The sequence below is a fragment of the Saccostrea echinata genome, unplaced genomic scaffold (assembly GCF_033153115.1).
Source record: "Saccostrea echinata isolate AGI-Se365-2 ecotype Australia unplaced genomic scaffold, CSIRO_AGI_Sech_v1 ptg000017l, whole genome shotgun sequence".
Lineage (NCBI taxonomy): Eukaryota > Metazoa > Mollusca > Bivalvia > Ostreida > Ostreidae > Saccostrea > Saccostrea echinata.
This window is the reverse complement of record NW_026889766.1, coordinates 6,675,096-6,736,043: the sequence shown is the minus strand read 5'-3', so window position 1 is coordinate 6,736,043 and position 60,948 is coordinate 6,675,096. Positions and strand designations below refer to the sequence as shown.

Below are 60,948 nucleotides of genomic sequence, written 5' to 3'. Positions count from 1 at the left end.
TTTAAAAAATGTGTATGGAAAGTCTATTACGTGTTCATGAAATTGCAGCCGGATTTCTATGTATTGATTTGACAATTAAATTCATATTAACTTAATGTGTTACTAGTAGTTCATATAAAGTACATCCCCCCTCTAAAATGCAACATTGTAGGATCATTAAAAATGGGGGGGGGGGGGGCTGGATTGCATAAATTTTAAAGGTTATAGAGACATTATTTTGTGTATTAAACCGAGTCTATAATAGGAAAAATAACACTCAAAGGTTTTGTATGTTTTAAACGAGTTTCGCGGGAAAAGTTACGCGAGAATCATCATTGAAAAAAGAGGTAAGATGATAAGTTTGTTTACAATACTAAAATGCCATAAATTAACCATTTTATACAAGTTATGGATATATTTTATAAACCATACTCCCACCGATCGAGACAGAGTTCGACTGATCTGTCAAGCAAGTATCTGCAAACTCATTAAGTCTCCCTTTACACGATTCCAACGCTCAACGTGGTTGCAAATATAGATTTTCTCTTTCTTTCGTTTTCTTTCTGACTGCCTTTTCCTTTCTTTAATTGTTGAATGCATTACCCTACACCAACGTGGCCAACAGGCCGTCCAAGCGTTCGTGTTGCCATATCTGTTTATTTTCTTAATATAGCTTGCAAGGTCATATGATCATGAATTATTTCAAAAAGAGGTGTCTATTATCTGGCTTGGAAAATAATTTAATATCGAATAAGCTTTATTACATTTTAAAGTGATCGAGTGAAAATGTCTGATTTGCAGAAAGTATATAACTTATACAGCTTGCTGAAAAACAAGATATATTTTTCTTTTTTTAACTATCCAACTAATACAGCATATATGTCATTAATAGAAAAATTTGGAGATTGTTTACATTTGTGTGTGTATGTGTGTTTGTTTGTGTGTTTTTTGCTTCTGTCGCATGTATACGTAGTCGTCTTGTAGGTAGCTTTAATACACGAATACAAGTAATAGCTTTTCAATAAGCTTGCCTTACTAATCAATCAATATCTATGGAACGTACATGTATAAGCAAAAGAGATGCTAAACGTTTCCGACATCAGTGAGCGTCATCTTTGCGATACTTCATTACACAAGATGTACAATTGACTTTCTCAAATGTCATACCCAAATACTACAGATTAACGAATATCTAAGGCATGACACTATATGGTCATTTATTAGTTAGCTCACGGGCTGAATAGTTACATTGGGATGACACTGCAAGTGCGCTAGCGTAGATTGGAATTCTGGGGAAAATAGTTAGATGAGTCGTTCTAAAGAAATTCATATTACTCTCCTACCAGAGGGTGCGTTTCTTCATGTACACTCTCTGGTCTGTAATAGACGGATGAGACGGCCTCTATTTATAGACTGGCCTTTTCCGTCGTTCTCAACGACAAGGTAAATTGTGAACAGTTTTAACTGGGAAAGTCGTTTTGAAGCGTTTGAGCCAAAACTGCCTCAATGCTGCTCTAGGACTCAAGGTAAATGGCCTGTACACTTATAGCTAGAGCAAAACAAGATACTAATAATCCCCCCCCCCCCCCCCGGACAAAACTCACGCGATGATGGTCGTACCATATACAAGTATTATAAATGAGTTTAAAATGCATCATTATGTACAGTTTTAAAATTGTTTCGTTTTTTCTTTTCAATCGATTTCATAATATATGTAAGACCATCGTTGCATGTGAGTTTTGTCCGGGGGGGGGGGGGGGTATCAGTATCTTGTTTTACTCTAGGTATAAAGTGTACCGGCCATTTACCTTGCGTCCTAGAGCAGCATTGAAGCTTTTTTTGCCTCAATCACTTCGAGAGAACTTTCCTAGTTAAAATTGTTCACAATTTACTTCGTCGTCGAGATCGACGGAAAAGGCCAGTCTATACATAGAGGCCGTCTCATCAATCTATAACTGACCAGAGAGTGTGCATGAAGAAGCACGACCTCTGGTAAGAGAGTAATATGAATTTCTATAGAAGAACTCGTCTATTTTTTCTCCAGAATTCCAATCTACGCTAGCACACTTGCAGTGTCATCCCAACGTAACAAGTCGGCCCTTGGGCTAAGTAATAATTGGCCAAACAGTGGCCTGTCTTACGTATTCGTTCATCTGTACTATGTAGTTATGACATTTGAGAAAGTCAATTGTACATCTTGTGTAATAAAGTATCGCAACTATGTCGTTCCTTGATGATGGAAACGTTTAGCATTTCTCTTGCTTATATGTTCCATAGATATTGATTGATTAGTCAGGCAAGCATTTTGAAAAGCTACTGTTACTCATTTTTTTTTTTAAATGGAAATCCTGTGACAAAGACTTTTTGCGAAAATAAAACGGGGGCAAATATTTCCCTGCATACAGTATTTCCCGAAGCAAAGCCGAGGGAAATAATCTTGGTCGTTGGGTACTGGAATCTTGCTACTCCCTTAATTATATACATATACTTTAAAATTGTTTATTACACCGATACAAAAGTGATTTGAGGATTACGAATGATCGGGAATTAGATTTCAACTCAATGATTACCTCACCTGACTGATTAACACATCGGGATAAGTCCAAACACTGCGAATTATTGGGAATTATTCAAATCCATCGATATAATTATATATGGGAAAATATTAGTAGATAATTGCGATGGTGTATTTTTTTACACTTTAAAACACTTAACCTTTTGTTTTGTTTTTCAAAAAGCCAATGAAATGAACGCGGATCAGGATCAACCTACTGCTAGAGGTATGAATTTAGAGGATGAAGGACTGTGAGTTAAAAAAAATGTCATTCCTTTTTTTTTTCATATTGTATCTAACTATTTTAGCATGTCCTACACATCATAAAGCAGTCATTTTATCAGGTTTCTTACCTCGTTTATAAGATATTGATTGACAAATAGAGTGCCTTACCGTGTCTATATAGAGTTTTGATTCTTTTGTGACTTTTTAAACGTTCAGATTCTTTTATTTGATAGTACAATTCGATTTTTTTTCGCTCGCTTAGGGTATTTTTCTTGCACTATACATGTTACCCCGCCAAAAGCATGGTATACTTTAATTTTTTTACTCCTTGTCTGTCTCTCTGTCTGTCCGTCTGTCTATCTGCCTGTCTCTCCATCTGCCCATCAGTCACACATCATATTTTGAGAGCTGTAAGAGATACGGATTTGAAATTTAACACAAGATATTACTTGGCACTATCGCTTTTGTAAAAATATCACTGTTCTTTGAAAGTTACCTTTGACCTTCTTTTCAAAATAGTTCACGGTGCCAATATACTGTAACAGCATTTTTTGGCATTTAAATGGTAAGTGTTTGTTACTTAGCATGTGCATAGTTTGTCAAAACTTATTATAAAAAAATACCAGTGTCACAGTCCACTTTACCTTCGACCTTTTTTGCAAAAATTCTTCGGACGTTTTAACTTAACATATGTCTTTTGATTTTTGAGAGGTAGGATTTTAATAACAAGCATTTTCTTTTTACATGTTTATGACCTTATGACTCTGTTTGATATACAGTTAACACACAAACAGATATTTGAATACTATGACAATACATCGGGATCATTCTTCCGCAATCGATCGTCAAGACTGACAATTGCAGTTAAGACAGAGTGAAACCTCATTATGAAGATTGCTGGAAACACAGATGATATATAATTGTTACGTATAATTATTCAATATTCGTGTACGTTTTTGTGTCTCTGCAGGCAAATGCATGATCTATAATCCTAGTAGCAAATAAATAGCAGACCACTCTTTGATTTATTTACGTATCGTTAATGAATCTACTAAACAGGTGACACAGGTGTTCCTTAGAACACTCTTGTGTACCTTTAAACGGTTCCAAACACCCAATATGACATTGGAATGCCAGTTTTAAAAATTAAATTCTGAAGTCCATGTTAAGATGATGTTAGAAATAATACTCTCGGGTTGATTTAGATTTTATTTTTTATACAACATGAACTTCTCTTAGAGACAATATGTTAAATATAAATGTTTGTTATATTCAGTAAAGAATAGCTATATTTTCTCTATATGGAGAAACAGTCAACATATTTGATATTAGCTCCTCTGAAAAAAAAATATTGACGGTCAATAGATTTTTTACTATTGACCGGTGAAGAGAGTTTGCGCACATTTTTATTGTTTTTGATTCTGATTAGTAGTATACAAGCATTTAATGACTGAGCAGTCAATAGACCAGAATGTTTTCCCGATATACAAGGAACAAATCAATGTGTTGGCCTCTGGCAATAGAACACACTGAGCTGTTCCCTGCACCAAGGGAAAAATTTTCTGGTCTATTGACTGCTCAGGCATTAAATAATTGTTTTATTACCTAATTCCATTTTCAGTATCTAATGTTCACAATTGCATATTACAGAAGGTTTCCATACCATTATGCATGCAAATCGTTGTTAATTAATGCCTAGATGATCTAAACGATTGTTTATCACTGACGTCTGTGCAATGTAACATATAAATTCGAAACCCGGATCGGTTTTTCCGAAATACGTTGCCGGTGTAACGAAAAAAAGCGACCCCCGTAGACTATTGACAGGGGGTCATTTTTCTACATGGAAATTTGACCTCTTGGTCAATATTCTACGTAATAAATGACCCACTTTTTGTAAAAATTATGGCCTGGGGGTCATTTTTCTCCGTGTGGGTTGTAGAAAAATGACCCCGTAGAATAATGACCCTGTGTCTTTTTTTTTTTTTTTTTACAAAAAAAAAAAAAAAAAAAAAAAAAAAAAAAAAAAAACTGGTTTTGGTAGGGTATTCTTGTTAGGCAAATACAGAGGGGTAAAATCACGCACTCTTAAAGCTTTTAAGTTTAAATAAAGAAAGGTTAAACTATACCTTACATTTTTGAAAGAGAAGCTTATACATTGTATATGAATGACAAATGCATGGTTTCTATGTATAGTTGTAATGATCCTCTTTAAATTTTACTCTGGGTAAATAACGTAAATAAAAATGAAAATAATGTCTCAAGCGTTTTTTTCTTTAGAAGTTATGAGAGATTAATGTTTTTGAACCCTACCCAAATAAGTTTGCGTGAAATAGGGACAATTGTGAAGAAAATTGGATCTCTTATACATCTTTGATTTTTTAGTATAAAACTTCTTCTCATACAAATATAAGGAAGATAAATCAAATTTGTGTAAAAATAACAAATGGGACTAAATCAATATTCCTCTCATATTCGATCTCAGGAACACAAAAAATGATTAGATCAAAATCTTTACCAATATCTTTTGTTCTTTGCCAGTGTAAACAAAGCCTAAACAAAATAAGGCTTTTTACATTTAAAAAAGTGGATTAATTAATAAAAGAGGTGTTTGGTGTACCAAGAATTGACACAGGTCTAAACATATTAGTTCGTCTTTCCCCTTTCTAGTTACATGTAATAATTTTTACCAATAGAAAAAACCGAATGCTGCATTATGAAAAAGCTTCGGCCTAATTTACTTATTTTTCCCTAAGTATGATTGGCAATATTAGCACCAAAAAAAAAAAAGAAAAAAAAAAATAACTGTGCCAAAAAAATTGTAACATATTGTGTTAGAATCAAGTACGTGATTCGTGACAGCCTATCTATAGTGGTAAGTTTTGAGGGAATGGGTAACGAGGATGTATCCCACTCTCTAAATTTGCTAGACTATAGAAAAAAAAAGAAATTCTGGCCATTTCTTTCCTGTACACAAATTAGCGTATTTCCTGTGTGATACGAGGTATAAAAATATATGAGTTTTTAGGAAAAAAGTAAGCAAAAAAAATTTTTTTGCATCAAAAATCCAACTTATAAGGAGTTACATAATGCATATGCGCATGAAAATGTAGATTATACATATATCTATAATCATCAAGGAAGGGGAATATATTGCCACTATTTCTATAACAATCGAAGGGCACCCCTAACAAAAATTTACTATAGTAAACTATAATTTACTATTTACTATTGTTAACTATAGTAAATACTTTGATACTTTGTTTTACTATGAAACTTATTTTGGAGATTTGAAAGCTGAAATTTAATAAAATTGATATCACTAATGTAAAATTTTGGGATGAAATGTTAATGTACAAGAAATACGAGGGGTACCGGTAATAAATAATTGAAATACTTCCAAAAAGAAAAAAAAAATTAGGTTTCAGTGTTTATTATATTTTAAAATAGTCCTCTCCGATTTTAGGGTACATCTGCCACCGTTCTGTCTATGCACGAATCACGTGATCCAGGCGGACACATCTTTTCCTCAGCTTACTTTCACTGGGCACCAGTGATACCCTCCCCCCCTCCTCCCCCCCCCCCCCCCCCCCCCGCACAGACAGACAGACAAGATTTGTACCAAAATGAATATTACTGTATAGCAAGCCTAAGAGTGTGTTAAAATTTAAAATTTCAAGCATCTGCAATGAGTTGTTGCAGAGAAAATTGCAACGAAAAAATTGTTTCGGACAGACACAACCCCCCCCCCCCCACACACACACACATATGCGAACAGAGAGATTTGCAGGGTAAAAGGTATGCACCCCAATTTCCTTCGGAGCGGGGGTATTGATATTCATGTAATAAATAAGGATAAATGAACCTAAAAGAGGGAAAAAGATATTACATGATATTAAAAATGAAGCAGTCTATCTATCTATCTATCTATCTATCTATCTATCTATCTATCTATCTATCTATCTATCTATCTATCTATCCAACCATCATACATTTGAAAGAAAAAAATTCAGGAAAATCTAGATCTTCACCGACCCTCCCCAACCCTCGATTAACGCGTATCAAATCTCATTTCTAAAGGTTTAATAATAAAATATAGTGAAAAAGTAGGATGGCTGATTTCTATGGGGGTCATTTTTCAACGTGTGTGGCGTCGTAAAATAACTGGCTTGGAAGGGTTACTACGGTCGAAAAATGACCCTACTTGCCGTAGGAAATTGACCGGGGGTCATTTATCTACGAAGAAATTTGACCCCACGGTCAATATTCTACGGGGGTCAATTGTTTGTAGTTACACCGGTCCAATAGATCGAAGTCTATTGACTGGCGATCTAATACATCGCAGTCTATTGACCGGCAGTTCAATAGATCAGTTTAAAAAGATAAGAAAAACTGAATATTCATACAAAATAGACGAAAATATATTAAATATCTAATAAAACAACAACATCTATTTGATTAGGTAATAACTTGAATGACATTATGTATTATAAAAATAGGTTAAACAATCATGGCAAGATTTGCAAGAACTACAGTCGGATTGCATGCAGACAGTGCATGCATGGATTACACAACCTAATTAAAAGCTGACTTCTTAGGCTTTTCTTAATTATGCAGAGTGTACAAGGCGCGCATCTAAGAAGTTCGATTTTAATTAGATTGGGATTACAAATTAGGTATTTAAATGAATACTGTTCGTTATCTCCATTCATTTCATGAATTTGTTTCCAGCGAGAAATTTAGTGATACTATTTTATTGATTGTTCTGTTTTTATATAGCAGTCCCTTAGGGGCTAACATAGTTAATCTTGCCCTCAATCCCAGTCAACATTTGTATAATGTGATAAAACCCATCCTCCTCATATCTTTTTATTTAAATTTCCTCATTGTGTTTGTTCTTTGATCGACGTTAAAACATTACCATGACCCGAACATTGACGCCGAGATGTGATTTTTTAAAATTAATTTTCCAAGGCCATATAGGGATGTTTGGAGCACAAGCAATTGTTTCAGTAACAGATTTTTTAACCCATAGTATAACAATAACACAAGGTATCTAACTCTGAATTACTTTCAGTACCTCCCTCCCCAGAATCACAGTCATTTACACTTTCAGAGAAAATGCATTGACAAATCGTGTTTTACCATTATCTTTTTTTTTCTTTATTCATCTACACAACGATATATATGGCTGCTTGTCTTTATTTTCTTTTTTCTCCGTCAACAGTAACAAAATTCTGCTCGCTGACTGGAAAATGCTATTTACATTATGAAATGGTATGTTCAGATAGATATATAGCAAAATAAAAAAAAAAAACATTCCCAGTGTTTAAATATTGCAGTGGAAAAAGCCAATTTGTTTACGTTGTATTTCCATGAAAACATTACGATATTTTTCTGATGTAGTATTAGAAATACATTTTTAGCCAATCAAAATCCAAGAACATATTCTGCTTGAGACTAATACATACCATTTAATGATATTTTCCTGTCAGCGAGCAGAACCTTGACGTTGATTACGTCCAAACAGAATGACTGCAATTCTATGGAGGGGGTTAGATACATGTACTTTGGAGTTAGATACTTTGTGTTATTATTATATTATGGGTAGAAATATTACAGAAACAAGTGTTTGGGGTTTGGAGGTGTTAAAAGGTAAATAAAGTAACATAAAGTTGGCTAATTAACGGATACCATGCTTTTGGCGGGGGACTTATATTGCAAGAAATTATACATGATGCGAGCGTAATTTAAAAGAAGTGGCGGTGTAAATAGAAGTTTTAACAATACTTAAATCTGTAGCTCTCTAGTTTGTCTGTCCATTTCTCTCCAACCAGAGAACTGCAGTTCTACGGCTTACTCTACAAATGTGTTTGAAAGATGTTCCGAGTATTGTATATTGTGTTTTTTATACTAGCTTCCAAGGATGATGAAATTCAAGAAAATGCCAAAGGTAATTCATGAATATAAAAATATGTTATAAAATTCTGTCTATATAAATGTATTATTAAAATGAATATAAATTATACAAATTTTCTCAACCAGAGGGCTGCACTTCTACAGCCAAATCTATGAATCTCTGAAATCTCTGAAAAAGATTCTTGTATTCTGTTTTTTTTTTTCTCACACTAGTTTACAAGGAAGATGTAGTTCAAGAGAACTCGAAAGGTAATTCATGAAATTGAAAATGATACGTTATCAAATTTTGAATTGTAGAATTCCTAAATGTAGCAAAATCTATGAAAAGTATATGAATTTTCCCTCAGTACAGAAGACAAAACAAACATTTCCTCACAAGAAAAAAGAGGTGGTTCTCGTAAAATATTGTAATATCTTGATGCAACAATATATGCTCATTTCATGTTTTTAAAGTTCGGTTACAATCAACTCCATTACTTGTACATGTTCTTAGAGCATAAATAATAAAACAATAATATTCTTTGCAGTGCATGTATAGTGTGCACTTAAATCATAATCTTATTTAAAGTCTCTGGCGAATTTATACATTAAATTATTGTCCTTTCCATTTTTTTTATTTAACATTATTGTTTGCAGACCTTAAACGTCAAAACATGTTGTAAAATAAACCCACTCTTCAAGCACATGCATCGATGATGCAAAGAGGAACAGAGACATTAAAAAATAATTGTCAAAAATAAATCATTATCAAACATACACTCAAGTTTGATAAAATTGACCCTTGCCACATTACTACTAAAAAAAATTATTTTAGAAATGAATTTAATTTTTTAAAAGTCTTGAGGACATAAACTACGATGCTTCACGACGTCAAATCTCACAAAGTGTGTTAGCATAATAACTGTGCAGGCTTGAGCCGTGTGGATTATGTGCCTCATGGATTTTCAATAATTGGATTAAAAATCTTATTTTTGCATAATATATATGATAACTGGCATATATAATATCCTTGAATTATCATTAAAAAATGATTGCACAATACTTTTGATTTTTGAAAATACTTATGTATATTCATGCCCATCCAGGCCAATTCATGATGAAATGAATTATATTTCTTTAAATAAAGAATCCATAAAAAATTATTATGTAAGCATTTGGCAATGGCTTATTTACATTATAAGAGCTGACGTCAATTAAAAAGTAACAAAAATGTTTAGTGAAACAACTGTAAGAACATATAAAGCAAAAAGAGAAATACAGAAGAAATACACAAAAGAAACTCAATAATATGTATGTAATGTAATTATTAAATTATTATTATTATTATTATTTAAGCCAAACTTTTTTGCCAAAGAAAAAAAAAAACATTATTTTTTTTTATTCAGTAGCGAAAGTAAGATGTTTATACCAATGTTCTATCTGCGAGAATTTCTTTTTTAAGAAGAGCGAAATTATTTTTTTCATCTAATGACTGCATACATATCATATAACTGTTTATTTTTGCGACAGACAAACTAAGCGATCTGAAAGCTATATTGGACTTTTTTCTTAGCCTGTAAAATTGCTATCGAAAGTTTAATCAATTGAGCTTGAAAAATCTGTCCCCTGTACTTGTCTTCTTGTACTTATAGGGAACGTTTGGTCAGAATTTTAATTTCTATATATAAAACTGCATCTCTCATATAAAAAGAAAAGCAGCATCCTATAGCACTGTACTGCTGATAACAGCAGTTGAATTTAATATTGATTGCTTAATTGGACTAGCATAGGGGAAATCCTTATCATGGCGGCTGCTGACGTACTGGAGGCACTTTAAAAGTTAATGCGTTTATGATTGCAGAGTTATAAAATTCCTTTCATCAGAAATAAGCTTACTCAAGCAAATGTCTTATTATTGGAGAGCGATTAAAATCTATCATGACCATATTTTAACTTTTAAAAATTTGGAATTAAAAATGAATCGAAATATACAATCTTTGCAGCTACGTTTTAAATTAAAGTTTAATTTCCTTTTTTTTTCTCAAGAGATATAACTCTTTTTTATTATTAATTCCTTCTTTAATTTTCCTCAATTCTAAAACACTACAATCATTAGCATGTAAAATTATATTACCTTTATTTCATTCAGTCTCAAAATGAAATCGCAAGCACTTAACTGGCACATTTTCACAAGTTGATTCTGACATGATAATGTTTGCACGTGGAGCTAATGTGCCTGGAAGTCGTCATTAAAGTGAGGATTGTGGGAAAGATAACTTTATCTCTCAACATAGCATCCTCGAACAGTCAGTTCACTCATAACTTTGGTGTTTTATTAATATTTAACTAAGTAAAAACAAATGACAGTGTCAGGAAAAATTTATTAATGACCATTAAATGAATGAAATATCAAAAACTTATTCTAGACCCGACGTTTCCTTTGAAGTGCGTACATGTACACGTCGTTCATTTAATCAAGATTTACCTTCCGTGACCGTAACCCAGTACGTCGTAGGTCTTGATTAACCAACACAATATTCAAGAACCCTATTTTTAGATAGATCTTTACTTATTTCCCAAAGGCACATATTCCACTTTATTTCCTAGATGTCCAAAATTTACAATTAGAACAGTCTTGCATTCACCCTTTAACAACGACAAACTGAATTCTTTTCTTTTCTTTTTCATTAAGATTTTATTTGAGGTAAAGTATCTTTTGATGAGTTAAAATCTATTAAAATAAAATAATACTCATTGGCCTAGATTATTGATAAGAAACTATACAAAAATTGCCAATTGAACCTAATTATTTTACCTTGTTTATTGTAGAACACGAGACAGATATTGACGTTCAATTGGCATGCTTGAACAACTTTCTGTATCAAATTGGAGGCAAACTAAACAAGAACAAAGAATCTATTAAAAAATTAAAGTATATATTACAAGGTGAGAAAATGATATTCTACTTTATAAAACGTACAAAATAATACGTACCTCTTGCTCTCAATAGGATAGCTTTTTGAATTTTTTTCCCCTGGGGGCTTGCCCGAGGGAAATAATTTCCGTCAATGTTTTGAATAAAGAGCTTTTCAAATCAGAGTCACTGTATTAAAGTCTTTAGCCTGTTGATGTATATATTTCCAGGAGAATATGTATCATATTTTCACGCTAGGGTATAACTTTCTGGAATGCTTCACTATTTGGGAAATCGACAAACCGATCAGAACTGGCGTAAAAAAATTTACGAAAAGCTTATGTGAAGTATTCCTAGTATTACATGTGTAGTTTTGGACATTAAAACATTGTCAATTGTAATACTTAAGTGCGTTCTTCTACTTTTTATTGAACATGATTGTCAAACCCTTATTCTCTATCTAAGATCTAGAAATGTTAAAACTATACAGGTAGACACAATATATATTTAATATTTTGTACTTTGTTAATCTCATTTAACACTAATTAAGATAGGTTTTTGGAAGTAAATTGACTGATGCAACAACGCATTTATATTTTATTGATGTTCTAGGTAAAGAAAACTTTTAAAAAAGTGAAAGTCATGAACAATAAGATTTTGAACATAAAATTAAAATAATAATTTCTGATTTCTCTGTAGCTGCAAGAGCGCGTGAAATCAAGATGAATAAGGACAGCAATGTTTATGAAAACAACAAGGTTACTGAAGAAGATGAAGAGTATAAAGAAATTGGTGGAATAAAAAAGGGACGCGATCTGCTGGAGTTTATGAACAGAAAATATGACTTCAATTTAAATTTTTTTAAGTTAAAAGGTTTTTTGGAAGCTGTGGGAGAAAACGGATTAAGTGAAGAGTGCAATAATTTTAACAAGGAAAATAATCAAGTGCCCCTTTGCAAAGGACATGTAAGCAAAGAGGGTATGTGTTTAATCACTCGTGCGATACTTTCAAAACACAATATTGAACTTTTAATAATGTATTACAGCTAAATAATGAGAAATGTACCACAGACTATACTTTTAGTGATGTGTCCAAAAGATAACAAAATATTAACATGAACATCTTCGGAAAGATTCTCCTTTATTGAAGATATATGAAAGATAAACTTTTTTTTAATCTATCGTTTAATTAAAATATATCAAAGATCAATTATTTTTTTTTACATCTATCAATGAATCACTGAATCTGACACATCAATTTTAAATTTTGGATATTATATTGATCATAGACAGTAAAAAAGCAACAAAGCTGTAAGACAAATGACATGATTTCACATTTAACCTTCTTATTTATATAGTAACATTCCACTCTTACCTGTATATAGTGTTTATGTCTCCCAAGTTAATTGATACGCAAGAGAATGATCTGAGTATAACCAATTTTTGAAAATGAACCAGGCTTCTGACAAATAAGTTGAGGTTTCAATGATATCAACTACCTTATTTAAAGAGTTTCAAACAATACTATGATCATAATTATGACCTTGTTTGCAAATACAACCTAACACTGGGTGTTATTTGTTTTAAACCTTTGGTTAGACCACAGTTTAAACTTAATTTAACTACGGATCCCTTCATTTGCCTGTTTCATAAGGTCAAGTCTTTTATTTTTCAGATCTTATTACCTCATTAAATTTCAAGTAATTTTCAGATCAGTGATGTCTTGTCAAATCATTACATATTTGTGAGATCGTTTAATTTCATGAAATGGATAGATAAATAAGAGAAAAAAAATATTTTGCGAAAATGTTTCTAAAGGCATTCATTTCATACAAAAGAATTAATCATTGGAATGAAGTTAAGGTCAGTCAGGTATTTAGTAGGTAAAGACTTTAGTATGTTCCAAATACAATTGCGAAAAAAAATAATTGTTTCATTTGCTTTAACAAGACTTCACACATAAGGCATGATTATTAAAGATTAGTGCGAGACTTCATATGTAGCCACGAGTAGGAGAGAACTATGAGCGAACTCCCGACTATGAGTTTATCCAAGCCTAAGCAAATAATGAAAACATTTTGTTGCTTAAATATTCATACGAATAAATTATATTGAGAAATGTAACAGAAATATCTATGGAATTATATCAAAATATCAGATAAAAAAATCACTTATAAACCTTATAAAAAAAGAGACAAAACATCATTATAGTATTTTTCTAATTTTTTTCAATGAAGGTCGGCAGGATTTAAGACTAAAACTTGCAGAGGGAAAACAACATTTGAACAAGGACGACATCTTTGATGTACAACGTGATCTTTGCAAAAGTGTAAATGCTGCTAAAGATGAGGATATTTTAATGAATGGAGTTGCAAGCGGATCCATTGTTATCCATTTCCTAGTTATGAATTATCTTGTCGACATCCTTAAAGTTGGCAATTTCGAAGCGTTGTATAAATATGGATTAATAGAAGTCACTCTCATGGGACACTGTATCTACAGATGCAATAACAGTGGTATGTATTAAATCTCATTTACAATTATACTACTGAAAGTATTATTTAAAAGATTGTATTAATACAGTTTTTGTAATAATATCAAACAAGATTTAATTTTCGAAACGGTAGACTAAGTTAACTTTTGATTAACAGGTGCATCAAGAAATGAAATGATTTGTGATCAAGAAAGGTAATTTTGAGATATTTCTTGAATTCAAATATTATAGGCTCCCATAATCCTTATGAAGTATATTGTTCATTTATAAAACATACTATTAGGTGATTTTCTAAGATTTTTTAAAGTATAAATCAATGTATTCATGGCAGATTGTACATTTTTTTTAAAAAAATTATATACGAAATGCAAAGACTTTTATCATCATAAATATTTTTAAATCAAGCTTTCTCAATAACTACATTTAAAATGATAAAAAAAAATGTATACACCGAAGATTTTAAGGAGTTTTGATTATCATAGAAAGTACTTAATATATATTTTTAAAAATATTTTATAAATTTGATATTGGCAACATTTACTACAGAAAAGGTAAATAAATGCAAGGGTTGTCCCAAAATTTCACTGAAAAGCATAGTTTTGTAATGAATTAATGAAACACTTAGATAGATTAAACCCACTGTAACTAACAATATCATGGGCAAGTAATTATACGTAGTTTAAATCCTCTATAACTTATAGATTTATGATAAGACATTATGTCATTACATATGAAAAAATGACAGCTGCTTTGAAATAAGCGGCGCACTGAACTGTCATCAAATATTCTGATCATGAATTAACTCCCACAGAAACGCATGTCATAAATGCCTGATACACTTGAAAATGTGTTTTGGTACTTAGTATAAGACAATGCCTAATGACTAAAACGGTATTTAAATTGCAAAGAATTGAAGCTAAAAAAAAAAATAACCGTAAAAGTCAAGCAGGAGTGATACTGTTTAACCCCAGTCTACTTGAGTAGACAGACGAAATACCCGTAGAGAATTAGGATTTTTAAAATTATCATTTCCTGATACATGTACATACTTTGTGCTTACATCAAACGTTGATATTACAATTCAAAATGAATAAAAATAAGATATTTTACATTTATATCGAGAATTCTTATGATGAACTAAAGAATTTGATTCTTTAAAGTTGATTTGGTAACTTGTGTATACCAAATCAATATTTATATGATGTCAGAGATTACCTCGGGTGTAAGAGAACTATAACACTACCATTCTTATTATTTGATTCATTTTCAAGTAACCATATTATGCCTTCATAATCTATCAACCAGCAACACACTTTATCCACCCAGAAACATAATCAATATGCTTTGATTCCTGTAAAATATACGACATCAATCTACTAATTTTGGTACAATCCTCGTAAAATCCAATCTATGCATTTTATTGTTTGTTTCATATGTGCTTAAAATAAAAAGAAAATATCAATACACATATGTTTTTTTGATTTTTATATTTATAAGCACCCGATTTAAAGAAACTCTGTGGTTATGCTTCAAAGTTTCTTTTGAATTTGTGCCTCGAGAATTGGCAGCCCATAAACGTGCCTCAGAGGAAATACATTCACTACTACTTGGGGAAAAAGATCTTCCAGATGATAGTGTTGTTTTTGTGCACAATAGTAAAAGTGAAATTGAGGACATTTGTCTGGAGTTATTTGACTCAGAGCCAAAAATATTGGAGCAATACCCATTTACAAACCTGGAAGAAGGTAATTATTAAAATTATTTGTTTGAATAGAAACTATATAAATTTGAAATTCGGGATTCAATATTTCACTTTGTGTACTGTGCCAAAAAAAAAAAAAAAAAAAAAAAAAAAAAAAACTTAATCATTCAAAAATTGTACAAGTTCTCCAAAGAAAATGCATGCAAATAAGAAAATAACGATGAAGTTTTGAACAAAAATGCAGGTTTCTTTTATTTGCACATAAACTGATACAAATGTTTGAAAATAATCAAAGTAACATATTTCAGAAATATTGATGCTTATTTATTTATTTATATATATTTTTGGTATTATTTTGACCTCTAACTTTCTTTTATTTTTAAACATATGGACATTTAGTTAAGAAAGTTTTTGAAAAACAGATATAGATCTTCAGAAATCCATTTTTATTTGTTAATTTATTTTTTCTTTTACACCATGAAAAAAATATTCTAAATACTCGTTTGGCAAAAATCATTGGGAAACACTGACCTAAATTAATGCATGAAAACGATAAACGAAAAAATAACTGTAAATATTTCGGACTCTTTGCGTCTGCAAGAGGATATAAACAAATTGTCATTGTCTGGCTGACGAAATCGTCATATGATTACAATGTTTGAACCAATCAATGCGATCGACATACATGTATTTTTTTTTTTTTTCGAGTAGCATGAAAATCAGATATGGCGTTAAATTATAAAAAAAAATCTTAGTTTTAAGAGGAAACCCGTACATAATAATTTCATATATATATATATATATATATATATATATATATATATATATATATATATATATATATATATATATATATATATATATATATATATATATATATATATATATATATATATAAGATTGGAAAGATACAAAATCGAAGCAATGTCGACAAGGGAGGAAAACTAATCCTCCATGGAACCTGATCTCACCTCTGTTTTTATATGTAATTTGAATGGACTTTTAAAAATGATCACTGTTCGTCGTCTTCACATTTCGTAATGTCACCTGGATTTCAACAATGTCGTTTAAAGTCAGAATGTCGAAATAATTAACTTGTTTGCAAATATATTTTATCATTGCGCTTTTTTATTCATCAATTGCTAGGTTATTACTAAATTTACTAATACTAAATTACTATATGCTAAATTTGAATTCGAATTATTCCGTCTACTTGCTCTATATATGTAGGGCTCATGTAGGATGTGTCCAATTGATGGGGGATATTAAACTCCTTCTGGGAACTTGCTGGAATTTTCTGTGGTCCATTATGTGCCATATTAACAAATTATTTTGTTTATTTTGAAATCGATCACTCTTTGTTATGTTCATAATATCTTTAGAATGAACTGTGAGCATTCTCAAAATTTCAATCAAACAATACAAACTGTGAACAGAGCAAAACACAGCAGGCGTTGGCACGATAAAGATCCCTAGTAGTCAATGGCCCTAAGCACCAAGTATAGGTCTAAATTCGAAGCCCTCCACCGGTGTATGGTGACGTCTGTATATGATTGAAAAAATTCTCAAGTGGGACATAAAACGACACATTATCAATAAATCAATCAATCGTTTTTTTTTTAAACAAAAATTGAATAATTTGGTTTCAATTTTTTTTTTTATCAGCCAGGATCAACCAGGACTCAAATTCATGTTCTTCTTCGATTTCTAATTTTAGTTGCGAATAAAGGTCAAGTGATCATTTTCTGCTATGGAGAAGAAGCAAAAAATGAAGTAAGTATTACAACTAATATATGAGGATCATGTTATGCCTTCTTCATCAGAACTTTGGTAAACTAAGAAAGTTTTCCTCTGGTAGAGAAGAAAGGGTACAGTGGCTGCAACGTTATTGTTGACAACCTACACGAACGATCACGTTACACGAAAGATTCCGCACAATTAACGCACGATAAAACCTGTTACCCGAACGATCCTTCACGCACACGATTCTACACGTTAAACGATCTTACACGATTGCTAACGCAAACGCACGATTCTTCACGCAAAATAGTTCAAATTCTTTAGGAATGGATATTTTCAAAACGAATTAAGGCTTAATACTTATTTTAGATTTCAAATAATTATTGAAATTATTTCATCGACTTTGAAAATGAAAAAAAAAAATGGATATTTCTGGAACTAAATATATGTAAGACTTATTAATTATTTTAGATTACAAATAATTATTTACGTCATTCTCCGACTTAAGAAAACTGATTTTTTTTTTCATTCTATCAGAAGATGTACATTTAGGTAGACCGTGAGTTTTGATTGAATTGGATTTCATAATATGCAGAAATTAAGGGATAAGATTGAAAAAAAATATTAGAAATTTTCAAAACGATTCTTTAATTTGAATAAGAAAAACTTCATAAGGCTCTCTGTAGTTTGATACAGAGTGTTAGTATTTTAATCAAAACAATTTCTGCACTCTTTCATGTAGCGTAGATTAAATTCACGTGTTCTCCACCACGACTTCCGTTCTGAGGCCTCAACTGACAGTAAACTAATAGACGGGGTCACGTGACTCCCTCTAAAAATGGCATGAAAATGAATTATATTATACATGTAAGTAATATCCATGTTTCCATTTGTGAATCTCAAAAATGAACAATTATTTTACAAATCATTTATTTGCAGAAATTATTAAAAAAAAAAATAATTAAAAGTAAGCACCAGAGATAAACACTGATAAACGAAACCCCGACAATCATGTCGTGTACATGTACATTCGCAGAATAAATATTTACGTAAGCAATGAGAATTGTTAAGGTCTTCCGTTTCCAACGGAAGACCTTCTACTTTTTCTGATGATTAAGATTATTCTTATTATTCTTTTTTTTTTCCTAGACGCCAACTTTGAAGTTTCATATCTTCCTCATTTCTGAACGGATTTTGTTCAAATTTTCAGAGCTTTTAGACTTTACAAAACACTCTCGTAACACTGTAATACAATGCGGAAATTACCTTCTGTTCACGAGTTATTCCCCTTTGATTGAAATTTTAATGCCTCTGGTTTCCAGACAAAGGCTTTGATACTGTAATAATTGGAGCACCAAACCCTTTGAAATTAAACAGAAGAAGCATTGAAGTTGTGCACATCGGTTTTTGTTTTTTGATTTTTGCATTAAAAATGGCGCTAGAGAGGGGTCAAAATTTAGAACGCGAAAAAGAGCAAAAATTTTGACATATTTTCCTTTATATCTTTAAAACTAAAAAATATTTTGTTAAAACATGTAGAATAAAAGTTGTGCATAATTGCAAGAGCTTTCATTTGATATCATTTAAAATGGGCTGGCCCCTAAAATTAGGGATCTAGAGCCCTTGAAAGTTTTCGCTTTATAACTAAAAAACGGCAAATATTTCGATATGGCTTTCGGAATTAAAGTTGTTTTTTAACACCTTATTGATCTCATACAAATGTTGTTTTGTTCGAGTATTGCGTAATATGTCGTAATATGCAGGTAAAAAGCAGGACCCGTAAACAGGTAAACGTTTTCATTCGGCAAGTAAATCAGAACTCTTCATGTGTATAACTTAAACAAACTTGCAATAAATTATATACCCTACTGTATTTAATGCTAATTTCCTCCTAAATAAGGTTTTAAACGTGTTCTGTGGTTCACTCATACATTATTTTTACAACTTCATTTCTTTTTTAATTTAGATTTAAAGGGAACACGTCTTCAAATAAAGGAAAGAATTAAATGTATCTATATAACTATATAAGTAATATTAAACTTTAAGCATCGAATAATTAATGATCATTAACTGTACGCATTTTACCAGTTTACGTTCCCCATGTTCACCTCGATGTTTATAGTTGTGTAACACAACCCGCGATCCAACGTTGCTGAGGTCACCAGTTTTACCAGCCACCTGCGGTCATAAGCCATGTAAACAAAACAAACATCTGAGAAGACAAATCCATTGTGCAAAAACAACGATTAATGAAACATTATGTGTTTTTTATTTATATCGAATCTTTAAGATAACTTAATCTCATCTTTGATTTAGTCTTAATTCCAAACACTAATGCATTAAATCATTACGAATTTTAATCGCTTTCACCGACCTGGTCACTGTCGACACAACAGTATGATGTAAAAAAACCAAACAATTTATTTCTCTATCCAGTGTTATTGTATTCTATTTCAATTGTAATTGAAATGGTGCTACGGCAAATAATTGCAATTAGTGATGGAAATATTAAGTATTAGTACTTGTGTAAAGTATAATTTTTGCTATCAGTCTCTTGTTTCTTCATTTAATTTTTCATTTAATATTAAATAAACTATTTACATAAAATAATACTTTTAAACATACAATAATTCACGCCTTCTTACAGTTTACATTCCGCTCTGTCTCTGTGTTTAACTTTAAAATTGGTAACCCACTCGTCGTTCACACGTGGCCGCAGAGATTACCGAGCCGCGGTCATATCGGTGTTCAAATGCAGTGTACTCATAGCTATTAATGAAAAATTGTGTTTGAAATCATTTCGAATCTTAAATATTATTTTATTTCACTCTATCTCACGCTTATTTTTATCATTATCTTATCCGCCTGTGCATTTATTCATTTTAAGTTTTATGCATTTTAATTGCAGACTTAACCACTAGGTTTGCAACAATTTATTTTTCTGTCTCATGTTTTAAACTGCATGCATAATAATTATAAGTGGAGGTGACGTTTTCAATTCTCGGGAAAATCGAAAATTAAATTAATCACTTCTGAGTTTGCATTATTTGCTACCAAACTTATAATTGTATTGTACAGAATGATATACTTATGGATTTCTTTTATTTCGTCGAATAAACAGAATATCCAATACACGATTTTACGGATACATGCTTGTAAGTACATGCAGTTTTACATGGAAGAGTGCCCTAACTAAATACATCCTCAGCTTTCAGAATACACATGCCTGTGTACAAAACAAACGGGAAATTCACAGATAAGGAAAAAAAAACATGTCTCCATAAATTAAATACACAATCGCAATGATGTGTTTTATTGATCAGCATACGGTTTTTTATCCTTCGTCCATGCATTTCGACGATACGGAAAAAAGATCCGATTCGGTAAAATTATAGCAAACGAGGTTGAAAATTGTCGGACTTTTTATCCAGTTGAAAAAAAAAATGTGTTAGTCCTTTGAATGGCAATATATCCGAATAGTAATTAAACAGCCTATCAAATACGCAGCTATGTTAAGGCTTCCCGAAGCTTTAAATGCGCTCAAAACATAATATGCCATTGCGAGGTCGGTTTTGGTTTTAATTTATAAGTATTGAACTTTAGTACTTCCAATTTATATAAAGGGTTTCCTCGGCTATATATTAGCATATTTGCTATGATATCACATGACTTTGTTGATCACGTGACGGTCATTTATAATTTTTTGAAGTGTTTCATATAAATCGCTTCGGCGCAGCTGATTAACACAGTAATTATTAACATTTTGTTATATAAATAAACTCATCGTATCCTTGTGTATCCGAAATGTGCTTGGGAAAAGTCATAGAATTACTTGGGTACAAAATATTTCCTGAGAAATTCAACTTACCTACAAATTTGAGGGTATTTTCCTCACAATATCGTAATCTGTATTAAAACAAAGCCAACACACATTTTTCCCAAGCAAGATTCAGTTAGAGAACAACCTCTTCTTACAGATTTCCACAAAAATTCTCAGATTAATCCTAATTAATCACCTGCGCCAGACTCTTTTATACACACAAAATAAATTCTACCTCCAACCACGGGTATAAAACAGAGTACGTTTCAAAAGTATATTTTTCATAAGCATTTTGAACATGATGAATTTCAATCAAGGGTAGGTAAGCGGTGTATTTTTAAAATAGTCGGACATATAAGACTTAAAAAACCTTTAACAACCCGTGAATTTTGCAATAGCTATCTAGCATTTTACAAGCAGTTTGAAATAAAGTGTAAAGTTCATGACATTCTCCCCGTCAAAACACCTCAAGTTTGCAGTGACCTGACGTCATTTTCCATTATGACGTCATATTTTGGTAGTTCAGAGATGTGAAGGCACAGAGTGCACTGTCATATTCTACGGGAAGCCTTAACCTACCTGCGTATATCACGGCGTCCATATAAGGATGAAACTTTGTTTGGTAAATAAAGTGGTTCTTACAAATATGTAACAATTCTTAAACATCTAAATAATTATTTCATTTTTCTAACAAATACTAATTTGGTTCTAAGAAAGCCACGCAGTTGTATACAAATATTCCAAAATAATCTTTCATGTTTAATGGACTGACAAGTGATCAAATTTCCTCTCATCACGATACGCACCCCCCCCCCCCTTTAAAGAATACAATGTTTTTCTTTAGAGCCGAAAATGTCAATCGGTTGGTTTGTTCAGGTACGTATACATATAGGTGAGGTCTGGTGTTGAATTCCGAGAGAAATCCACAACCTATTTTAATGTAAACCAATAATCATACGCGACATTTGTTATTCGCGAATCGTCAAATGAATGAAAAACAAGGTCTGCAACGATTAATATCCTTGACTAAGCTTTCCTATTTTATAAAATTTTAATATATTTTATTTTATTTCTAAAACTTAAAAAATGTAACGATTTAATGTGTTCATTGGAGTGGTCAATTGCGCGTCGAAGTGTATACTAATAGTTTCTTTGGGTGGGGGGAGGTACCATTTTCGGTGCATTTGATTTCCGGAATTTTGCATTGCACTTCCGACAATTAATAAATTTCACTTCTAACATTTATTATTTTCATTCCGGATTTTTTGACTATATTTCCAGCAATTTAATGTTAACAAAATAGATGGAATTAAAATTTTAATAGGATATAAATGGTGAATGGCTGAAAATTTATACATTTTATAATGTACATGGTACTTACGGCCTTTGAGCAGTAACGGATGGAGTACGGAGAAAATGATCAGCATTCCAGAGGTGAAATGTTAAGGAAAAATGTACTTTTTCTTTGTGGAAAAGAGTGAAATAGAATAATCTAAATGTGGAGACTACACTCTCTTTATTTGATACATATGTAGGTTCTGTTCTTCATTATGGATGTGAGACGTGGAGATTTCATAAAGCCCCACATGTTGAGCAAGTACATATTAAATTTTGGAGGAAAATTATGTCGCTTCGAAAATCTACAAATAACTTAATGGTTTATTTCGAATTTGGTAGATGCCCAATGTATGTTCAAAGAAAACTTCGAATTCTGAAATATCGGTGTAATTTGGTCAATATAAATAATTGCATTCTGCAGACATGTTATAAACAATTGTTATGTGAGTATGAAGAACAACAGGAAAATTGTACAAATTGGTTACGTGCAGTTAGAAAGCGTTTTTAAAACGCTATTTGGTTTGAGTGATAAAATCCTTTAAAAAGAATATTGATGACTACCCTAACTCATCTGGAAAATCTGCAGCAAAATTTAAATTCTAATGAATCGATTTCGACTTCTTTATCAAATTTTCCCTAACTTTTCCGTAGACCTCTGGCTTTTCCCTTAATTCTGTAACACTCGGAACTCGAGAGTTACCCGCTAGGTGTCGTTTCTGCATCACTTCCGTATAATTTCTACTTTGACATTTCCAAATCTTACATTTTTTATGTTTGACGATGAATACTCGGATTATTGTGGAATGCATAGGCAATTAAAAGCACGATTAAAGACAAAAAATATCTACTAAAACAAAATATAATAACATATTTTGGTAACATGTGGTAGGTATATGATATTTTAGGCCCGGTATCCAAGAGGGGTCCAGTGTTAACAAATGGAAGTGATTTACCTTCTCTATTTCATAATACCGCGGGTATGATTTTTTAATAAAACCTTAATTCTAAGTTATTTTTTTTTTATTTTTTATATGGAATACATTGTAAATGTGTACTAGAAGATTAATTTATGGAAAAAGACGAATAAAAATATTATTGGACCCAGGGTATATATTGGGGGGTGGGGGTGGGGTGGGGTGGGGGGAGATCCTGTCCACAAGCACCTTTGCAGCATTCAAGCTTAAAAGACCATTCAAACAATAATAAATCAGGAGCAGTGCAAACCTTTTGAAATCAGAGGTAGAATCAAGTGCCATGGAACTTTCATGTTGTAAATTTTGAACTTAACGGTTGTCAGTAAATACAAAATTTACATGTCATGTTGTAAATTTTGTATTTACTGCTACCCGGTAAATTCAAAATTTATAGCATGAGAGATCCTTTTCATGCTAGCACTTACCCCGACACGAGACCTTATACGGTCTCATCCAAAGGACCTATCTCCACGTTTTACTTCTTATCCAAACTGGACATAAACATTCTCAATGAATTTTTAAATCATTGTGTTGAACCTAACAAATTATTCCGACTCGCTGTATGGTCTGAAAAAACAAAGCTGAACTTATCCATTCAGAAACCCACAGATTGGGATTGCTCTTAACTAGTGTGTGTTATGGCCTTGATGCAAGGTCATTTGGTCGAGTCAAGGTCACTGACAGTGAAACTGTAATTTCGCTACTGTATTTGTACTAGTGAAACATTGCTGGTATCATGCAGAGTGTGACATAGCCTTAACTCAAGTTCAAGGCCACTAAGGATAAGATGTTTTGACTGTATGTATGGACTAAAAGAACATGTGTCACTGTGAACTTTTCAAGTCGGTAACACACAGATTGGGTTTTATGACGAGAGTGTGTCATGGCTTGACGCAAGGTCATTTGGAATGTTCAAGTTCACGTACATTCCTTTACAGTTTTTCCTAACGAAATATTGTAAGTTGCTTCCTCTTACAAGATTGCTTACATGTATAACTTTAGAATGTGGCATGACATTGACTCAAGGTCACTTCCTTCCGCAGCTCCAACGAAAGACCTATTTGTTGCTTTGCAACGGGCTCGCTCTAGTTTATTTATTTATTTGTAAAAATATCTAATTTTGACCTATTGATTTTAAAAATATCTTGACCACAATTAGCAGTAAACTTAATTAACATCAGAAATAAAAGTCCTTAAACATCTAAATACGGTTTATCACAAAAAAATCATGCTATTTAACGAGAACACAATATTGTACGACTTACTATATTGCTTATTTCTAAGCGATAGTTAGTTCGTACTGCTTTTAATTATGTAAATCGCGCTTCATTTATTTTATTTGGATTGAAAACAAAACAGACAAGCGAAATGCTTGTATAACAAAAAACTTACAAAAACGAAATTTACACGTTTTTTAAAGCACGATCACGCACGATAAAAACCGCAAACGATTGAGTCTGATACACGTACGATCTAGCACGTTACATGTACGATCTCGCACGTTACACGAACGATCAGGCACGTTACACGAAGGATTCTACACGATTGGTTTGTCAACAATAACGTTGCAGCCACTGTATTTAGCATTTAACACTTTTTATTTTTTTTCCAAAATGCCCATTTTTAATGCATAAAAATAGAAGTAATTTCGTTTTTTTAAATCCGGAAATGGCAAAAATTATATATCAGTCTTAACAGCTTTGGGTTCTTTCAATGAAAACGGCACTCTGACACTGAACCCCAGTTGCTTAATTTAATAAAAACAAACATTTCCCATTAATAATTTGATAAAAGAACCGAATGGATAACCATCTTAACACAGGCTACATACAAACTGCCCTATGCAAGATTTCTACTTTCACTTTCATGTCAAGACCGTACATAAATATGTAAACGTTACTATTGACAAAGGGAAAACAAATCTGAAAAATTAGTAATGCTAAATGGTTTTTACTTTCGTCGATAACAAATCCAAAATAAAGTAGACAAGATCACTAGTTGTATCGTCTTTCTACGAACTGCATTAATTACAACTACAGTTAGATGTTATGCAAGTTACGAGAGTACTAGAAGTTCGTATAAATCTGTAACCCTAAAGAAATTCTCTTAACACCGTGAACTAAATTCTAAAAACACATCTGAGAGCACTTGCTTGTTCAAAGCGTCCATTCCTCTCCAGCAATGACGTCAAAAATGTCGTACGTACACTTTCATCCGATAAAAACCAAAACCGCTCCGGAAATAAAATGTGCAATGATTTTTTCACTCATATAATAAATCACAACAAAACGTGCTAAAATACAGATTTATTAATTCTTGATAAATTTAATTTGGGGAATACAATGTTCAAGAAGACAAATTTTGATTTGAAGAAAGGAAGGGGTGGGGCCTGAATTTGGAGAACCGAGCTGAGGAGGGGGTGCAGGGTAACAGAGTTGTTAACCCATCCCCATTTTTTACGTAAGCTTCTACAAGAAATGATCATTCTTTTGAATAAATAAGTATTAAAATTGATCTTGAGAAATGTTATTGAAATTAATTTTTAACATGCAGTCTACTTGCACTGGCGAATCCAGAAGGAGGGGGGGGGGGGGGGTTGCTTGTCAACTCTGTTCGGGGGTTGCCCCCTTCAAAAACCGTTGCTATGGGCTTGAAGTGCCTATGGTGCGATTCTAATCATGTGTGTTGGGGGCACCGACCTGGAACCCCCCTCCCTTTCAAAGTTTGCTTGATTCACCCCTGACGTGTTAAAATATAACATATAACTCATGTTTTTCATATTAGGCTAAATATTTAAATTATTCCCGGTTCACTGATTAACATTAAATTAATAAACATAATTTTTTTTATCTCGTTCAATTAAAATAAAATTAATTCAAATAACAATAACATTAATTTAATATTAAATGAAATAAATGTGAAAAGGCTATTAGTTATTATATAATGTTCAGTATGAATTTTATGTGCAACTCAAAACATAATTGTGTTGAACATATGTTTGAGACAACCATATGTTTAAAATATGTTCAACATACGTTAAACATGTAGTTACCTAAACATATGTTCAACATATGCTTTGAGTCTGCTATATGTTCAACATATATTTTAAACATATGTTTAACATATTTTTTAAACATATGTTCAACATACTGTCGAAAATTCATATGGTCAACGTATGTTGAACATACGTTGCAATTTTACCTGTGTGATATATTTTTCTCCACGTCCAAAAGTACTTTTTGTTAGTGTTTAGAGCTTCCTTAAAAGAAATGTAAACATGCTTAAAATACGTTTGAAGCATACTTTGTTTTACCTTACGACTGTTTATACGGAACTACACAAATAAATTAAACAAAATGAAATAGATAAACAAATTTAACAAAAATGAATTTGCGAAGTGAATTGATATATAACATTAATTAATTAATAATTAATTAAAGCATATATATATATATATATATATATATATATATATATATATATATATATATATATATATATATATATATATATATATATATATATATATATATATATATATATATATATATATATATATATATATTATGAGTAGAATAAACAAATAAATACATCTGGATATATAGATAAACACAATTAAACAAAAAATAAATAAATATATATATATATTTACATGCCACACATGCTACACGAGACGCAATGAATCGGTAATTCATTCTTTAGAAAGTAACTGGCATTCTCCTTATGATTTACATGTATCTAAAACGCTACATGTACTTAACTAAAACAAGCAAATACATTCATCTTAAGAAATAAAATTGCTAAAGATATTCAAACAATTGACTATTGTCTAAATCTATATTTTCACAAAACTTGAGAATTGCCATGAGTAACGTATTTCTCTCATAAGTAAATAGTAACGAGAACATATTTTAACCCTTTTTGTGGGTCAAACTGAATGTCAGGAGACGACAGGGAATGGATAGAGTGGTCAGGGACTTAGTCAGGGGACATCAGGCCTCAAGATCATGAAACATCTTAAGCTTAAGTCAAAAAATGTATATTGTGCTGAAATGATTTAGGAATGAAGCATTCCAAAATAAAAATGCTTTTTCACTTTACATCAATAAACTGCTGTTGTACGTAAGTTAAGAGTTTCGATTCACAATTAATAAACATTTTATGGACGATTGATATTTTGACTTAAGTCCAAGTCTGTTTCATGACCCCGGGGCCAGGGGGAGTTGACAGGGATGTCAGAGAATGTCAGGGGACAACAGGAGTTAAGACAGTGGTAACAGGGGCAAAGTCAGGGGACGTCAGTGAGTAGACAGGGTAGTCAGGGATAACGACAGGGGATCATACGAAAATGTCAGGGGAAGATAGGAAAATGTCAGGGACTGACAAGGGAACGACATGGTTTTTTTTTTTGGAATCTAAGAGGAAAATCATTAGAGTAGTGTATGCTTTGAACAATCATCTTTTTTTAATTTCAGATATCATATCTTATTCAGAGTGAGAGAAACACTGTATCTGAAAAAGTGTTCTTCCTTATTTTGGAAACCAAATTCATTGACTGGGAGTTCCGTAAAAATGCCATTCTGAAATCATTGGGAAATGTTATTGATGGAAGAAATATTTTGCATTCTCAAACGAATAAGGTGCATCTATACGAAACATTCTGCTGCCACCTAGATGATCAAATTAGGCAACTGCAGAAGAGGTTTGAAACCAGTGGCTCTGAACATGATTTAAAATTGGCTAAAGGAGTGAGGCATATTTACGAAAAAGTATTAAAACCAAATGCAAACATAAGCAGTGCATTAGAAACTGAATGTAAACATTTAATTGAACGGTAAGTGGTTTCTTGGTAACCCAAGTCACTCAAGTGACATATTGTGATTGATCGTCGCCCTTCATTGAATTGAATATTTTATCCTTTTCCTAAATGCTTCTTCAAATTTCACATGTAGCATATTGTATATACCACAAACTTAAATCTTTGATTTTCTTAATCTTAGCACACCTGAAACACAAGTGCTTTGCACATTTAAAAAAAAATATATGGTTAGGAAAAGCATAGGGCCATCTTTTCATGACTCGCAAATGAGTAGTTTGCGCTATATTTGTAAAACATCTCTACAACTACACATCTTAAAGATGAGTTGAATGCATGTTTAGGAAGAACAAACAACCCTTTACATTTTTTATTGCAGAAGGGAAACATTTACCTCCAATAATGGGTAAAAATAATCATTGTATGTATTGTAAAAGTTTTTTTTTTATCTACCTCTATACATCTTGAAAATAAAAAAAAATGCTTGGGAAGAGTCCATAATCCCCTCTACAAATTCTGTTTTTTTTTCATGTTCACCAGTTTAGATTTTTTTTTTACTCCGGACCAACATTTACTAAGGTTGTACCAAAGTTCGCAACAGTGTCAGTCTTTGATATATTAAATTGAAAGAAAACCGAAATAGCAAATAATATTTAAAAAAAAAGTTTTTGATGAAACTTTGCTCATTATTGCAAATAGACATCATAAACAATTGGTTGCTTAGTATCTTGGTTTCTATGGCAACAGCCAGAAAGTTCGTAAGATACAGACTTTCAGAAATTCTGTCGTAATTGATTCTTAATAAAAACAAATATATATTTTTTGAGAAATTAAAAAAAAAAAAAAAAAAAAAAAAAAAAAAAAAAAAAAAAAAACTCTCACAAAAATATTTAGCCTTGCTACTATAAGAAAATTATTCAGAATATAACTAAATAAGTAGTAACCATGAGTACATTTTAAATACATTTTAAATGTGAAAACTGCAGAAAAAGATCAACATTCACTAATTATAGTTATTGTATTATTAAACTCAACCAATATCAAAATAAAAACAATACAAATATATGACCTTAAGTAGTAAGGTATTGGTAATTCTCTTCTAAGAATAACTTTCATGGTTACTATGGTAACACAATGTTACCACACAGAATTTGTTGCTAAATTTTAGTTAATGCTGGTATCTTAAGAAAAACAATGAAATTTTAGTATGGCAATTATACATCATTAAAATATTCTTACACAAAAAAACATATTGAAAATGAATTGTAACAATGTACCATTGGTATTAACTGATAATTTTTTGCTGCTTTAGGAATTTAGTTACATTCTTAACAAGAAACAAATTATTTGACACACATGAAAGTTTACTTATCTGATAGAACTTATGCTGACTATCATAACTTGATAAAAAAAAAACACCTATAACTGTTGCTATGATTTTCAAGAAGGGAAAACGTCCAATCTTGTTAACTTTATATCTATATCAAACTCTGTTAGGTAGCTTGTTGCATCCATTGAGAGATAGTCTGGTAGTCAAAATTGAAATTCAATAATAGGATTTTTGGGTATCTCACCAGGGGTAAGTGTCCAAGGAAACAAATACTTTTTTTATATAAGCCTTATATATATATATATTAACGCAGCACAGTTAAGGCCGCAATAAGGAGGCGGGGCCTAATTTTTACGGGAATTCTTATTATGGCATCACACAAAAATACATGCTCTTCAAATTACCACAAAATGAAATGATACTCTATTTTAAACTGTTGGATAGCTTTAAACTACATCAATACTTACTACTGCATGTATTTTTGTCGATGGTTAAATCCCACACAGCAATATATAAACAATTCACTGATCGCAATGCACTTGTCAATGTGACGTCATATCGTAAAATTTGACGCAGTTTGTATGCAGTGAGAGGCGGATCAAGTTTTTTTTTTTTTTGGATACAATGAAAAATGTGTTTTGTAATTAAATAAGATATTATTTGCGGCCATTAATTTGGATGCGATGTCTATTTTATGATTTTATTCATATACTTCCCGTACATTCCCTAGACAAGCGATACTACCGTACATTTGTATGCAGATTCATTGAAGGGTAATAGAAGGGTCGTAATAAATCGATATATTGCAAGGACATACCCTCAATGAATTACGACAAGCTTTTAGACATAAATTCAAGAGGTATGAAGATATTTGAAAAGTGCTGCGAACCTGATGAAATCTTGCAAATGAATTAACTATATCTACATTTAATGTACTTGACCAGCAAAGTATTCAACATACGGTCTAACAAATGGTTTTTTAGCAATTATATAGTAGAATCTATATAGGTTCGCAGCAATTTTCACAAACTACAAAGAGTGTTGAAAATAATTATAAATTAAACTTAGATTTTTAACTTGGTTATGCCCTTGCAATATTGGAATTTATAGATGACCTCAATACTGCAGGTATATTTGCTAAAATCACGTGACTGCCACATTACGTGACAAATATAAATAAGAAATATAAACGTCCTCAACATGTAGTTTTCAGCCACATTACATTTGTCCGATAATAGTAAAGGCCTAAAAAGATTCGCCCATCCTTGTAAAGAATGTATTTTCTGTCTAAAAAACTCGCCGATATTTCCATTTGGCACCTTAACTGTACTGCGAAGTTCTATGATATCTCAAGCTCAAACCATTTAATTAATTGTTAAAACAAGTCTTCCAAATTAAAATATCATATAGTTTTAAGAAAAAGAGTGATGACAGAAGTCAGAACTTCGAACAGCCCTCGTATACGAAGGAAGATCAAAAAGTTAGCGAACTAATTGAATGACTTCAGTAAAAGAAACCAAATTTGATTTAAGTGTTTATTCTTTTGTAAAGTATACCCCTCCTGTTTTATTACACATAAGCCTCTGTTGTGCCCATGCATAAAGCACGTGGTCCAAGCTGTCACTTGACATGCTCTATAGCGCACTGTTCACATCAGCCCAAAGATTTTCCCTGCTCCTATATGTCTTCCCACACAGATTAATTTTTTTTAACATAAGAATAAACAGTTCGTCAAATGTCCCATCTTGTCAATAGAATGATTGGATTTGAATTCCTTTCCTACTGTGTGAGCATGGTGTCCATAACAACCCAACTCCTTTGTCTTGGGTGCATCGTGTATCCAGTGTGAATCAATTATGGGCGTTTTCTCTTTATCATATCTGATCTGTTGACAGTTTAAAGTAACTGAAAATTTAGGGATTATGTAATATTTTAGTGTTATGATTTTCATCTATTTCTCTAACCGGGGATCTGCAATTTTTTTTCTTTCTTTTTTACAAATTCCTCAACTTTGGACCACTTTTCTTTTAAATTCACTTTCACTGGCACCCAGCACCCAGAACGAACTGCAATTTTAACTATTTCCCTACCAACACAAAAACAATTAATCCAATTATTAGTTTATTTCTTGGCAAGCCCTTTGTCGCAATAAACTTTGTACAAATTATCATATATTACTGCAAAGGATTTTTAAGGATTTGCGTAACACATTAGAGAGTACAACCTATTCACTCCTTTTTTGTCACAAGTCATCCACATATTGAAGTCATTTTCCCATTGTGACGTCATAAACGTGAAGCAAAATATTATTTTATACATTATACTGGTGGAAATTCGACTTTCTGACTTTCTGTGTGCCAAATTTCATTCTAATGTGAATTGTGGTTATGTAGACATAGAGATAGTTCGCGAACTTTTTGATTACCCCTCGTACAGTGAAAATATACGTCATGTTGAAAAATGTTCTTCTTTACTCCTGCGCATTTGGAATATAAACTGAAAACAGGGCTCGAAAGAGCATTTCTCCATTCAGGAAAAATGCTCTACTTCCAGGGCGTGACCAAAATGATTCTATAGTACGTATGTCCATAATCTTTGAAAATCAGCATACACTCCTGGAAATAATTGAATGCACAAGATGAAACACTTCATCTACGTTTGGCTTATAGACGGCGTATAGATACTTAATTGATTAAGGGTTTTCTTTAAGTCAACTTTTGACAGATTAGCGCTATCTTTTTAAGTAATATTTACATAATCGTAAAGTTACCATTAACCCATATCAAACTCCTTCATGGGTGCTTAATGGTAGATCAAAGGTGGCTTAACGATAGATTATATATGTTTAAAGGTGGCTTCTAGACTGTCTTTTAGTCACCATTAAATCATCATAAAGCCAGCTGCTTAATGTAAAAACTCCTTTAAGCTGCCTTTAAACCATCTTTAAGCCACCATTTAGCCACAACGATTGATTAATTGATTGATTGTATGTTGTTTTACGTTCCGTTCGAGAATTTTTCACTCATATAGAGACGTAAACATATACCTGGGAAGGGCTTCAATTTCAGACCTTTACTCGGCACTCAGGGCCATTGAGAAGTGATAGTTCTTTATCGTGCTAACACCTACCATAACATGGGGCCTCGGTTTTTAAGGTCTCGTCCGAAGGACCCGTAACTTTTATTTCAAAGTGCCGAGCGCTTGGCGAAGGAACAGTTGCTACCTGTTTTTTATCGACTTAGGTCAGTCGCGGTCGTGATTCGAACATATGACCTTCCGATCACAGAGCGAGTACTCTACCAATTGAGCTTCCGAGACAGCAGCCACAACGAAGACCGACTATTTTTATTAAGGTGTTAAATCTATTAAGGATTTAAAAAATCTTCATATTCCTGTATTCCTTCAAAACGCAAAGTAATTAGTGCTACTTAAACATAAATTAATTCAAATTGTTCATCCTGAAATTCAATCATTGGAAATTTAGTCTATGCCAATCTATGGGATTTGTCTGTTTCTTTGTCCGTTTTGGTTAAATAAACATGTTTGTACCCAAAGTAAATTGAACAAATTCAGAGAGATAACAGCATACTTTTATGTCAAAAAAAAAAAAAAAAAAAAACAACTTGTAATTTAATTTCTATGTTGAATTTACAGAATAATGTATACATTTGTATACAAAGGTCTAGGGGCTCCTAATTCATTTTTATAAATAAAATAAAATAAAATAAACAGATGAGATTGCTATATAAATTTGAATATATATGACAAGATAGCTCAGTGCTTTTGGTACACAGTTAATCCGAAGTATTTCTTTATGCTTTAGTTAAGAGTTAATCTAGAAGTGTATTTAATATTATTATATATCACGAGGATACACTTTTACGAAATGCTTTTTTTTAATACAGTTCTGACTTTCTTACGGCGTATATGATTCGAAAGAATATTGTGTGGGTAATTGGAGACACTCTACAGAAGAAAAATGAGAAACCCTGGCCTGCATCTTTTGAGGAGAGAATACGGAATGAAAATATGGAAATTAAATTTGGGGAAATAAGACCCCAAGGACTGTGTGTCGGTTCAAAACTTTTTCGTCAGGAGGATATGAGGATATTTGGATCAATAGGGATGTTTGGCACATATAAGCATGAGAAAGATACCCAAGTCTGTGTAAGCAGTGCGCATATATTAAGAAAAGAAGACACAGGATATATAGAACATGAAGGAAAAATACGAGAGCTTGGAAACTGTATTTGGCCAATGAGTTCCGTTGTATCTGTTTTAGATGAAATGAGCGTTATTGCATTGGATGACAGCTTACAATTCTCAGCTGAAAAGCACTTACATGAATCAGTTAAACTATTTGAGGGAAGTCCCAGTGAATTATTAAATCGTAAAGTTTTCAAGTTTGGTGCATCCTCTGCCATGACGAAAGGTTTTGTGGATCAAGTAATAGTTACATCCCTGGGTCCGGAAACAGCCTATGGAATAACACCACATCCAAAAAATTCAGTTTTTTCCACTGAAGGAGACTCTGGGTCAGTTGTTTGTACAAAAATGAATCGCACAATATATGCTATTGGGTTGGTTATTGGCAAGTTTGAACCACATGATGAACAAACTAGTGAGAATATAGATACATTAATTATGGTATCAAATTTGCAGATGGCGGTTTTACGTTTCAAGAAAGAAATGGGAGGAGAAATAGGAGACTGGCGCCTTTAAAAAAAAATATGAAATTGAAATCCTCTGAATATTTTGTAAAAAAGATTCTCTATTCTTAAAAAAAAGAAATGTTTGATATCTTGTATGTATCTAGCTGCAGAACTGTAGCTCTCGGAAAAAAAATATTGACAGACCGGAGAGCTACAGTGCCACCCATAGAGAAAACTGTATATTTACTCTGCACAAAAATTGCGCTTGATTCCGGTTTCATTTCTCTAAATTCTTACCTCAACTTCAACTGCACAAAAACTCGATTTCAAGATATTTCTTAGACTTTTATCAACTACTGTCGTAGTTAACTTCTGCACGAAGCGCTGTAGACCGAATTGTCTTGCCACCCAAAATGGCAGTATAAGTAGGCGAAACTTTCGATGGTCTTCATTTCAGGTCCTGTAGGACTATTTCCAACGGTTCCGGGGGAATGTTTTGTTGTGGAAATAGTAAAATAATATGTTCGTAACAGCCGGTTAGTAATATTTTGAGATGGCAGTTTAAATATGCAGAGAAATATAAATTCATAATTGAGCACAACTTTTTGTGCGCAATAAATATACAATTTTTTCTATGGGTGGCACTGTTGCTGTCAGGTCTGTATATTTTTTTTTTTTCTGAGAGCTACAGTTCTGCAGCTAGTATGTGTTTTTCATTATTGTAATTGCAAAATCGTAATTTAAATGTTTGAAAGACAAACAACTGAATTATGATCTTATCTATGAAATAGCGGAGACATACTGTACACGTAAAATGCTAAGTTTTCATATTAAGCAATTTACATTTAAGCTAGGTTGTCGTCCATTTTATGTACATGTAGGTTGTGATAATCACTAAACATTCTCATACAGTGTAACTTGAGTTTCATTTTACAGATCATTTATAATTTAATTCCTCGCTGTAAATCATTGTTCTATCAGGCGTGTTTAATGGAAAACTTATTAAAAAAAAAAAAAACAACTAAAAAACCAAAACAAACAAACAAACAAAACCTAGTAACTGGTCCACTGATAAGAATATATTATTTTTTAAAGTTATTTTCAAACAGATGATCATTTGAATAGTTTGTGTTCCTAACTGGTTCAGGACCCTCCCCTCCCCCCCCCCCCCCCCTTCCTCCGCACCACTACATACATGTACATACTGGAGCGGCATGTTAACAAACAGAATTCTAAATGTTTAAAAATAAATAAAACAAGAAAGAAACACACAAGAATTCAATAACTGTAAACACGAATGATTAAGTATATGAACTTAAGATAATAACGTCTCGTGTTTGTGTTTATATATATATATATATATATATATATATATATATATATATATATATATATATATATATATATATATATATATATATATATATATATATATATATATTTACGTTTTCGTATTAAGGTATCTTTGCTTGTTCAATTTACTTTTCATGCACAAGTAGAAAACGTACACGTCTAGTTTACAATATATATATATATATATATATATATATATATATATATATATATATATATATATATATATATATATATATATATATATATATATAGTTTTGTGCCATGCGGATTGTGGGATATTTTGTGTCTTTTTCACTCACGTTGTGGGTATCATGGATGGTTTATGGGTCATTATATATTGACCCACAAACCATGTGCCTAAAAATTTGTTAATGACAATAATATAGTTACTATTTCCATTTTTTACAAAAAAAAATTTTTTGACCCATAATTACACACTCAAAAAATGACCCACAATGCAATTATATATATATGAAATCTTACCACTCTTTGGATTGGCAGAATTTCGCGCGTGACCCACAATATTTTATATACTTTCCCATGAGTATTGGAGGGATTATGGGAAACAGCTAGATTTTAAAGCCTAATTGCAGTGAATCATTATCAGATTGTAACGCTTTATTTATTTACATGTATGTCATGCCATGCACGAGCTTTTGTTTTTAATGTACTACATCGTATAAATCTAGAAAAAATAAGGTTAAATAATTTTATAATTTTTAATCGTACGATAGTTGTGTTCTTCCTAAAGTCTATATAATTATTCAGATATGAAGAAAGCTTCAAGTATATCATTTTATAAGATAAAATGACTTTAAAATGTTACTATAAAGAAGGCGCGTTACCCTGATGTGAACCGTGAAGTCTAAGTAATAAAGAAATATGTCAGTATGAAGTCGCAGAAAATCATTAATAACTTAAGGATTATTCAGAAAAAAATTTATCACGCGTTAAGATTTTAGGGAAGTGTAATCAAAATAACAGTGATTTTAACATTTTATAGATAGACAAGTACAACTGTACATATCCCACGATGTTCTTTATATCAATATATTGACCCAGAATGATGTATAGTTGCCTGTACTTTGATCCAGCAATATTCTATATCTATATATATGTACATATAAATGACCCATAATTATCCGATACATGCATTACATGTAGAACCTTGATATAGATATATAGATATATTTATGTAATATATGTGTTTATAATATTAACACATTTATATGAGAGAAAGATTTGGGAACAAAAAAAAAATTACGTCAAAAACGTATTGAATAAAACAAGTAATTCAAAGCAGGACAATCTCTAACCATTTTACTCGCTAAATAGTCTCGAGTATTTGCTTTCATCCTCCCACAGGATGAACCTCTGCCATTCAGTCAATTGAATGGTCACTGAAGGTTTGAAAAGGTGACCACTTCGCGGTTTATAAAGCGTAAACTGCCTAAACCCAGTATATATCCAACAATGTTCTTTTACTTTTTTGTATATATACTTTTATCTTTATACTTATATACTATCCCACAACAATATACTCGTACTGTACATTGATCCCGCAGCATTATATATATATACAAATTAATGACCCACAATTATATCACACATACCTAAATATTGAGTTATATAAACTAATTAAAAATAGACCATTAATGACATAAAATGTCTCTAAAATTTATTTTAAAATAAAAGGGTGGGTCATGATGCTGGAGTAAGAAATACGCATGTTGATCCACTTATAAACAAGTCTTTAGCATCTGACCAGATATTTGTTTTGTAAGACATAAACACAATCAATGTAAAGTTTTCCACCAAAAAACTACTCGCACTCGATCGTTTTGCTTAGTAACTTATATTACAGAGATACATTGCTTCTAGTCAAAGAGGCTTCGTTTCGGGATAGTGTATTTTGTATATTGAGTGTTTAAATTCACTAATTATATTAAAAATCGGAAATCACTGAAATCCACAGTTTTTTTTAAAATCATATTTCAATGTACATAAGAAAAGTGATGACACTCGACATCTTCGATACCAGGAAGTGCCTCGGTCCACACTATAAATAGGCGTCGGAACCGGGAGGGGGGGGGGCTAGGGGGCTTAACCCCCACTTTTTTGCTAAGATATACATAATATAGGTATTAAAATTGGAGCTTACATTTTTTTTAAGATTTAGCCCCCCCCTTTCAATTAGCCCCTCACTATAATTTGCTTTTGACGCCTATATTATACAATTATTTAATGCATGAGCAGTCAATAGACCAGGCTTCTGGGCCACCAACGCTGAGATTTTCTCTAATCTGAGATTTTGTCAGAATATTTGAGTTTTTCTCACCAAACTGTGCCACCAAATAAATATTCTCTCAAACTCAGACCTATCTTTTGAGATTTCTCTTAAATCTGAGATTTTTCTCAAATCTGAGATTTCTCTCTAGCATCCGTGCCACCAACGTTTTTTCCAACTCAGCTGAGTAAAAAAATCTAAGATTTCTCAGAAAATCTTGAGATTGGTACATAGTAGTCTCAAATAAAATCTCACAGAATTATTTTATGGTAAAATGGTTGCAAATGTTATGAAAGTGCATATTTTAATCCATGAATACACGAAATTAACATGCAAGCACAGAGAGCATGTTAATTTCTCCCAAAAGATCATCCTGTGATATACCGTATTTAAGAAGGGGGAGGGGGTCTTACGCACATGTAAAAATCTTATACATGTACATATAATATTGTCCACGCATTGAAACAATGTATTTGAAACTTTACCAAAAGAAGAAAGAAAATAAGGAAAAAAATAAAGAATATTAATTAATTAAAGCATTATTTTTATGACACGTTATACATAACAGGTATATTTTCATTCATACAGGAATTCATTTAATTAATTAATTAAATTCATATTTTTGTGTGCTGTTTAAGGTTAGGCAAATTTATTAATTCACAAAGTACATATACATCAAAAAAGGAAATATGACTACATTATGTAGATAAAATACCAAACCTCCACAGCCTCTTTGTTCTTTCTCCGGTAGTTATTTTTTTACTTGTACCTACTCGCCCGTGTAAATTATACGCAAATATTTAAAGAATGTTGCCTAAAATTCTGTGTACAAATATTGCTAAGCTTTTGATTCTTATTAATGAATAAATCTATAAAATTCTTAATCGTGAATTGGAATCTACTTTATACTCACAGTGCATCACACACAAAAATCCTTAACCGTTCAGATTATTTATAAGAATAAGCATGACTTATGACCATTCTAAAGTACATGTATAAATTACGGTAAGAACTTACAGTAATCTTTTTTTTAAATATACTTGAACTTGAACTTGAACTTGAACTTTATTCTCATAACTGACAAAACAGTGAAGAGAAGATATGTACAGTATAATAAACAGAAAATATTACATGCCCGAAGAAGGGGTAACAGAGTATGTCAACCAAGAGAGCCAACTCTCTCAATTATAATATCTAACAATTTACAAATTTTGCTAAGTTGATTAGTATTGGTTACATTAAAAAGCATTTCAAATTTCAAAACATTTGGATTCAAATGAAAATACTTTGACAAATACATAACTCTTGAGTTCTTTATAGACATATCAGTACATTTAAATAAATAATGAAATTCATCCCCAATTTCGTTGCTGTTACATAATTTACAAATTCTATTTTCTCTAGGGATGTTAAACCATCTACCAGTCTCAATTGGTAATTTTGTATTCCCAGTTCTAAATAAACAATATTTCTTGGATTGTTTAGGAGGCAAATTCAACAAATAGTCTTCAAAGATTAATGATTTTTTAAAAATTCTATAGTTCAAACCTTTAGGGGAAGTTTGTACATCACTAAACCATGTTTGCTTAAACTGATCTAAGAGAGTGGTATATACCTTATTTTTTAGCCAAGATATATTAATTGAATTTTCATACCACATATAAGTCAATCCACATTCATTTAAAATTTTCTGAACAAAATCACACCATGGATTCTTACATATTTTCAATGCACATAAAAGTTTTGCAGACAATTTAGAGCTCTGAGCATTAATAAGTTTACCCCAAAATGAGATCATTCTAACTTTGATATCAATTAATAAAGGGTGTCTACCAAGTTCTCCGTACACCATAAAGTTTGGTGTTGATGTTTTCAAGCTTAGAATATGTTTACAAAATTTTAGGTGTAATTTCTCTATTAGTTTAGTATTGTGAAAACCCCACATTTCACATCCATATAGAAGTAATGGTTTGATAATTTTATCAAACATGTCTAATTTACAATCCATTGATAAGTTATGTTTTCTACATCTACCAATAACACTATACATTGCTTTAGTAGCTTTGTCATATAATTCTTTGGTATTTAAATTGAAAGAATTACTTTTACAAAATGTAACACCTAAATATTTAAAGTTGTCAACTATATCAAGCTTGGAGCCTTCAAATGTAAAAGAGCTATTATTTTTACCTCTACCAAATATTACAACTTTTGTTTTCTTACTATTAACCTTAAGGTGCCATGTCTTGCAATATTTAGAAAACGTATTTAGCATGTACTGAAAATCATCTGCGTTTTCTGATAACAAAATAGTATCATCTGCATATAATAAAACAAAAAGCTGTAAGTAGAGATTTAGTTCTCTTTCGAGTTTTTCTGACAAACAAGGTAAACCCTTAGCTTTGTTTCCAGATAAAAATTCCTCAAGGTCATTCAAGTACAATGAAAATAAAAATGGTGACAAATTCTCCCCTTGCCGAACTCCTATACTACATTCAAACATTTCTGAACTTATTCCATTAACTACTACTTTTGATTTAATACCTTTATACATGTTGGTTATAATCTTAAAGCATTTTCCATCAATATTATTTTGTAAAACTTTATTCCATAGTCCGACATGCCAAACCGAATCAAATGCTTTCTCAAAATCTATAAATGCACAGTACAATTTCATTTTATGTCTTCTAAAAAGTTCTACAAGAGAATATAATGAAAAAATATGATCTATTGTACCCATACCTCTACGAAAGCCTGCTTGATTTTCTAAAATGAGTTGTACATTATCAGCATATGAGTTTAATCTTTCATTAATAATTGCAGTAAATAATTTTCCTAGACAACTCAGCAGTGTGATAGGTCTATAATTCTTAGGATCAGTATTGTCCCCTTTATTTTTGTATACTGGGATTATGTTTCCACAAGCCCACTGAGTGGGTATTACACCAGAGTCAAAAATTTTGTTGAACAATTCAGTGTATAAATTCAGCATGCAGTCACATGAATTTTTAATATATTCATTAAAGATTCTATCATCACCACAAGCCTTGTTATTTTTCAACATATTAATACTGTTGCGCACTTCATCATGTGTTATTTGTTGGTTAATTTCATGATTGAGCTGAACATCAGCTACAATATCAAGCTCTTCTTGTGTTAATACTGTGGGCTCTGACTCTTGTTCATTAAAATTTTCGTTACAGCATTCTTTATAATATGTAAAAAGGTCATTCAAATCAGCATTACATCTTTGCTTATTGCAGTTTGTGTTCAGGATTTTCCAGTACTCTTTGGGGTTTTTTGTTCTTAAATTAGTGAGTTTCTTTTTCATTTCTACTCTATGTTTAATGTTAGTATTTTTTAATTTATTCTTATATATTTTTTCTTTTTCATACAAGTCAGCTTTAAAAATTTCCCCTCCAAATTTTTTATACAGCCTTTTTGCTTTCCTAAAGTTTTGTCGAGCATTTTTACAATCTTTTGTGAACCAAGGTTTCTTATATTTAAAATTTGTTTTCTTACATGTATTTGTATAAAATGTTTTCTTGCCAAAGGTCTCTTTAGCACTTGATACCAATATGTCACTTATTCTTTCGACAACGTTATCTATAAAATCTGATGTGACTTTTCCTGCTATAGTGTTCCTGATTTCATGTTCTAATAGTGTGATAGCATTTATTTTGTCTTTTATAAAGTAATGAAATGTTTCTTGCTTCTCAGGAATCCAATTTTTAGCAATCTCATTAATGGATATCAATCTTACTCTAGATGCGTCTTCTGGTTTGAGAGAGTTACTTGAAAAGTTTTTAATTTCATTTTCTATTATTTGTTGTTGCTCTCCGTGGTTTACCTACATCGGAACGTTATCGGAACCTGGATCAGCCACACATTTAAACAACTAATCCAGGTATCTCATGTATAAACCACGATGTATATTGTATTAAATTCCTGAAAACTTTCTCTGATTTTTTAAAGCTGCCTCCCTTCCTCACGCATGCGCCTCACGACCAGTTACATTTTGAAATAATCATACATGTAATAATAATAAAAAAAACAAGCATGGTCCTAAATAACCTTAGTTTCAGACATTACACGATTACATATACGCAGTGAAACTTTTATTTACGATGTGATAATGGGAATTGATCAATTAATCGTCTCTTGATAAGCGTATGTGAGATTGATTTGGGATTCCAGTGTAATTAACGACGTATACATTGTTCACTATATTCGTTGTTAAAAGAAGAAGAAGAAGAAAAAGAATATTTTTCTGTGATATTTTCTCACAGGGGATCGTAGTATGTAGCCTCTGTTTCTCTGACATTTTCTATAACAGGGATCGTGGAAAATGCGATGTGTTTCTTAGCCTCGTCCCTAAACATGTCCGTAGTTCAATTTCAGGTTTTTCTTTCGTCGGGGGAAGGGGGGGGGGGGGGGGAGCTGAAATTACCTGACAATAAAACAATTCTCATCGAAATTTTCTTGATAAATTGGGATCGCATAAAACCAAGCATACATATGCTGGACATGTTTTCTGTCGCAACTTATGCACAAATTTTACGAATCACTAAAGAAAATTATGATGTGAGAAAATAAGCTATATATCTAGCATTTGATCGGCAGTTAAAAAAAAAATCACTAAGTGTTTATTTCTTAAGGCCGAGTTGGCAGTATCTTTAAAATCATTATTTCGGTGGTAATTTGTTTCCTTTGATCGCTTAAAATGATTTTTTTTTTTTTTTTTTTTTTTTAAAAACAATCTAAATAGGAACAAAAAGTCCCTATATCTAAAATATTTTTGCTGTAGAGAATAAAATGTCATAGATATATATGACATTTTCCAAAACAAAATTAAAGAAAGAAAACTATGCACTCGACCAGCAAATAAAGTCTTGATCCGCCTATCTACTTGTTTTAATCTTTCGACACGTAACGTCACAATGGCGGAAGTGACGCCTTGGTGTATATTTTGTGTGGGGGTTTTTTTCGACAGACGAGCCAAGACTATAAAGTTTGGATATGTTTTTGTGTTATTCTTCTGTAGGGATTATATTACGGGGACTCGGTGAATATTTATTGTCGCAAAGACAGTAATGGAACCCTTTCCTTTGAATGACTCGAAACAACAAATAAAAGACGAAGGAAGTTGAGAATGTGTATTTTCGTGATTATACACCAAAATATTGCATAAATAACTAACTGAAAGGTAAATTCAATCATTGATTCAAAAACTCCATGCATTATAAGAGAAAAAGGTCGCATATAACAATGAGAATAAGTCTAAGATATTTCTCAAATCTCAGCACGGTGTTTTAGGAAAATCTCAGGTGAGGCAAAAATCTAAGATTTTGAGGTTGAGATTTGAGCTGGGATTTTTATATGTTGGTGGCCCCGAAGCCAGAATATTTTTCCCGAGGTGCACGGAGCATCTGTGCCTCAGTGTGTTCTATTGCCCGAGGCCAACAGCCGAGGGCAATAGAACACACTGAGCTGCTTCCTGCACCTCGGGAAAAATATTCTGGTCTATTGACTGCTCAGGCATTAAATAATTATTTTATTACCTAATTCCATTTTCATTATCTATAGCATTGTTTCAAATTATTGTTTACCTATGAGGCGCCGTTTTGGTATTTACTGCCAAAAAGTGATATCACCTATTCGAATAAGTGATATCACCTATTCGAATAGGTGATATCACCTATTCGAATAGGTGATATCACTCATTCAAATTGAATAGGTGATATCACCAATTCAAATCGAATAGGTGATATCACCTATTCGAATAGGTGATATCACTTATTCGAATAGGTGATATCACCTATTCGAATAGGTGATATCACCTATTCAGAAGCTGAATAGGTGATATCACTTATTCGAATAGGTGATATCACCAATTGAATAGGTGATATCACCTATTCGAATAGGTGATATCACTTTTTGGCAGTAAATACCAAAACGGCGCCTCATATTTACCACTGACGTCTGCGCAATGTTACATATAAATTCGAAACCCAGATCGGTTTTTCCGAAATACGTTGCGGTCCAATAGATCGCAGTATATTGACCGACAGCTGGTCCAATAGATCGCAGTCTATTTACCGGCAGTTCAATAGATCGGTTTCAAAAAATAAGATAACTTATATGAAAAATTACATTAATTTTTAGGGACCTTGTAGAAAAGAGTTATCCGTAGTAAAGTATAAAAACAAAGGCCTGACAATAAGTATGAACTTCGCCAGTAAATTGTTAACGTTCTTTTGAGGTCAATACGATGATTTAGACACCTGAGGAGTACAATATTCACCGAGCCCGAAGGGCGAAGTGAATATTGTACTTCGAATCGAAGGTGTCTAAATCATCGTATTGACCGAAAAAAAAGCAGTAATTGTTTTATTATATGATTCAATGATTAAATGACACACATTCATTAAGCAATCCATGCAATCTTACTTGTTCATATCTACTGAAGTACTAGCCAAACATAATGAGAGGAACGGGGTTAAAAAACAACCAACTGTATTATTCTGGAATTTTTAATTCTAGTTTAGGTGCAATGTAGAAAAAATAAATGTCAAGCACATATATAGGATTGATTTTGAAAAAGGGGGTATTAAAAGGAAAAAAAATAACAACTTACCCGAAAACAAATCTTTGACTAGCCCCCCCCCCCCCCCAAAAAAAAAGAAAAAAAAAGAATTCTCCCAACTCAAAATTTTATTTGGGACGGATGTAAAGGTCAATAAACGAGGGGAGAGGGGGGCTTTCATTGAAATTTTTCATCCTTAAAATTTAAATTAAAACTTTACTTTCTCAAAAGGTGGAGAGAGGGGCAGGCCACCTGCAACGCCCCCCCCCCCCCCTTCAACTAATAATCTATGTGCCTTAATGTTATGTTCATATGAGTGGAAGTCAGGTGCAAGCGAAATAACTTTTCAAAACTATTTGCATCAATTTGGAATTTCCCTATCTATTTTGGTCCAATATAGAATAAATAATTCCTTATATTGACCTGGAAGGTCACGAGAATCTGTTACAATTTTATGTACTTGTATACCTATGTGCAGATGTGACTGTGCATAGGATGGACTACTAAATTATTAAGGATCAATAAAATGATACAAAATATGCATCATCATCATGAAAAAATAAAAATTTTCTTTTATGACATGACGTTGTACATATGTATGCCATATGACATGACCTTGTATGCCATTCCGTTTGTTCTTAAAAATTTAAGCATTTATTTTTAAAAATGCGGATTTTTTTTTATTCCCGATAGAATTTAAAAGGCAAGCATCATTGAAATTCATTTTCAGTTTTTAAGGAATTTATTTCATTATTTAAATATTAAGGTACTGTAATACATGGGCGTAATTATTGTAAAATTATAGTCATTTCCGAGTCAGGTTTCTCTGATTCCTAGCACAGGTACTTGTGGACAGGACCCCCCCCCCCCCGAATATCCCCCCCCTCGGTCAAAAAAATATTTTTATGTCTTTTTTTCATAAACTATTCTTTTAGTACACATTTACAATGTATTCCATATGAAAAATCCAAAAAATAACGCAGAATTAACGTTTTACTAAAAAAATCATACCCGCGGTATTATAAAAATTAAAATAGAGAAGGTAAGTCACTTCCATTTGTTTACACTGGACCCCTCTTGGGTATCAGGCCCGAAATATCATTTACCTACTACATGTCACCAAAATGTGTCATGATATCTTGTTTTCGGTAGATATTTTTGTCTTTAATCGTGCTATTTAATTGCCCAGGCATTCCATAACAATCCTAGTAGTCATCGTCAAACGTGAAAAATGCTACAAGATTTGGAAATGGCAAAGTAGAAATCACGGAAGTGATGCAAAAACGACACCTAGCGTGTAACTCTCGAGTTCCGAGTGTTATAGAATTGAGGGAAAAGCAAGAGGTCTACGAAAAAGTTCGGGAAAATTTTAATAAATAAGTCGAAATTGATTCATTAGAATTTAATTCTGCTTAAGATTTTCGAGATGAGTGAGGGTAGTCGTCAATATTCCCTTTAAAGGATGTTATCACTGATACCAAATAGCGTTTAAAAATCGCTTAAACATTACATAGGCGTCGGAACTGGGGGGGGGGAGGGGGCTAGGGGGGTTTAGCCCCCCCCCCACTTTTTTTGTCGAAGATAGACATGATATATGCATTGAAAACTGGGGCTTACCTTTTTCCGTTGGTTTAGCCCCCCCCCCCCCCCACTATCAATTAGCGCCCCCTTTCAATTTGGTTCCGACGCCTATGCATTATAATCTTGACATGTAAACCACCCCCACCCCGCCTCGGCCGCTTTCCCCCTCTGCGTGGACATGGAATGTTCATTAAATTGTGTCTGCGGAATGGTGAAACTTAATGCATGCGGTAGTAAATATAATATTCAGAATGATAAATAGTTTTAAAAATATAAGTAAAGACAGAAATGTGATTATTTAAAACTGTACAAAAAATCTTTATTTTCCATTTGTTATGAGTTCGCTACATGTATAATATTGATTACTTTGGGGACGGGGGCTGTGCACTTCATTACAGGTTACAGTGTTGGAGAAAAACAATTGACCGTTTGATGAATGGTTGTACAACCCATGCAATACTAGTATTTAGACGTCAAAAGCTACGTACTACAAGTGGCAATTATCAAACTATGACTATGATGCCCAGATCTTCGACCTTCTGGGGCATAGAAAGTACATGTACATGTAACTTGATATATAACTTGAGATATAATCCCAAAACTTTTAAGAATTCATGAGTTTAGCAAGTGTAACTTTTTCTTTATTGCTTGGAGAGTTCTAAGCTTCACGCAGAAAATATATAAGCGTCTGCGAATTGAAACCGGATGCAATGCAGCTTGCACATGCACCTGAGTGCTTGATAGGTCGCTAAGACAACTTGCTCTTAGGACTAAACACCCCAGTCAGAATCGACTCACCGTCGGGAAAACTCGTTATATTCACACATACATGTACATGTATAACTTGCCTAAGCACATTTATTTTATGTGATCGACTTACACGCAAAGATTACACTTCTTTTAAATCTAAACAACAATTCTAAATACCATATAGGTACAGTGTATATATTTAATTTGCGGTTCTAATTATAAGCTCGGAATCTTGATTATTAAAAAAAATATTTGTTATAGCTTTGTAAGTTGTATGAAGTATAGAAGAAATATTAAATATATTCGCCAATTTAGAGAGGGAATATCTATGATACAAGTAACTTATAGAGAATGAAGTGGTGGTGGGTTGGAGTGGGGTTGCTGATTTATATGATCTGATAAAGTTCACATCCACTGCGATCCCTTTATTCTGAGGTCAATGATCAAGCCAATATTACAATTAATAATAGATGTGTAGATCATAAGACTGAGCTTTTACTGAAAGTGGGGATATTATTTTCTGTCCGACCGTAGGGCTGTCCGTCTGTCTGTAACATTTTCGTTTCCGCGCGATATCTCGAGAAGCTTTTGGACTTTTGCAATGAAATTTTACACAACAACTTCCCATGGCGTTAGAATCCTATAGATTTTGAGGTCGAAAGATTAAAGGTCAAGGTCGTAAATTCATAAATTCTGTCTGTTTTGAGACTTTCGTTTCCGCGCGATATCTCGAGAAGCCTTTGAGCTATAGCAGTGAAATTATATACCACAACTCCCTATACCCTAACCCTAACCCCGATTGATTTTGAGGTCAAAGGTTAAAGTCGTAAATTCATACATTCTGTGTGTGTAAAACTTTCATTTCCGGGCGATATCTCAAGAAGCTTTTGAGTCTTTGCAATTAAATTTTATACCTTAACTCCCCATGGCCCCGTCCGCCCTTCTTAAAGTGTCCCCCTCGGACCCCCCCCCCCCCCGATCAGCGCATGCTTTTTTTCCCTTACGCGTGGGACACAGAATCTCTGAATTAGCTTGTCCTAATTACACCACAACAGCATATTATTCAACATCAATATAACATTAATTAACTGTACAAATCACAAATTAACACTTTTTACTGGTAAGAATACAATTCAATTAAAAAAGAGAACAAAATCAATATTCAATACAGTCAACTTATTCTAACAGCTTGGTCAATATCGTATTACTTTGAATTTAAAGTCGACCTTCGAAACGTTTGGGCCGGAATGTGTCAAGCACATTCTGTCGTCAGCGACAATATGTACTGTGAACATTTGCACATTTTGTCGCCGATATTTTGTGTTGAAGAATATTTACTAAGGTCGTGAAAAGAGAGAGAGATTGAGACATAGAGAGAGATAGAGAGAGAGAAGGATAGGCAAAGTGTATGGCAGATGAATAAGTAAACAAGCTCTATTTATCTAGCATAACTCCCAATAATGTAGGGAAAAGGTTTTGGTCAGAAAATTGTGTCCATGATTGGTGTACATCACTATGATATGTCAAGATACCGTATTTCTTGAGATATCTGATAAATCAGTCTAACCTTTTTTCTCGTTATATATACTTGGAAATAGATTTTTTTTTTGAGTAGTAATGATTATCTGGAATTTTTTTTTTTTTTTTTTGCGTTATTCTTATTCATGTGCCGATATAATTGGTGCTGGGGTTAACATATTTTGCTCACCTGAGCTGAAAGCTCGTGACCTTTCCGGATCACATTTTGTCTGTCATCCTTCTGTAAACTTTTCACATTTTCAGCTTCTTCTTATTATAAGTAGATCTACTTCTGGGGCAATTTCAACCAAACTGGGTTGCCACAAAGCATCCGTGGATAAAGGGGATTCAAGTTTGTTCAAATGAAGGACCATGCCCTCTTTCAAGGGAAGTATAGTTATGAATTAGTGAAAATTTAGTGACATCTTTTAAAAATTTTCTCAAGAACCACTTTGTCAGAAAAGTTAAAATTCATATGAAAGCTTTCTTATAAAGTGTAATTCCAGTTTTTTTAGAGCATGTCCCTCGGGGAAAAGGTGGGGCTACAATAGGTGATCAATGTTTTTCATACATGTAGAATAATTCTTTCAAAATCTTTTAAAATTCTGAAATTCGCATGCTTTTTCTTTTCACTTGCATCCAATAACTTACTGCCCGACTATTGCATTTTCACGTGACCCACAATCATATATATATGTAGAACTGCGTAATGCCGATGTCGGCCTAGTGAGTGTGGATCGTAATTGCTGATTTGAGGGAAGAAATTCTGTGGATTTTCTCCGATGTAGCTTTAGACTGAACTGAATCGAAGTGCAATTAACGCTAATCTTTATATTACCCATGAGAGTAGTGCGAGGCAAATGATGTCAGCAGTTTTGAGGAAAGGATGCAAAACTTTTACAAATTTCAAATTAAAGCTTTAAAGCTTTTATTCTCATAGAACAATATGAGGGCTTTCAACATTTTTTTTTTGGAGGGAGTGGGGGAGGTAATGATTTCAATATCCTACGTGCTCAATAACAATAATGAGTAAAACTATAAAATAAACATATGGCAGGAAATAAAAGAGTAAACAATAAACAAAGTTAAATAAGAAAAAATAAATGTGCGAAACTGTAACCCTTAATTTGATGTTATAGAAAGCATAAGTACTTATTTTACTCCATTTCATTTTCCATGCAAGTAATACCAATTAAAAAATACATTTTTTCCCATACAAATATCCGGAAATGTATACGGGGTGGAATGGGCTGGTTTAAGGGCATAAATGGAAAGGAGAGTGTCTGTGGAAAAAAAAAAGAGAAATGTGCCTTATGCGTAGTAGAAAAGGTTTAAATAGCCATATTTCCCTTCTTCTGAAGGGGTAAGTGAAATATGAGGGTAGGGTACATGTAACATGCGGTGTTTTAGCAGGACTTGCACAACTATGGAGTCTACTTAGATTCAGAAATATTTTGGGGCTTGAATCAAAATTAATTCTACATAAAATTGAAATACATTCCACATGTAAGAAAAGAAGAACGCATGGTAGCAAAATAACTGACCATATTTAATACAGGAAATGAATGCTATAAATGACATTCGAAGGAAATATTTGTTTTTTATTTTATTTTTGTTTTTCCCCCAAGCTTCTAGCTACAATAAATTTTTCTCGAATCATTCTTTGGGGAATATCGGTAGCACTTTCATTGAGTTCAGCTCAATGCTAAATTGGCAAGGAATTCTTAGGATGTATCTGACAGTGAATATCGCCACCCTTACATTTTTTTTCGCCGGCGATAATATGTATCTGGCTACCCTTACTGTACATGTCGTTCATTGATACAAATTAACACCGACGATAATTTTAGACTTTTTTCCCTTTATATGAAGAATGGACGATGGAATGGTCCCTACATATATCGGCACATAATGTTGTCGGTGATAATACAATGTAAGTGCAGCGAACGTTCTGCATATTTTATCACCAAAAATATCGTTTTAAAGAATGTTTTACTGGGGTCGGAGAAAGAGAGATTCTTTTATCTTTATTTAAAGAATGTATATCTCTTAAGATCACCCCGAATACACGTTTTACATGCAATATGGCATTTTATTGCAGCTGCTTCCACGGAGTGCTTAAAAAAATGATTTGTCATTTAGTGAACATGCAATCTCATGAAATTTAAATATTTGATTCTCGATTTGAATACGATTTTCGTGTATACTCACACGTATTGATGTACGCAGAGAAAATTTGATTTATGAACTTAACAGTAGCTCAACTCAGTAGCTTATTGAAATATGGCTACTTAACAAGTCTGTATGAATTACACGTCAATAATATACACATTTTATAGTGTTAGTGTTTGAAAGTTGCCTTGTATTTCAAGTTTAAACGTTATCCAACAGAATTATTGTTGAACACCACTAATTCTGTATTAGATGTAGGTAATTTCGGGAGGGTTCACGCTTCATTAAGAAGCTCCAATGGATCAATTCCCTCTCTGGGAGCGTAATCTTTTGATTTGAACTTTGAAGCGACATTTCGTATCAGCAAGAAGCCCTATAGAGCATACGGATAACATAAAAGTTTTGGGAATCTGATGCACAAACACTGCATATAATATGTCAAGATGACACTATTCTGACGTTTGAAAATGAAGATACACTTAATTGTTCATTCAGTTGTTAATAAAATTTGTTTAAATAACTGAACCCATCCATACCAAGAAAAGGTACGCATTCTAGCTGTAGAGCGAACTCAATAAAAGCCGAATTAGCGTTAATCTGTGATTTTTCCCCAGGGAGATGTGCGCCAGGCAATTAATTCATCAGTTTTGAGGGAGGGATCTTAAGTTTTACTGGGTTTAAATTAAAGCTAGAATACTAATTATTTAGAAGCCTTTGCACCTTTTCCCCCTTTTTTTTTTTGGGGGGGGGGGTTCCATCCAAATCAAATACGGTTAAAAAAAAGTAAAATAAAAGGAAAAGAAAAGTTAAATTAATTATAGTAAACTAATTGTTCAGTAAAAATTAGATGCCTTTCAAATTTTTAAGTATTTCCATATCAAAATATTTTTTTTTCCTATAGTATAAATTAACATCGGGCACGATGATCTTGGTTGTTATGGAAGTACCGCGCCGTATTTAGGTATCATACCGTCAATTGTAGTTCCATACATATAAAATTATTATATTTTTCTTTTGATTTTTTTTTTATTTCCTTCCAGTCAATTTTTTTAATTTTGGTACCTGTGCCTGAGGCATTTTACGTACTTTGTAAATAAATAAAGGTTTTTGACAGGAACTATTTTTTTTTTCAGGGCATAGGAGGCTACTTCCTGGGGTAGAAGTTTATTTTTCTTTAACTAAGAAAACTGAAAACTTAGGATCCACCCCCTCAAATCTGCTGCCGTTAATTGTCTTGCCAGCGTTAGGGGAATATGGGTGATTTGCATCAATTACACTTTTATTGACTCCATCGCTGTGGAAAACTGGACGGGATTTCTTGGCATGTTAAGCAGAAATAAAACATGTTTGCACATGCATTAATATTTATAAAATATCCTGTTTACACTATACACACAAAGTGCATGTTATGTATTATGCTAACATGTATCACACCCCATTTGATGTTTGTGCTTCTTCGAATTCTACAGAAAAAGCAGATAAAATGAAACGAAACTCAATCCTCTTATTTATATGTGGTTGGGCAGTATCAGGTACAGAGTCCCTGAACTCTCTATATGACAAAATAAATTGTATCAATAATTGATAATTGACGAAAGTGAGTAACAGATGTCATGAGTTGTTTTACAAATTGAGTCGAAGACCGCATTTTAAATAAACAATAGTTGTGTCACTCAAAATACCTACTTCTGGCCATATAATTATTATACCCCCGCTTGAAAAGCGGGGGGGGGGATATAGTGATGGGGGTGTCAGGCCGTCAGTCTGTCGTCCGTCCATCCGTTACGCTTTGGGGTACCAATCTCTTATCCGCAACTCCTCTTATACCACTGAACACTGAATGAAATTTAATGAGACTTTCACAGAGTTTTTGTTACATAGTGCTATTGTGCATCTCTTATTTTACTTTTTGACCGGACACATATTTCGGGTTTCCCATAGAAAAACATGGACTTTGCGATTATAACTATATGGGAGGCGGGGGGATCATTTTGTGAGCTCATAGAGAATGGTTCATAGTAATAAACTGTAAAATTTCCATTAGCATAAAACTGCTTTAATTTTTTTGAATGCTTAATATAATTTTAAATATAAAACCGTCATATACGGAATTACACAACAAATTTCTAAAAAAGTATAGATTTCATTGTGGAGAAAATGTAACGCTTATCCAGAAATGCAACAGTTCTAAATACAATTTTTGTATTTTAAAAAGGCTGTGGTCACACTTTTGTAAGGTAATTTTAATTTTAATCTCTGAAGAGGAGAAAAACACCCTTAATTGGAGAAATCCGGAATGTTTGACGGTTTTTGAACACATGTAATTGGAGAAATATAGAATCTCCCATGCTTTGTGATTGGATATGATTTTTATTCAACGAGTTGGGTGTTTTATCCCCGAGCCTTAGCAATTCTTTTTATCACATGCTTTTTGATAACTATCAATATTTTACATTGTTTTTATGTTATGAATCCACACTATTTACTTCATCATTTTCATGCAAAACCCATTGTGACGTCGCAGCAGTGGTATATGATAAAAATATCTAATGAGTGATATCCACGGGATAAAGTGGTAAACATGTGATAAAAATTGTTTCCCATTTCATACACAGGTAAACCTTAACAATTAATATACACAATCGATTAACTGTAAACGTGTGTTTAATTTTGCAAAACAAAGGCCGACAATTGTTACCATACAATTAGTATGAGGAAAAATCCTAAGAAATGTGTTTCATGAAAACAAAACATAACTGCATTATGCATTATTGGAATATTTGATACTCTTCAATTATGTTAATGTGACGGTGATGGGGCGGAGGGGGGGGGGGGGGTGTTAGATTTTTCTGACCAAGAATTCACAATGTTTGCAGTATAGAATTAATCAAGTATGGTATGCATTTTCTCAATATCATGAAACTTAATCATCAATTTCTACGGGAGAGAAGGGGAAAGGAGGTTGAAGAAGGCCGAATTTAAGCTATATATCTACCTAGCCTGTTGACCAGGCACCCTTTTAATCTGAATTTAGCTGCCAGCATAAGCGTAATCACAGGGGAAGGGCAGATGAGGTTAGTGTCCTATCTTTCTTTTTTTTTTTTTTTTTTTTTTTTGAGGGGGCAATGGAATCTTTGTGCCCACACCTACATTTCGGGTAAAATTGTACAAAAAGAAGATATAGTAACATGTTAACTAGGAAATGCTCGTAGTAGGTTTCAAATTGTAAAAAAAAAAAAACTGTTACTTTATTTGCTTCACAAATGTTTAACTCAGTTGACACCCCCACCACTTCCACTTAATGACTGCGTCTTTGGCAGGTTTGTAATGGAAAAAATGATCTGAAAAAAGGATACATCGTACTCGTCCATTCCAATTTTTTTTATGAGCTACATACCTTCAATTACAGAAACTCGTCACGAATAACATATTATAGACTTTTTTAATCATCGTCAAATCACTAAATATAAGAGACAGAATTTCATGTAGGGAATGCCCCCTTTTCAAAACTTGTGTACAGACATGTGGAGTAAATTCATTGAATCTTGATTTTGGTAATCTTAGATTAATTTTATCATTATTTACCCAGTTCTAAGGATTATAACAATAATAACTTGATTTATAAACATTGATAGTAGTGTACTTCATATTTAAGTAAGAGTTACAGCAGCATAGAATATTTAAATAACAATATATAAATACTGCATGTAGTTGAGTGTAACATTGAAAATTTTCACCCCAAGAAAACCATTGTCAACCGAGGCGCAGCCGAGGTTGACAATGGTTTTCGAGGGGTGAAAATTTTCAATGTTACACTCAACTACATGCAGTATTTATTATATAAATAGTGCACGTTTTTGAGGGTAACAGTTGAAATTGACACCCCAAGGAAAACCATTGTCAACCGACGCGTCAGCGGAGGTTGACAATGGTTTTCCGAGGGGTGTCAATTTCAACTGTTACCCTCAAAAACGTGCACTATTTATTTTATTATACTGAATGTCTTATTGATTTCGGATGTCATAAAAAAAATTCGGAGATCGTCGTTAAGTTCACGCTTAGAAAGCTTTCAAACTCCCCGCTTCTATTTTTCTCAATAAGAAAGTTTCGGAAAAGATTTACCAACCTCTTTATTGTTTGTTCGCTACTTAAAAAGTCCTTTATCATCTAAAGAATGCACTCGCTAGGATGTTTCGTCTGTCGTTTGTTGTTTTCAAGTAAGCTACATCGGACGCAAGCTTTTATTGACGTCGTTTATTCGGCTTCTTTCAAACGCACAACCGACGTTTTGAGAATTCTACGGTGAACCGTACGCGCATGATTTGAACGCATGTGATATTTTCGTAATGTTACCCGTTGTCAAGTGTGTTGCTAACGCTGAGGGTAACATTACGGATTGTTAAATGCGTCTAAACCAATCAGATTTTAGTATTTAACATGAAAGTATAATAATATATTATACTGAATGTTTTATACAATTAAATATTACAGTGAATCTTGCACGCATGAATTCTGCGCAGTCAATATTTTTTGGAATAACACCCGTCGTCAAGCAATGTTAACTGTTGCTACGCTGGTGGGCGTGGCTTCATTATTCAGCGGGTAATAGTGTTTTTTAACAAATGTTTCTCGACGAATCAGGTTAAACTAAACATGAAAGTATAATATTACAGTTTGTTACATTTTCATCAGTGAAATACTGTAACATTTATTGAATGAGAGTGATATTTTTGGAACCCTCAAAAGAACGTTTCTATTTTCACATTGTGAAAATAATGTTGGTTTCACATAGTGAAAATAACAACCGAACACCCCATGTACATGTAATACAAAAGGGAAATTATGGGAAACAATCCCGGATTCTTAAGAAAAGGTTTATAGACCACGAAAAAGGTAAATAAATTATGTAGTTAAAAAAAAAATTAACTGTGTCTCACGGTCTGCATTTCATTTCCGATATTATTGAAAATCTTGAACTTTTATTTTCCAGTGTTCTATACTTTTCAGATTCGGCTATAAAATTAAACTGGAAACTTTACTCGATATATAAATTAGTTCTTAATGAAAGGTCTTCTTTGACTTCTGTATTAATATTCCATGAAGAAATATTGTATATGTTTAGCTTATGTGATTTAGGTCTGGGATGGCCGTTCTTTTGTTTGTCTATTTTTCTGTAAATACATTTTCGAAGTGCTACATTTTCTACAGTTTTCGTCCAGTTTTAATATAGCTGCAGAACTGTAGCTCCCCGGAAAAAAATATTGACAGACCGGAAAGCTACCCATTGAAAAAAAGTGTATATTTATTGCGCACAAAAAGTGCGCTTTTTCTCGATTAATTTCTCTGTGTTTTTCAAAGTGCCATCTCAATATATTACTACCCGTGTGTTCCTAGCATATTCTTTTACTGTTTCCACAACAAAACATTCCTGTATAATTCCTTTTTATTTGTTACGGTTTATATGTTAAAGCTGAACGCGATTCGTAAAGGGAAGAGATCTAGGTTTGTCCACCATATTACTTTGCATTTTCCGTTACCTGTACGGACCCAAAATAAGCCATTAACTTGGTCACAGTTCAATGTAATCAGTTTTCACCGGTTATGTATTGTATTCTACATAGCTATATTCTACATAGCTATTGTAAAACTCTAGGGTAGCGACAAAAGTAACTTATTCCACGGCAGAAAACAAAGTTACCAAAGAAACTTACATCAGTTCCACAGGTCAGTGCAAAACAAACACAAATACACGTAAACTGCAATAAAATGTTTGTTTGTTTGTATGTTGTTTAACGTCCCTCTCGAGAATTTTTCACTCATATGGAGACGCCGCCATTTGCCGGTGAGAGCTGCAAATTTTGTCCTATACTCGGCACTCAGGGCCTTGGAGCAGTGAAGGATCTTTTTCGTGCCAGCACCTACTGCGACACGGGACCTTGGTTTTTACGGTCTCATCCGAAGGACCGGTCTCCACGTCCCACAGTGGGATTCGAACCCGCGACGTAAGGATACGTAAGGATCAACTCCTTACTCCGCGACTCTAGACCAGACGCTCTAACCACTGCACCATGCGAGCGACGCAATAAAATGTAAACGAAGGTAATGTAAGATAACCAACAAGAACACTTGTCGTACATTCCACGCAGGTACCCCTGACAAGAAAACAGTCAGGTATAACAAATGCGAAAAGTATACCCCGTTGCTTATATCGGAGATAGGAAAACTAATATGGCGTATGCATTTTTACCAGTTGTGCCTTGCATTTAAAAGCAATAAACATTGCGATTAAACGCAGTCTTTTTTTAAACGCATTAATTAATGCGATTAAGGAGATTGGATCATGTTATAAAAAGCATTAAGAATACTCAGTAGTATATTTTTTTAATCAACACATAGAGCTTCATTAAAAATGAAAAACGTATTTTTAAGTTCGTCGGATGGGACATTAAATGATGCCCCGTGTCAAGGATTACAACAAGATCGTTTCTCTGGATTTCGAAAAAGAGTAGGCTCATCGGGGGCAGCCAGAGAAACCAAAACTTTCAAAAACTGATCATATAAACAGAATTATCGGAGTTAAACTTTAAACAAGCAGTCAATCATTTTAGAATATAAAGATTTTGCTGAATTTCAGCAGAATGGTTTAAATTATATTATATATTCAGAAAAGAAAATTAAATGTGGGGGTTTATGTAATTTTTTTTTTAATTATTTATTTTTATATATATATTATTAAAAAGTGTCAATTTTTAGCATAAAGTGAGGCTATTATTTTATCTGGACTTTCACAATAAATTTGCTATATTTTTCACAAGATGATAATAAAATTCATGGCAGTTAATTTGATGAATAATTTGGGACCAAGATAAAACATTTCACTGCACAGATTAACTCTGTGCAACTTGCGTGGAAAAATAGGAATTCAAACTTAACAGTGGTGTAAATTCTTTGAAAAAGAAAGATCTCATTTTTTTCTGAAAAAAAAACTTCCGTCAGAAAATATATTTTCTCTCTTAATGCTTTTGGTATGGAATTTAATCTTGGAATTTTAATTGAATATACATTGTAGTTTAATTGGCATTGTAGACTCAAAATTTATTGAAGGAACTAAAATATTATGCAGATTTTCTTAAATAGAGATCGAACCAAAAACATGTTCAAAAGCTGAGGAGCGAACCTCTTTAAACGCAATTTTCTCAGCGGGTTTCCGTTCAAATCCTTACTCCTAAAGTTATACCAAACCTTTTATAATTTTTGATATTTTTTTTTTTTTACCTACAGAACAGGAATGAAAAATGATATATATTTTTCAATATCAACATACATGTATCACGATTTTTTTTTAAATCTGTGTGTATCGACACCTATATCGTATAAAATTAAGTTGGTTTGTGAGGAAACAATAAAAGAGACATGGCCCGCCCCAAAATCCTCTCTCAGTATCAAATCTTAGAATCATTCTTCAATAATAATCCCCTAAATAATGACCATGATGACCAGTTATCAAAATTAACTTTATTGATTCTGTTCACAATGTACATGTAAGATATCACGCCGTTTGCGTTGTCAGTATATGATACAGAATATGATAGATGTGTTCGGTATAAAATTTATCACTTCTTTATTGAAAATTTCCTTCCATTGTCAAAATTCGAGTGTTGGTAAAATGGGTTGGTGCTGTCGGACCTTTACGGGCAAATTAAAACCCTGGTTATAAAATATTCTGCGTTAATACTCAGTCAATTGAATTGAAATGGGTGGATTATGAAGGTCGATTATAATAAGAATATTTATTAAATGAGATGTTTAACTTTTAGTAATTCTAATTGAATAATATTAAAGTTGTGTAAAATGGGAGTAAAATTTCTTGTCAAATTAGACATATATTTGCATTCAAATACATTTTGTTGAGTGTGTTCTGCAGATAATATTAGTCGGAATATTGCAGTTTTAAATTAGCCTTTTGATGTTTGTTGTGTCGACATATATCCATCAAAATTCATACAATCTTTAAAATCTTCTTAACTACTGTACATTATGTAAAATTTTTCACAGGGTGCACCCCCTTCCTGTAAATTATTAGGACCAATGCACAGGCACTTGACGCTTTAAACCTTTCTCTTCAATGATAAAAATATCATCATATTATAATGATATTATGGTATGGGATGGACATAATGGGATGAATGAAGTGATTATTCCGGTTTCTGGGTCACTGTATATATATATATATCGAATTGTGGGATAACTATTATAATATTCACTATACCTGTTTGTGGGTCACTGTATATATGTATATATCGAATTGTGGGATAACTATAGTCACTATACCTGTTTGTGGGTCACTGTGCAAATGTATATATAAATATATTGTGGGATAAATAAAGTGATTGTATGCCACTCTGTGGTTCACTATATTTAAATATGCATAAAAACTATTGGATACGTAAGCATAAAGATTAGATATATTTTGTTAAAAATCTCATAATATAAGGTTGATAAGCAACTCTGTGTTGAAGAAATAAATAATACATTTTGGGATGGACATTATGTGATTAATGTAGCAATCATACCAGTTTGTGGGTCACTATAATATATGTATATTACCAATTGTTGGAATAACAGGCGATTACATAAAATATATTGTGAAAATCTCATAATATTAATCTGATAACCTGTATATTGAATAAAGAACAAAATACGTTATGGATTGGCCATTAAGGGATTTAAACGCGATGATTATACTTGTTTTTGGTTAAATAATAATTACGTTTAAAAGAAATTATGGGATAAGTAGGCGTTTAGATAAAATATCTTGTTAAGAATCTAATAATTTCGGCTGATAAGTTGCATAATGAATAAATAATCAATACACTTCCGAGTTGGACATTATGGGATCAATGTATAGTACATGCTAATACCTGTTTGTGGGTCACTATTTACATGATTTACATGTATATGAGGAATTGTTTGAAAAGTAAGCGATTGCAAGAAAAGTGTAACATGCAAGAGTGTCATAATATAAGGCTAATTAGCTGTATATTGATATATACATGTAAAATATTAGTACGATAAGATGAACATTATGAGATTAGTCTAATGAATGCACCAGTTTGTGGGTCACTACATGTATATGTAAGAAATTGTTGAATAAGTAGGTGTTATGCATAAAATAAATTTTTTAATAATGTCATAATATTGAATAAATGAATAAAATATTATGAGATGGACATTATCGGGCTAAGGTAATGATTATACCTATTTTATTTCACTATCTATGCGTATATAGAAACTTGTGGGATATGTAGGCGCAGGGATAAAATATCTTGTTAAGAGTTTCTAATATTAGGCTGATAAGCTGTATGTTGAATAAATAGATTATGGTAATAGTAAATATATCATGGTAACGGATTGTATTGTGGGATAGATGAAGTGATTATACCTGTTTGTGGGTCATTGTAATATATATAGATATGACGAATTGTGGGATAAATATATTGCAACTGATTATACCTGATTGTGGGTCACTGTATATATGTATATAAAAATGTAGTGCTTGCAACAGTTTGTGGGTCACTGTATATATGTATAAAATGAATTGTGGGATAAATATAGTGATTATACCTGTTTGTGGGTCACTGTATATATGTATATAATGAATTGTGGGATAAATATAGTGATTATACATGTTTGTGGGTCACTGTATATATGTATATAATGAATTGTGGGATAAATATAGTGATTATACATGTTTGTGGGTCAATTGTATATATGTATATAATGAACTGTGGGATAAATATAGTGATAATACCTGTTTGTGGGTCACGATATAAATATATCTATAATAAACTTTTGGATATGTAAGCATATACTTAAGATATTGTCTTTGAAATCTCATAATATAAGGTCGATAAGCTCTTTATTGTTTAAACAAATAATTCACGAATGGAAGGTCATTATGTTATAAACGTAGTGATCATAGCTGTTTGTGGGTCACTATATATATATATATATATATATATATATATATATATGTATATAACGAATTGTGGGACAGGCGATTGCATAAAATATATAGTGTAGAATCTCATAATATTAGTCTGCTATCCTATATGTTGAATCAATAAAAATAAGTTACGGATTGGACAATATGGAATCAATGCAGTGATTATACCTGTATATTTACTTTCAAAAATAAGAATTCAATGCTTAAATGTGGTTCACTATATATATGTATATAAGAAAATCTGGGATAAGTAGGCG

At 32.4% G+C, this 60,948-nt stretch overlaps 2 protein-coding genes across 2 annotated transcripts; both read left to right on the top strand.

Moving 5' to 3' along the window:
- Positions 1-8,361: 8,361 nt before the first annotated feature.
- On the top strand, positions 8,362-14,096 carry LOC133189304 (uncharacterized). The gene is made up of 6 exons (XM_061324700.1): positions 8,362-8,413; positions 8,676-8,711; positions 8,891-8,926; positions 11,486-11,602; positions 12,270-12,548; positions 13,807-14,096. The coding sequence occupies exons 1-6, from the start codon at positions 8,362-8,364 to the stop codon at positions 14,094-14,096; spliced, it is 810 nt and encodes a 269-aa protein (XP_061180684.1).
- A 134-nt stretch (positions 14,097-14,230) lies between these two features.
- LOC133189364 (uncharacterized) lies at positions 14,231-35,132 on the top strand. The gene is made up of 5 exons (XM_061324749.1): positions 14,231-14,257; positions 15,561-15,808; positions 17,483-17,538; positions 28,113-28,471; positions 33,689-35,132. The coding sequence occupies exons 1-5, from the start codon at positions 14,238-14,240 to the stop codon at positions 34,503-34,505; spliced, it is 1,500 nt and encodes a 499-aa protein (XP_061180733.1). The 5' UTR covers positions 14,231-14,237; the 3' UTR covers positions 34,506-35,132.
- The last annotated feature ends 25,816 nt before the right edge of the window (positions 35,133-60,948 follow it).

What these genes read in the sequence shown, in the direction of transcription:
- LOC133189364 (XM_061324749.1), top strand. Translation starts at nt 14,238, where the DNA reads ATGATTTGTGATCAAGAAAG. An exon ending in ATGATTTGTGATCAAGAAAG is followed by an intron (nt 14,258 to 15,560) that starts GTAATTTTGAGA and finishes TATATTTATAAG; the next exon opens with CACCCGATTTAAAGAAACTC. An exon ending in ATTTACAAACCTGGAAGAAG is followed by an intron (nt 15,809 to 17,482) that starts GTAATTATTAAA and finishes TTCTAATTTTAG; the next exon opens with TTGCGAATAAAGGTCAAGTG.
- LOC133189304 (XM_061324700.1), top strand. Translation starts at nt 8,362, where the DNA reads ATGGGTAGAAATATTACAGAAACAAGTGTTTGGGGTTTGGAGGTGTTA. An exon ending in GGGTTTGGAGGTGTTAAAAG is followed by an intron (nt 8,414 to 8,675) that starts GTAAATAAAGTA and finishes TTTTTATACTAG; the next exon opens with CTTCCAAGGATGATGAAATT. An exon ending in ATTAAAGTATATATTACAAG is followed by an intron (nt 11,603 to 12,269) that starts GTGAGAAAATGA and finishes ATTTCTCTGTAG; the next exon opens with CTGCAAGAGCGCGTGAAATC.